The sequence below is a fragment of the Apodemus sylvaticus genome, chromosome X (assembly GCF_947179515.1).
Source record: "Apodemus sylvaticus chromosome X, mApoSyl1.1, whole genome shotgun sequence".
Taxonomy (NCBI): Eukaryota; Metazoa; Chordata; class Mammalia; order Rodentia; family Muridae; genus Apodemus; species Apodemus sylvaticus.
In genome coordinates, this window is record NC_067495.1 from 7,864,523 (window position 1) to 7,936,176 (window position 71,654).

Sequence of the window (71,654 nt, forward strand, 5' to 3'; positions counted from 1 at the left end):
TTGACTAAGGATAAAAGCCAAAATATATGGCACACAGCAGCACTAAGAAGTCAGAGCTGCACATGCTGACAGCAGACAAGGGGAAACTTCCTAATCCGTGATTTAGTCCCACCTCGAGAACCAAGAAGAAACTCTAGTGTGAGAAGGGAGAATTATAAAAGGAGAGGAGAGAGCTCAGTGAGGTTGAACCCAGAAAAAAAGAGAAAGAAACCAAACAAAAAGCTTATTCTTTGCAAAGGTCAATAAAATTTGGGGTGGTTATACAAACCCATACATGTGACAGTGTGACAGAGCCGTACACGCTGCTTTTGCCAGTGTCAACTTCCCGGTTTCTCAAACTACACGGTAACTGTAGGGAATGTAAGCCTTGGAAAATAAGGCTTCTCGAGACCTGTCTGAATCACCTTTGACCCGTACCGTACCGTGGCTCCACTATCTCAAGGAAAAAAGGGAAGCTGGGTGTGTTGAGGCATCCCTGGAATCCTAGCAATTAGGAGGCTGAGGCAGGAGGTCCTTGAATTCAAGGCCAGCCTGGACCACGCAGTCACATCTTATCTCAAAAAGAATGAATTCATTAAAAAAAAACTTTAATTCAAGGAATTCATATGAAGTTATGTTTTACAGTGTTTTCTAAAATTTCTGACAGGAAAACTACAGGACGTTGAGTTTATAACAAATGTTCTTAATAATACAAGGTTCTGTGACTTTCCCAGAGCCTGGCTGTCTTCCTCTAAAAGTTGTCTGTCTCTGAGGTTCCATCTTAATTAATGATGCCCAGGAGGGAACAACCAGCTTCAGACAGAACCTCTTGTTCCAGACACAATACTTTCTCAATGTGGATAGAATCTACTTTGGCTTTCTGAGTAGCTATCACAGATGTTCTTGGATCCTTTTCAGTATATTTGTGTGTGTGTGTCTGTGTGTCTGTGGTGTGTGTGTGTGTGTAGCCCAGGGTGCCTTGGAACTTTTGAGCCTCCTGTCTCAGGCTCCCAGAGACAGCGTGTGCAATAATGCCCTGTCCTAGTCTTATAGTGAAATAAATGAGGGGGGAGACAGACAGTGGACGGACGGACTGTGGCTTGCATAGAACTCACTATATAGCCCAAGGCTGGCCTCAGCCTTACAAAGATCCACCTGCCTTTGTCTTCTGAGTGCTAGATTTAAAGGTGTGCTCTACCATGCCCACCTTAAAGTAGTTTTCAACTCTGTTAGCTAGTTGTCCATAACGAAGATGGTCTTCTATCTGGCAAGTCTGCTGTAGAAATATCAGTCTGTATGGCTTTCGGTCTTCATCCCAGCCACTCTTGCCCCAAATCTTCAGTAGCCCTGGAGGTAAGAGACATGGCTCTAACTTCAAGAAGGAATTTCTGACTCAGCTGCAGGGACTAACGCTAGCAAATTGTCTCAGCAGGCAATGCTGTCACTGTGTACTTCAACTCTTTGTTTTTTTGAAAGAAAAGATTTGTGCCTTAGATGGTGTTCATGCCTTTGATCCCAGCACTTGGGAGTCAGAGGCAGGCAGATCTGTGTGAGTTCCAGGCCAGCCTGGTCTGCAGAGTGAGTTCCAGCACAGCCAGGGCTACACACAGAGAAACTCTTGATTCCAACTCCCCACACTCTGGAAAAAAAAATTGGAGCCAAGAAAGGTGTGGTGGTATATACCTTTAATCTCAGTATCCAGGAGGCAGGGGAGGGGCAGGGGCAGGGGCAGGGGCAGTGGCAGGGGCAGAGCCAGGCAAATCTTTGTGAATTTGAAGCCAAGCTTGTCTAGAGAGTTCTAGACCTGCCAGGACTACATAATAAGACCCTGTCTCAAAAAAGTAGGAGCAGCTGAGGCTCTTTAGTCCTAGCATTTGGAAGCCATAAGATGTGGATCTCCATGGGTTTGAGGCTAGCCTGGCCTTCCTAGCAAGTTCCCTGAAAGTACATTATCTGAGTTTTTATGCTTATTATTTAAATGTATGTTCAGTATTAATAACTATCTTTAATGGGTGGCACAGATTAGTGGATCTTTGAGTTCACAGCCAACTTGATCAAGAGTTCCAGGACAGCCAGGGCTACACAGAGACACCCTGTCTCCAAAAAGTCTAATCATAATAACAGAAACTACAGCTATCTTTAAAATAGTTTATTTGTATTTGTAACTACGTGTATGCGTGTGAGTCTTAGTGTGGATTTGTGAACGCAGTGCTCAGAGGTCAGGCATGGGGTGGCAGGCAGTTGTGAGCTGCCTGTGACAGATGCTAGGAGCAAACCCAAGTCCTCTGCAAGAGCAGTGCATGCTCTTAACCCCTGAGCCATCTCTCTAGCCCCAGTTGTTTTGATGAGTATTTGTACATTTGATTCAGGGGTTTTGTTTTTTGTTTTTTTTGATTTTGTTTTTGTTTTTCCATGACAGAGTTTCTCTGCACAGCCCTGGCTGTCCTGGAACTCACTCTGTAGACCAGGCTGGCCTCAAACTCAGAAATCCACCTGCCTCTGCCTCCCAAGTGCTGGGATTAAAGGCGTGAGCCACCACTGCCCAGCCATTTTATTTTTAAGATTTATTTAAAGTCAGTGTAGGGGATAGGGGATGGTTCCCTGGGTAAAGGGCTTGGTGCAGAAGCACCAGGACCTGCATGTGAGTCTCCAGCACCCACATGGAAGGCTGGATGTTGAGTCACTTGCTTGTCGCTGTCTTCAGACACCCCAGAAGAGAGCATCAGATCTCATTATGGATGGTTGTGAGCCACCATGTGGTTGCTGGGATTTGAACTCAGGACCTTCGGAAGAGCCGTCTTACTGCCTCTGCCTCCCAGAGTGTTGGGAATAGAGGCGTGCGCCACCACCGCCCGGCTTTTGAGCAACTTTAATGGTTAACTTTAATGCTTTAAACATTCTGCCCTGTCACGTGGCCAGAGCTTTATGTAAATGTAGCCAAGTGAGGGAGAATGCCAGAAAAAGGAACTGGGGTGGGGGCGGGGAGGCTTGTGTCCTGGTGGTACTGAAACCTAGGGGCTTGTGAATGCTATGCACTGGTTATACCACTGAGCCACTTTCCTCGTTCCCTACACATGCCCCTTTTCACTTCTAATTTTTACTTTTTAAAAATTATCTTTGTTTGGTCTTGTTTGTAGTTTATAACTTTTCATTTCGAGACCATCTCTTAACCCAGGCTGTTATGTGAACTAATTGCTTGAAACCTCCTGCCTCAAGATCCTGAGTAGTTGGGATTACGAGTCTGTGCCACTAGGCCTGGCCCACAAATCTTGATTACCTGCCTTCATACCCAAAGTAGAATTAAAAAAAAAAAAAACTTGAACATATACAAGAATGCACAAGAGCCAGGTCTCTTGGGCGTGGTTAATGTAGTTGATATGTGAAGGTTAAATCGGTTGTAGGGGATAGGGGAAGGTTCCCTGGGTAAAGGGCTTGCTGCATGCTCACCAGGACCTGCATGTGAGTCTCCAGCACTCACACGAAAGGCTCTGTCACTTGCCTGTAACCCCAGAGCTGGGAAGTGGTAGCTGGGAAGCTCTGTAATCCAAGAGCAGGGACTCACTGGCTAGCTCAGCCTAGACCGTCCGCAGTCGGTGACCTCCAGGTTTCATGAATGATTGTCTCAAAGATAACAAAGTAGAGAGGTAGAAGAGATGGCTCAGCCATTAAACGCAATCTAATCTTGCAGAAGACCCAAGATTAGCTTGATGCCTTCCGGCCCTGCAGACATCTGCGTATACCCTGCTCCAAATACTTTTATACACACAATTACATGCAACCATTACCAACCTAAGGGGACACAACTGGGTAGGGCAAGAAAATGGAAAGTATGCTGATTTGAGTCACCCCTTATAAAGGAATTGACACCAAGTTCCATCCCATTAGTCCTTTGATGCACAGTCATTGTTATGATGGTAGTAAAAAAATTAGAAGTCTCTAAATTAAGTACTCATAGAACTTAAATGTCTAATTTCTGCTCAAGGAATCTGCTGAGCACTTTATAAAGTTTATCAGCATTTACAAGCATCCCGTTAGTAAAATGGAAAGGATGAATGGCAGTGTTTCACAACTAACCCCAGGCTGAAGATCATGGCTCTGCTTCACAACAAATAGTGAAGCAATAAGAAACGAATTCATTATTACCTGGGATGTAGAGGGAGAAGGATCAGGAGCTCCCGGCCAGCCTTGGGTACCTGAAACCCTGTCTCAAAGAAGGGGCAGAGGAAGTAGAGAAAGATTTAGTGCAATTTAGACTAGTGCAAATGACTGCTAATAAGCCTTAAGTGGCTTGGCTTGATTGCTTTGCCCAAATATAGTATAACTCAGTTTCAAGAGCCCAGCTTTAGGAAATAGCTCATATCATAACTTGGCCATAAAAATGTTATCAGTTCACGAGCAAAGTTGTTATCATTATTTAGGCAATCAAATGACTTTAGACCCCAAAAGACTATAGTTGAGAAGATATAGCCATCCAACTAGGAACACAACTCAATGGGATAGGTCGTGTAGCTCGCAGGAGGCCCTGAGTTCCATCCGCAGCATCACACAAACAAAACACAGAAACCCAAAACTCTTCTAAAGCCAGTATTGGACACTGGCAAAACGTTTATTGGCACTAAATGGAACAAGTGTTTGTAAATACTCATTATGCCCTCCCTCCTCCCTCCTCCCCCAATAAACGAAAATTATAAAGTCACAACTGACCGGCTTACTTAACACATTTCACTGAATTAAGGAAAACAGATGATGAAAAATAGACAATGATTATGTCAGGGAAAACCACAGTAAAGGCTCCACAGTTCAGCCCAAGACCTCCCACAGTAAGCAAAATGAAAAGGTTGGAACTTCTACTGGTGGTCAGTTGACAGTTTATCCACTAAAACATCAATTAGCTAATATCCTCCGCACTACTGTTACAAAGATATGCAAAGCTTGTGTCTGTAAAGCTACATTGCTCCAACTACATAGCAGTCTACTATTTACCCATCTTCCTTGGGAGGAGTGAACCAGCCCTTTTTCTCATGCATCTGCACAACGGAGTCATAGGACTGTTGGGCTGTTTCTAGATTATATTGATTCTTATCTGCTCCAAAGCGCACCCGGGCCTTGCCTTTGACTAAGGTGGCATTGATCTGCATGATGACCGATTCTATGGAGTAGGCGCTGCTCCAGCCCTGTTTGGTGAGCAGTTCCATACACAAGGCCCCTCCACCCAAGACATACCCTCCAGAGAGAATAGGCAACTCGACGCGAACAAATGGAGGATCAAACGGAAAGTTATCTTTGAAAGAGAAGTTAAGCAAAATATATTCTATGCCCTCTTTCTCTTTCAAGAGCTGAAGGTCACCGTACAAGGGACTATCAGGATCAACTTTCCGCAGTTTAACGTGCCAGTCATATAAGCTGTCGTTTATCAGTTCCACGGAATAAGTCCCCGATTTGTAACTCTGCGATCTGTATATATCTCTGAGTTCTTTCATAAGTCTATTTGAAGCATGCACCGAGCCAGAGACGGTACCATTCAAATGCTCTTGCCTTTGGCTTTTTTTGATATTCTCTAATATCGCCAAATGCTCGTTCTCAAGCCCTTCATCCTCTGACTTTTTCTCACTAGAAGTCTCTTCTTCTTTCAGCTCATAATGATCCAAGTCTTCCAGGCCGTCAGCTGCATCTTCATCTTCATCTTCTGAAGGCACCTCTTCGATGGTCGCCTTCTGAGCGATGGGGACCGGCTGGTCCAGCATCTCCACATCCAGGTGCTCAGGCAGGTTATATAAGCTGCAGAGTTCACAGATCAGCCACTTGAGCTGCTGACGAAGCGAACTGTTGGGCTTCGAATCTTCCAGGCGTTCCAGGATCGATGTGAGATCTGGATCGTCAGAGTCCACGAACCATATCGGTGGCGAAGATGGGTAGGACTCGGTGATGGTGCAGTGCAGGGTGAGCGGCGGCGGCGAGGGCGGGCTGCCCGCGGGCGCCGGCGGCACCAGGAACTGACACTGCAGCTCATCCAGCTGCCAGCTCACGATGCGCAGCCGCTCGTGGTCCTTGTCGAAGATGGACGCTAGGAACTCCAGCTCGGCCTTAAGCCCCGACGACATCCTTCCTCTCGGGTCCTCTGAGACGAGTGTGGAAGCAAAGCGGCCCCGCGAGACGCCTGCTGGGCTGCCACCGCCCCTGGGGCCGCCTGGCCGGGCCGGGCTCCTGCAGCTCCGCCTCTGCCCGCCTCCGCGACCCGCAGAGCGTGGCCGCCGCAGTCATAAGTCTAAGCACTGTGTCGCACAATGATCTACAGGGCCTTTTCATCTTGCATAACGGAACCTTTTGTTCTTTTTTTTTTTTTTAATTTTGTTTTTGAAACATAGTCTCGAATAGTGGGGGCTGGTTTTGAACTCTGTGTAGCCAAAGATGGCCTTGAACGCCTGATCCTCCGGCCTCTACCTCCGTCTTCACCCACTGCTGAAATCACAGCGCCACCACACCCAGTTTATGGCCTACTGGGAAGGGAAGCTGAGGCCACACGTGTTCTAGGCATGCAAGCTAAGGCTCCAGGCTGATTTTAAACGAAACTTGAACTTCTGATCTTTCTACCCTCACCTCCTGGGTGGTGGGATTATACGAAAGCATCCCCATGGCTAGTTTGCGGTGTGCTAAACGCTAAAGATGGAACCCAGGGCCTGGAGCATGCTAGGCAAGCATTCTACACCCCGGAGTTGCATCCCCAGTCAGTTGTTTTCTCGATTCATTTTCAGCAGCCATTTTAGTTGCTTCCATAGCGTGCCTATCTTGACTACTGCTACAGTGAACATGGTTCGCTGATTTCAGAGCTGAGAGGTGACGGCTCAGCAAATAAGTATTGCTTAATATTCGAACATGAGGAGTTCAAATCTTCAGCACGTGTATAGAAAGCTTGGCCTGGCCTAACGCATGCCTGCAATCCCGGTACTGTAGGAGAGGCAGACTGGGAAGGTGTCTTGCCTGTATCTTACACATACAAAACACATACACTGAGTCGGGGAGGCAGAGAGGAGAGAGGAGAGACAGAGACAGAGACAGAGATCGAGAAGAAAGAGCAGAGAACTGCTTTTGGTTCTTTTAAATAAGCAGAAGCATGCCTATGTCTGGTGGAATCATAAGACTTTATGTTGTACATAGATTTTTTTTTTTTTAAGGAAACTTCACAGCTACCTCCAGCTCAGCAGGGGCACCAATTTCTCCACATCTTTGTTATCACTGTTTTTTTTTTTCCTTTTTGCTTTTATTATTTATTTATTTTTACCATGCTCCCTATGAGGTGTGACAAGATACCTCTTGGTGCTTTTCATCTTCAGTGTGCTCCCAGTTTAGGGAAGATGAGCAGTTTCCCAAGAGTCTCAACCCTTCCTGTCTTCTCCTGAGACATGCCTATCGAGTCCTTTGTCCATTTAAAAATCAGGTTTTTGTGTGGTTTTGCTATTGCGTTCTTAATATTTTGTGATATTAACTTAAGATTTTGAATCTTTATTTTTCTTTTCTGTGTATGGGTATTTTGCCTGCATGTATGTATGTGTGTGCATCAAGTGTGACTGCAGTCCGTGTGGGGCCAGAAGAAACTGTCAAATCCCCTAGGGCTGGGGTTACAGGCAGTGGCGAGCTGCCATGTGGATGCTGGGAATTGAACTCAGGTCCTCTTAACTGCTGAGCCATCTCTCCAGCTCAAGATATTAACCTGTTTTGGTTGGTTGGTTGTGGTTTTTTGTTTGTTTGTTTGGGGTTTTTTGTTTGTTTGTTTGTTGTTGTTGTTGTTTGAGACAGGGTTTCTCTGCAGAGCCCTGGCTGTCCTGGAACTCACTCTATAGACCAGGCTAGCCTCAAACTCAGAAAGATCTGCTTCCCTTTGCCTCCTGAGGGCTTGGATTAAACACATGTGCCACCACTACCCAACCAACATATTAATGTAAAATTATTAAAAAATAAATTATTTGGGGAGAAGGTCATATGGGGACGTCAGAAGACAACTCCTTACACTATGTAGGGGGCTCTGGGATCAAACTCAGACTGTCAGGCCTGGCAGCAAATGCTTTTGCCCACTGAGCCATCTTGCCAGTCTGGAATATTTAAAAAAATTTTTTTTAATCAGCTGTAAAGTTTGAAGTATTTTCTCAAATTCTCCTGGCTGCCTTTTCATACTGTTGACTATTCTGACAGGAGTATGACGTAATTTTCAGTGTCTGGTTTTGGCTTTGTTGCTTGTGTGCAAGAAATCATTTTGCTACGATAGGTGATGTAAAGATTTCCGCCCCCCCCCCATCTTCTACAAGTGTTTACTATTTTAGAACTCCTGTTCATGCCTTTAACCTATTTTGAGTTGACATTTGTATATGGTGTAAGACAAATGTCAAATTTATTCGTTATGCCTATTGTCCTAGCTACAGTTTCTACAGCTGTGATAAAACACCATGACCAACTAGGACATCTGTGGATAGTCAGTTTCCCACACAGCATTCGATGAAGTAATTATCTTTTCCTAATTGTGAAATTTTACTTTTATCAAGGATCACTTGACCATATATGCCCATGCATATATCTATTTCTCTGTTCTTTCTGTTCCATTCTTCATGTATATCTCTATGCCAATACCATACACTTCTTCTGCTCATGGTAGCTTTGTAATAGATTTTGAAATGGAGAAATATAGAAGCATCTACATGTGTTCTTCTTGTTCACTGTTGTTTTTAATGTTAGAGATCCTTTACAGTTACACAGTAATTTAATACTTTCCTTTCTATTAGAGGAAAAGGCCACTTGGATCTTTGTAGAGACTGTATTGAAGCTGAATTCTTCTTTGAGTAATATAGACTTTTGAGTAGTGTAGGAAAATTAAGTCTTCCAGCCCACCAGGCGGTGGTGGCGCACGCCTTTAATCCCAGCACTTGGGAGGTAGAGGCAGGCAGATTTCTGAGTTCGAGGTCAGCCTGGTCTACAGAGTGAGTTCCAGGACAGCCAGGGCTACACAGAGAAACCCTGTCTTGAAAAACAAAACAAAACAAAGTCTTCCACCCCATGCCTTTAGGAGGCCAGGAGGCCTTCCCATGTGCTGTGTTTTAAATTTTTTCAGTCACGTTGTATAGCTTTCAGTGTAGAAGTCTCTTCTCTATTAACTTAATCCTTACAGAGGTTATTCTTTTTTTTTTTTTTTTTTTTTTTGTATTATATGTAAGTACACTGAAGCTATCTTCAGACAGCCAGAAGAGGGTGTCAGATCTTTTTATGGATGGTTGTGAGCCACCATGTGGATGCTGGGATTCAAACTCATGACCTTTGGAAGAGCAGTCAGTGCTCTTACCCGCTGAACCATCTCTCCAGCCCCAGAGGTTATTCTTTTTGGTGCTGCTGTAAATGAATAAATTGAACTTCTTATTTGTTTTCTGCTCTTTTGTCTGTGTGTGCATGTGGTGTTTGCAAGTGCACCTACGCATTTACCTGTCAGTGCACATCAATGGCGATACCCTTCTCAATACACTCAGTGGGTTTGCTTTGGTTTTGATTTGTTTTGTTTGTTTGTTGAGACAGGGTTTCTCTCTGTAGTCCTGGAACTCACTCTGTAGATGATGCTCTCCTCAGACTCACAGAGATCTGTCTACCTGTGCCTCAGGGTCTCATAGAGGAAACTGGAGCCCACTTGAGTCTGCAATGACCTCTCCCATCACTGAGCTTACAGACCCTCACTTCTGTACCCACCTTTTTACATAGTGCTGGGGATCAAAATATGGGGTCCTTATTATTTTATTTGTTTGTTTGTTTTCTGAGATGGTTTCTCTGTGTAACCCTGGCTGTCCTGGAACTTGCTCTGTAGACCAGGCTGGCCTTAAACTCACAGAGATCCACCTCTGCCTCTTGAGTGCTGGGATTAAAGACATACACCATCACTGTCTGTTAGGTTTATATACAGCATAGCACCCACATAGTACCCACATGTAGCCATCTCCACAGCCCGGAAACAGTTTCCTTTATTTCCATTTAAATATTGTTAACTGATATTGTATTGAAACATAACTTATTTTTTTCCTTAACACACACAGAACAGTAACAACAACAGTACACACACACACACACAAAGCAAGCAAGCAAGCAACCATTTTTTCTGTGCAGTGCAGACTGACACCAAAATCACAATCCTCCTGCCTCAGTTTTCTGAGCGTTGGGGGGTTGCAGGAGTATAAGCATGTCATCTCTCACTTTTTAGTGTTCACTGTATTCTGTTCATTCATTAGTTCCAGCAGTATGCACATGCATGCATGTTTTGCAAACTTGAGGGTTTTCTATGTTCAAGAACATATGATCAGTAGGCAGATGATTTAAATTTTTCCTTTCTGATTAGAATGGCGTTTCTTTCATTCTCTTGCTTAATCACTTTTACTGGTACTTTCAGTACTACATGGTAGTGGTAAATGGTAAAAATGGGTGTCTGTGCCTTGCTTTTGATCCCGCGGGCTCTTAGCATTGTCACCTAGTTGCTTGGCACATGTGGCCTTTATTATGTTGGGTCCTCTTTTTCTATTCCTACTTTGTGTTCTTCTGAATGTTTAATTTTGTGAAATGATTCTCCTACCTGCTTAAGAGGATCATGCGATTCTCATTCTTTGTAGCTTTTGGATGACACGTGTATGGCACTGATCGATGTGTTTCTTTGTTTTTTATTTTTTTTTTCCGAGACAGGGTTTCTCTGTGTAGCCCTGGCTGTCCTGGAACTCACTCTGTAGACCAGGCCAGTCTTGAACTCAGAAATCTGCCTGCCTCTGCCTCCCAAGTGCTGGGATCAAAGGTGTGTGCTACCACTGCCCAGCTCTGATCAATTTTCATATATGAAACCAGCCAGCCACTCTCTCATCCCATCAATAGATCTCACTGGGTCGTGACAATCATTTTAGTGTGCTGCTAAATTATGTCATTAATAAGTTGTTGAGGGTATCTTCATGTATGTTTATCAAAAATATTGATAAAATAAATCCTATTAGTTTAATAAAAAAAAAAGAATCTTGAGCTCGGGTTGGGAAGATAGTTAGCTCAGTGGCTAAGAGCCCTTGATGCTTGTCCAGATGACCCAGATTTAGTTCCCAGCACCCACACTGTAGCTCACAACCAGCCATCTATAGCTCCAATGCCAGGGAGATCAAACACCCTTTGCAGGCACCGGGCATGCATTGCTGCACAGTCAAAACATCCATACACATAAAATTAGCATAAATAGCCAGGCAGAGGTGGTGTACACCTGTGATCCCAGCACTCTGGGAGGCAGAGGCAGGCAGATTTCTGAGTTTGAGGCCAGCCTGGTCTACAGAGTGAGTTCCAGGACAGCCAGGGCTGTATAGAGAAACCCTGTTTTGAAAAAACCAAATCCAAAAAACCCAAATAAATAAATAAATACATGCCAGGTGGTGGTGGCACACGCCTTTAACCCCAGCACTTGGGAGGCAGAGGCAGGCGGATTTCTGAGTTTGAGGCCAGCCTTGTCTATAGAGTGAGTTCCAGGACAGCCAGGGCTGTACAGAGAAACCCTGTCTCAAAAAAACAAAAAGAAAAAAAAAGTAAAGAAATCTGCCTGCTTCTGTCTCCCAAGTGCTGGGATTAAAGGTGTGCGCCACCACAGCCGGGCTAGTAGCTGTCTTTAAACACACACCAGAAAAGGGCATCAGATCCCACTACAGATGGCTGTGAGCCACCATATGGTTGCTGGGAATTGAACTCAGGACCTCTGGAAGAGCCATCTTATCCTCTGAGCCATCTCTTCAGCTCATCTTTTCCTCCTCTTCCTCTTCCTCCTCTCCTCTTTCCCCGCCCCTTCCTGCTCCTCTCCCTCCTTCCTCTTCCTCCTCCACTGTACTTCTTAGGTTGGGCCCATGACTTTGCACAAGCCACCACTGAGAATACACTCTTGGCCCCCGCCCGCCCCTGCCAGCTTTTCTCTGTTCCGGTTTTGATTGCTCATTCAGCCTCTCTAAGAGTTATGGGACTGCTCAGGTGTTTTATTTCTCCAACTCCAATCACATTGGTAGCTTATAACCCTAGAGGAGTTTAGCCATTTTTTTTTTAGCTCATCCAGTTGCTGTGACATTTACATGTCATCTATGACCATCTTTCACTGTGGTATCAGTTGTCTTCTCCCTCCCTCCCTCCTTCCCTCCCTCCCTCCCTCCTCCTTTTTGGTGTGACTAAAAGTTTGTCAATTTTGTTAACCTTTTCAAAAAACAGGGTTCTTCAGTTTTATTGTTTTTAATTGTGTATATTCACATGTGTCTGTCTAAGGGTGTGTGCACATGAATGCAGGTTCCTGCAGAGGCCAGAAGAAAATGCCACGTGTCCTGGAGCTAGACTTGTAGGCAGCTACCAGCTGCCTGATATGATGATGCTGGGATCTGAAGTCTAGTCCTCTTACAAACACAGTAGGCATTCTTCATAAGATTTATTTATTGGCTGGGCGGTGGTGGTGCACGCCTGTAATCCCAGCACTTGGGAGGCAGAGGCAGGTGGATTTCTGAGTTCTGAGGCCAGCCTGGTCTACAGAGTGACTTCCAGGACAGCCAGGGCTACACAGAGAAACTCTGTCTCAGGGGGGGAAAAAAAATCCAAGATTTATTTATTTTATGTGAGTACACTGTAGGTGTCTTTAGACACCCCAGAATAGGGTGTCAGATCTTGTTATGGATGGTTGTGAGTCACCATGTGGTTGCTGGGATTTGAACTCAGGACCATCTGAAGAGCAGTCAGTGCTCTTAACCGCTGAGACATCAGTCCAGCTCTAGTATGCACTATTTTTTAAAAGGGTTTAATTGTATTATTTTTAAATTATGGAAAGAAGTGTGGAGTGTGCAGCAGAGGCCGGAGGCATCAGATCTCCTAGAACTGTAGTTACAGAGACGTGTAAACCACCCAACAAGGGGGCTGGGATCTGAACTCCAGTCCTCTTGCAAAAGCTCCCCAGCCTTCGCTTTCTCCCTCTGGCTCCAGGCCCTGCTGGTTCCAGCCCATAGGTTCTTTTTCTTCCTTATTTGTTTCTCATTCCACCACCATGTGGTTGCTGGGATTTGAACTCATGACCTCCAGAAGAGCAGTCAGTGCTCTTAACCACTGAGCCATCTCTCTAGCCCCACAGCATATGTTCTTAACTGTTGGACCATCATTCAGTCTTCAGTGTGCACGCCTAACCACTGAGCTTTCTCCAGCCCTAGTCTTCTTGTTTGGCTTATTTCTGCTCGAATATCATTTTGACTTTCTGTTTGGGGGCTTAGGTTTTTTTCCCCCTAGTTTGTTGTTGTTTGAAACAGCATCTTTCTATGTAGTACAAGCTGGCCTTGAATCTTACTACCCAGATTATGGGCATTCGCCACCCTACCCAACTTTCCCCCAAGTCTCTTTAAACGGTTTTTAAATTACATTTATTTTATGTAATGGGGTATTTGTGACACACTAAATGTATGGAGGTCACAAGACAAGCCTCGGGAGTTAAAAAACCAAAAAAAAAAAAAGTTCTTATTAATCATATGGATCCCAGGGATCTAACCTGGGCCATCGGGTTTGGTGGCAAGATTACTTATGGTCCCATCTAGGTAGTTCTCTGGTTTCTTTGGCAGTAGAGTTAGATTGTTTGAGGGCTTTCCTTTCAAAAACTTTCGTATTTTCAAATCTTCTATTTGTCTCTCTGTGTGTCTCTGTGTGGGTTTACACCCACAAGTGCAGTCCTAGGAGAGAGTGTTGGATCCCCCAGAGCTAGAGCTACAGTCAGTTGTGGGTCTCGAACATGGATGCTGGTACTCAAACCGGGATCTTTTTGGTTTTCTCGAGACAGGGTTTCTCTGTGTAGCCCTGGCTGTCCTGGAATTCACTCTATAGCCCAGGCTGGCCTGGAACTCAGAAATCCACCTACCTCTGCCTCCCAAGTGCTGGGATTAAAGGTGTGCGCTACCACCGCCCAGCGGCTGGACCTCTTTTGACACAGGTGAGCCGTCCTAGAGAATGTGTGCTTGACAGGGCCTCGGGTCTCAATGCTGTGGAGTGGAGCGTTCTACCATTACCCTGTTGGTAGCAATTTCCCCACTTTGAAGTTACATGAATGTTAATTTTCTTTCTTTTTATTCCTTTGTATGCCATGTGCTCACAGAGTCCAGAAGATGTCATATCCCTTGCAGTTGGAATTGCAGGCAGCTCACAGCTGCCCAAGGGCATGGATGCTGGGAACCAAACTCAGGCCCTTTAGAGAGCCGTATGGATTCATAAGCCTTGAGACATTATGCGGCCTAGCTACAGGAGTCTGTGTGCCCTGTGTATTTGGATTCGTGATGCTTTCTGCATCTATAACTGGGCTTGTTCTATCTTCTCAGTGAACCGTCCCTTCTGTCTCATGTTGATAGTCTTTGTCTAGTCCAAGTATGGCTACCCAGCTCTTTCCTCCTATCCATTAGCTTGCAGCCTCTGTGCTGCCTTCTGGAGCAAGCCGCAGGGCTCCGGCTCGCCCCGCCCCACACCCCCCTCAGCACCTGGTGTTTGTTCAGCTCTCTCCTTGCTCTAAGGCAGAGAACAAGGAAACTAGGTCCGTAAAAAGGCAGAAACGCTGAGCTCAGATCCCCCTTACCTACAGATCTAGAGCCTGCCCCCTGTCCACAGGCCCCAGTGCTCAGCTGCCCCCAGGTATCAGCCTGAACTGACTCAGAGACTGACGCCACAGAAATCAGTCCCTCAGGCGCCCCCCCCCCCGAGAAACACCCCCTCTCCCCGCTGTTGATCTTTCGGCTGCATCTGCTTGTCTGCCTCCTCCCTCTCCCCAGGACAAGCCTCTGAGTATTGTGGGGCCTGTCTGCTATCTTAGGGGTAGGGGAGGGTTCCCACAGAGCAACTGCCGACTGCCCAGCCGTTTCTCCTTCCAAGAGACCCGTGGCATTTGAAGCATGCTGAGTCTTGTCAACACTCTTGAGACAGGCAAGACAGAAGCCAGTCCCTCAGGTGGCCCCTGACCCCAGAAAGTGAGAACGTTTGCTATCCAGTCCAGCCTGGCCAGGTCTCTCCCTTCCCAGGGAACAGTCCGGGTATTGAGAATTACCTCCCTCTCCCTAGGGTGGGCCTATGCTGATGAGAGAGAGGTGCCAGCACTTCCCAGCGAAGCTTTTGTCCCACTCTCCCTGGATGTGGGAGCCACATCTCAGGCTTCTTAAGCCGCCATGTTGCTAACATCACTGTGACTCAGCGCTTTTTAAAAAGGTTTTCATGTATTATTTCTACAAAATAGTGAGTTTCATGGAGAGCAAGTATTCCTACTTTGTATCTGTCCCCTCCGTATCTTCTTTTGACCTCTTCCTGCCTGTGGCCTAAATACTCCTCTGTTTTGTTTCATGTGTTTTATGACTTTTAAATCTAGGATTCACAATGTGAGACAAAGAACACCATAGTCCCTTTTCTAATTCTGGCTCCTTTTGCTTAATATTATGATCTCTAGCTGCATCCATTTTTCTGCAAATGGCAATCATTTCATTCTTTATGCTGAATAAAACTCCATTGTAGGAGCTGACGGGGTGGATCAGTGGTTAAGGACACTCGCTGCTCTTTTAGAGGACATGGGTTTGGTTCTCACCACCCATCCACATGACAACTCAGAATTATCTGTAACTCTAAGGTACCAACGGACCTTTTCTGGATACATGCATACACGGGACAGAAAAAGCACATATGCACATGTACAAATAAATCTTTGGAGGAAATAAAAAAAAGACCTTTGTTGTGTATATGAACCATGTTTTACTTTACACTTTTCATCTGTCAATAAGTACTAGGGCTGATCCCACTGTTTGGCTATTGTGAATGATGTCACAAAGAGCAAGGGTGTGCAGAGATCTCTAGAGTAAGCGTCTTACATTGCTCTGAGTAGATTCCCAGAAGTGGGATGGCTCGATCATGTATTAGTTCTGTCTTTACTGGTTTTTTTTTTTTTAGGTGCCTGCAGAGTGATTTCTACAGTGGCTGCACCTGTGTACACACCCCAGCAGTGAATCAGGGTTCCTCCTACCTCCGACCTTCGTCCACACTCTTTCTGGTTTCACTTCTTAATGTCAAGTGGGGTGAGATGGACTCCTAGCATAGTTTCCTTTATTCCTTTACAATTTAGGTTCATTTTTGTTGTTGTTGTTGTTGTTGTTTTGTTTTGTTAAAGCTGAGGTCCTTTATGCTCTTCCAAGGCTGTGCTCTGGGGCTGGCTCTACTCACCTGACAACTCTACCTCTTTTATCTCACAGGCATTTCCTACTGATAAGCCTCTTTCCTCCTGACTATTAGCAACTAAGGGGTCCGGGAGAACCTAATCAGCACCCAGGCTGGGATCAAAGGCCCCGACTTTGCCTCTTAGTCTTAATTTTAGGCCAATGTTGACCATGTGAGGAACACTCCCCGGAAAACATCCAAATGGTTTCTCACCAACCCATCCTCCACCACCACCAAGTTCCGTGTGGCAAATTAGAGGCTGCCTAAGAGACCTCTTCCTCCATCTTTCTGCATTTCCCAGACTTCCTTGTTCTAAGGTGGATATAGAAGAAAATGCGTTTTTGCTTCTCTTGATATCTGTAGCGACTCAAGAACATTGGAAAGAACGTAAAATGGTAAAGTGGGGTGGAAAGGTGACTCAGTAAGTAGGTAAGGTGTTTGCTGTGCAAGCATGACACCCTGGGTGCACCTCTAGCAGAGGCATAAAAGACAAATGTGGCGACATGGGCCTCTGTGGAGGCTCAGATAGAAAAATGAGCTATGAATTGACAAATATGTCAGAGATGGGAAGATTCTTGAGTCTTGCTGGCCAGGCAGTCTAGCCAAATCAATGAGGCCCAAGTTCAGTGAGAGACCCTGTCTCAATAGTATGGAGAACCATTGAAGAAGCTACCTCTGCTTGACCTCAGGCCTTCATACACATGTGCGAATGCTCCTGCATGCATACATTACACACACTGTGGTGGTCTAAATAACAATGCCCCCCACAAGCTCATAGTCTGACTATTTGGTCACTAGTTGGTGGAACTAATTGGAAATGATTAGGAGGTACCACCTTGCTGGTATGTTACTAGGAGTGGGTTTTGAGATTTCAAAAGCCCACACCTACCTGGGAATGGTGGTGCATAACTTTAATCCCAGCACTCAGGAGGCAAAGGCAGGTGGATCTCTGAGTTCTACTTTAGCCTGATCTATGTAGTGAGTTCCAGGACAGCTAGGGCTATGTGGCAAGATCCTTTCTCAAAACCAACAACAACAAAACAAAACACACACCCTTGCCATCCCAGTCAGCTCTCTCAGCTTCGTATGTGTAACTGCCCCAGCACCATGACTGTCTGCCTGCTGCCATGCTCCCTACCACGGACTATATATAACTCTCTGAAACTATAAGCAAGCCACCAATGAAATGTTTTCTCTTATCAGTTGCCTTGATCATGGTGTCTGATCACAGCAATAAAAAAAACTAAGAGACACATACAGAGTCTAGGATGGACTTTGACATTTTCCCCCTCAGTATCAACTAGCTGTAGTGTGTGTGTGTGTGTATGTGTGTGTGTGTGTGTGAACTGGGGATGGAACAGGCCCTGCACAGGATAAGCTCAGTTGCTGAGCCTACATTTGCAGCCTCTCGTCAGCTAAAGTTCAAATATGCACTCTGAGGGGCTGGGGGAGATGGCTCAGCAGTAACTGCTCTTGCAGAAGACCTGAGTCCTGATACCAGTACCCACCCAGCAGCTCGCCAGCAATGTAATTCCATTTTCAGAGGATCTGACGCCCCCTTCTGGCCTCTAAGGATACTGCATGCGCGCAGTGTACTTACAGGTACGCACATAGATAAAAAGAAGGAAACTAATTTTTTTTAATGGACTGAGGGAGACTAGGCAGAGAGCCATGTCCTTGGATGGCAAAGAAAAACAATATCACATTAGTTTACAAGGCTTGACTGGGAAGTCTTTAATTGGATGAAGAGGGATTAGAGTTATTCTTCGTCACTGCCATCTGGAGGTAACACTAGAATGTTCATTACCACAGGGCCCTGTTAACATAAGTACCAGGGCTTCTGAGGCCTGTGTGTGTGTGATAGGCTCACCAGAGGGAAACTCAACTCCCAGAAGCACCTGCCCCTGAATGCTGAGCCTTATTGTTCTGCAGTGGTAATTTAGGCATTGGTTCTGAGAATTGAAAATAAGTCTTATCCCCAAAATGACTTGTAACCGTCTGATCTAACTCATGCCAGTGTTTCATTGAGGCTCAAAATGGCTTAGTTGGCAATGCCACCCCAGAAGCAGTGATAGCATGGAAGCACCATTATTTGTGGTTTGTCTAATAACCAATGATCTGTCTCCAGATCTGTGGCTCTCACTACCTTACTGTTCCTCCTTGTGTTGTTGAAAGACATGCTACAGTAGCGTCTCTGCAGTAACAGATGACAGCCTGGTCAGGGATACTAGCCAACCTAAACTCTACCCCCAAACCGTGGCTGTTCTTGCTTTTAGTTTGCTCTCCTTAACCCTTGCCAGAGAAATTGCAAATTTCATGAGCCACATATTTGGTTTTTGCCATGCTGTGGATCAAATCCAAGGCCTTTTGCCAGAATCCTCCCACTGAGCTACATCCCTAGCCCCATGATCTACTTTAAAGCGAGCTACACATTACCAAATGTTTGAGTGGTTCGCAATTTCCTTTTAGCAGTTTACTTAAAAACTTGCCAGGATGAGGTGACCTTATCTTGTCTTAGCAAGTAAAAAGCTTGCCACCAATCCTGATGACCTGAGTTCGATCCCCAGAATCCAGGTAAAGGTGGAAGGAGAGAATTGACTCCTGCAATTCTGTCTGCTGGCCTGTGTATATATACTGTGGGATGTGTGTCCACACGTACTCAAAACCAAACCGAACCAACCCCCCTAATATACATAAATAAGCAGAATAAATTAAAATAAAAATTCCTAGGTATGGTGGTGTACACCTGCAATCCCAGGACTCAGAAGAAGCGTCAGGAAGATCAGGAGTTCAAGTCTTGGCCTCTGAGAGGCCACCCTAGGCTACTTGAGATCTTGTCACCGAAAGGAAGCCAAAACCAACCAACCAACCAAAACAAACAAACAAACAAACAAAAAACAATGATCATGCAGTAAAATGAATTCTTTGTTGTAAAATCACACAAATCTTACACTATATTTACTACCAGTGCAATAAGGATACTGAACAGCCCCATCACAGCATCATATCCACCCATGACCAACACCACTCTTTAGACCTGTTTATGTCACTGAAGTTTTAAGATTGTCATAGAAGAAGAATCACATAGGGGCTCCCCTTCCAAGACTGGCTTCTTGCCCTCAGTGTAATGGTTTTGAGGTTCTCCTATGAACCCCGTCCTTGAAGACCAGTGATGGTGATGCTCCCCACTCTTCCTTTCCTCTCCTCTTTTAGGCAATTATATCAAATGTATTCCTTGGCCTGTGGGCCCTTCCCGAGCAGATCTGGATCTGATTTGGCTTGCCCTCTTACTTAAGATGGCTCTTGCTCTGGGATAAACACCTGCATAAGACAGAGGCAGCTGTGGCCTGGCTTTGTGTCCCTCCCAGCAGTGCCTGAAGGCTCCAGCAGTCTGCGGTTGAAAGCATCTGGTCTTGCCAGCAGCTGGTGGCGATTTCAATGGGTGCGTTTTATCATCCAATTCTCCATGACGCGGTGCAGGTGAGTGCCTTTGCACACGTGAGCTGGCTCTGTATCTTCTGGGGTGAAGGTCCAGTTCTGTCTTCTAATTACTGTTTTTCCTTTTTCACGGTAGAGTTTCAAACATTCCTTCCATGTTCTAGATAGGAATCCTTTATCAGTTTCGGGCTTTGCAAATACCTTCCCCAGGTTAAAACTTGCCCCTTTAGTGTTTCCACAGGCTCTTTGTATTGAGCAAAATAGATTTTTCACAAAGTGAAATTTGTATTTCTCCTTTCACGGGTTGTGCTTTTGATATCAACTCTAAGAATTATGTCTATAGCTCTGAATTTGAAGATTTTCTCCTACCCCCCCTTTTCCCTTGTAAATGTCTTCATAGTTCTGTTTTATATTTAAATCTCTGTTCCTTCTGAGTTGATTTCTATGTGAGATGAGAAGTTTAAGTTGCCCCCTCCTTCCCCTGATTTCCAAAGGCTTCAGCATCCTGTTGAAAAGGGAACTTTTTTCTCACCTGAATTGCTTTCACACCTTTTAAAAAAAATCAGTTGTCCACATTTTCACTGCTCTGTTTCTGACTTTTCTATTTTGTTCCATTGGTTTATGTGGCTATTGGTCTATGTAGCTACCTCTGCAAAATGCCAAGCAACTTCCATGATTACAACTCCATAGAAAGCCTTGTGTGCCTGTGTGTGTATGGTGTATGCATGCATATGTGTTTGTGCATATACATATGGTGTGTGTGCACTATGTATGTATGTGCATGTGGTATATGTGTGTGAGGTATGTATATGTATGTGTAGTGTGTGTATGTGTGTGGTATGTGCATGTGTGTGGTATGTGTGGTATGGTGTATGTGTGTGTGCTATGTGTGTGTGTGCTGTGTGTGTGTGGTGTGTGTGTGGTGTGGGTGGGTGGGTGGTGTGAGTGGTGTATGTGTGTGTGGTATGTGTGTGGTGTATGTGGTATGTGTGTGGTGTGTGTGGTATGGTGTATGTGTGTGTGGTGTGTGTGGTGTGTGTGGGTGGATGGTGTGTGTGGTGTATGTGTGTGTGGTGTGTGTGTGTGGTGTATGTGGTATGTGTGTGTACACGGGGTGTATGTCTGTGTATATATATATGTGTTTGTGTGGTGTGCTATGTATATATGTATGTGTGGTATATATGTGTGTGCTTGTATGTATGTATGTGTAGTGTGTATGTATGTAGGTGTATATGTGTGGTATCTATGTATGTGTGTGTATATGTGTGGTATATATGTATGTGTGTGTGTAGGTGTATATGTGTATGTGTGATGTGTATGTGTGTATGTGTGTATGTGTAGACCAGAGGCCAAAGGGCAGTGTCACTTTCAGTGACCACCCCTCACAATTAGGACAGGGTCTGTCTCTCACTGATCATGGGCTTCCCCGCCTTGTCTAGGCCAGCCACACAGCAGGCAGCTTCCAGAGACCTGCTTGGCTCTTGCCCTCCCAGTGTCGGGAAGACAGACACGTGTTGCTGTAGCAACTGCCTTCTTAGGTGATGGCGGGCTTTGAACTCAGATCTTCATGCTTGCAAGCGCCTTACTGACTGAACTATTTCTCCAGCCCCCGTAAGCCTTAGGAATAGGAACTGAGCTGGGCGGTGGTGGCGCATGCCTGTAATCCCAGCACTCTGGGAGTCAGAGGCAGGCGGATTTCTGAGTTCGATGCCAGCCTGGTCTACAGAGTGAGTTCCAGGACAGCCAGGGCTATACAGAGAAACCCTGTTTCTAAAAAAAACAAATCAAAAAAAAAAAAAAAAAAGGAATAGGAACTGATGATGCCTGGGCTTTGTTCTTCTTTAAATTGTTTCCCTTCCGACAGTGACTGCCTTTACAGTTTCAAATGAACTTGGCTACAAAACAATTCTGACAAGTTTGTGACATCTACGGGTCATTTGGAGGCAGTTGACCCATTTCTATGTTGACTCTTCCAATTTATATGTTCATTTCTTTACCCATTTGTCCTATCTTCTCGGTTTCTAAATAGTTTTAGTGTCTAGAGCCTATAAATGAGTTATTAAATTTTTATCTAGTGATTTCATTTTTAGAGCTATGCAGATGGTCTTTTTTTTTTTTTTTTTTTTAAGTTTTGGCTTTTTTGAAACATGGTGGCAAATGCCTTTAACCCCAGGACCACAGAAGCTGAGATGAATAGATCTCTGAGAGTTCGAGGCCAGTCTGGTGTACAGCGTGAGTTTCAGGATAGCCACAGCTATGTAATGAGACCCTGCCTCAAAAAATTACAAGAAAAGGGGGAAAAAAAACCCTCAGATTGCAACTATATAATAAGTTACCTTGAGGGCTGGAGAGATGGCTCAGTGGTTAAGAGCACTGACTGCTCTTCCCGAGGTCCTGAGTTCAGTTCCCAGCAACCACACGGTGGCTCACAACCATCCAAAATGAGATCTGATGCCTTCTTCTGGTGTGTCTGAAGACAGTGACAGTGTACTCATATAAATTAAATAAATCAACTTAAAAAGAAGTCACCTTGTAAACTGTTAGAAATACCATGGGTTGGCCTTGGCTGTGTATTTTGTGGCATTGCTAAATTCCCTTAATCCAGTACTCTAGCATTTGTTTTTGGTTTAATTTTTGAAAGTTTCCTTTATTTTTATTTTACATGAATGTTTTTTTTAATGCATGGAAGGAGAAAACTGACTCTATAAAGTTGTTCCCTGACTGCCCCACTCCACATATTACATGGCACATACACAAACTTACACACACTACCTGTCTTGAGTACACACACACACCATATACACAGAAACACAAATGGGAATACTAAGTTTACCCATCCTAGGTAAAATTGCCATGTATCAGCTGAATACAGTACAACTCCTCTTGGAAGCACTGAACTTTAAGGATTAAGAAATAATTCTGCTTGAATCATTGTGAGCAAGTCAAATCACTTATAAACAGGAAAAGAAACCATTTTCTGGCTTCCGGTCTTTCTCCTTACCAGCATGCAACATTCAAAGATAGAGGAGCCACGCCCGTAGGGCCTTCAGGACAGAGGTGCAACCCAGTGCCTCATTGTCCCCCAAAAGACACACGTGTCAGAAAAAAAAACGTCAGTGGGTAAAAGCTTTTGCCTGTCATGTAAACCGGACGATCTGAATTCAAATCCCTGGAGCCCAAGTAAAGGCCAGGTATGAGAACTGGTCTGGTATCCTCATAGCCAGGCAGGAGTAGAGGCAGGAGAATAGCTGTCTTCCCCACCAGAAATTCATGGGGCAGCTAGCCTAGAGGGTGCAGGGAAGCAGCAATATGAAAGAGATGGCACCCCAAACAAAGGGTAAGGCAAGAACTCGCACCCAAGTCGGGCCTCTGACTGCCACAGGAGTACTGTGGCATAGGTGCAGCCTAACACATACAAGTGAATTAACTGATCGAATCAAAAATGGCTAGGACCTGGGGCTGGGGAGATGGCTCAGTGGTTAAGACTACTGCTTGTTCTTCCAGAGGACCCAAGTTCAGTTCCCCAGCCACCACATGGCAACTCACAATTGTCTGTCACTCCAGTCCTAGAGGATCAGACACCTCTTCACACAGGACACTACATGCACACGGTGCCCCCACACACAGAAAAACACACATATAAATAAAACAGAAATTTAAATAAAAAAATGGCTATGAGGCTCAGAGGTTGAGAGCACTGACTGCTTTTAGAGAGGTCTTGAGTTCAATTCCTTGCAAACCACATGGTGGCTCACAACCTTCTAGAATGAGATCTGGCGCCCTCTTCTGGCCTGCAGGCATATTTGCAGGCTGAACACTACATAATAAATCTTTTAAAAAAATGGCTATGATTGGCCAATGGTCTATTAAAGGCAGACTCTCATAGGCCTGTTATATACACTGTGACAACAGAGAGAAATAGCGACCAACATGATGTAGCCAACTACATCCTGAAGAGTCTGGGTATAGAAACCCTTGGAGGCGGGTGTAAGCATCCAGTATGCTCTGAGAATTATTTAAAACCTCTCAGTCAGGAATGGAAACAGAAGTATTTTCTCTGAAGGAATTAATGACTGGCTTCAAGGCATTTGTTATGTAGAGACACAGCTTGTTCTTGTCAGAGTAGTAAAACCCAGACTGTGTTGTGGCATCCACAAAATGCTTCTATAAGCCTTTCTACCTAGTAAAGTCACGAAAGTTGCTCTAAATTCCATTCATGCCCAACTGTATCTTCAAACTGAATAACCAGGCTCTGTAGCTCTGTGGTTGAGTGCTTGTCTAGTATGTGCAAGGTCTTGGGTTAAATCCCTAGTTCTAGAAACAACAAAAGTCTCTGTCTTTTTTTCTCCTTTTCTTTTTTCCTTCTCTTTTTCTTTCTTTTTCATTCGTTGGGCTGGGACTCAAACCTGGGGCCCGATGCCTGCTAGGCAAACATTTTGTCACTGAATTCTATTTCCAGCATCAATAATTCCACAGCATCATCTCACTTAAGTCTATATCCAAAGGTCCTTAATGATAACAAAGATACATTGTTTAAGACCTAAGCAAGGATCCTACATTCTACTTGGTTACTAGAGCTCAGAAATTTGTGTTATTCACTAACAGCCTTGTCTCCTCTTGACTATTGACTTACTGAAAATGCTGAGCCGGGCCGTGGTGGCGCACGCCTGTAATCCCAGCACTCTGGGAGGCAGAGGCAGGCAGATTTCTGAGTTCGAGGCCAGCCTGGTCTACCGAGTGAGTTCCAGGACAGCCAGGGCTACACAGAGAAACCCTGTCTTGAAAAAAAACGAAATCCCCCCAAAACAAAAACAAACAAACAAACAACCCACCTCCAAAAAAGAAAGAAAATGCTGGCTGGGAAGTTCAGTGGTTAAGAGCACTGACTGCTCTTCCAGAGGTCCTGAGTTCAAATCCCAGCCAGCAACCACATGGTGGCTCACAGCCATCTGTAATGAGATCGATGCCTTCTTCTGGGGTGTCTGAAGACAGCTACAGTGTACACACAAATAATAAATAATTCTTAAAAAAAGAAAAGAAAATGCCGGTCGATCCTTGGCACTGGCAGTCACCCACTTCCTTGTTCTTTTCTCTTAGACACAGAAACATCCTGAAGCTTCCTTATAAATGGGACTACTTAATAGGCACTGTTCGGGTCACACCACAGCAAGAGATGGATAGTGTGTGTCGTCTCACCTGTACAAAGGCTGAAATCCTACAGGTGGCATAAGCCTGGTTCATCTATTAGAAAGTTTCCAGGCCTGATTTTACTTAATGATTTCTTTATTAATTGCTGTCTACTAATAGCCATCATTGAAATCCATTACATCTTTTGTTTTCTTATATCTGTATTTATTTTTATGTGCACTGGTCGTTTGCCTGCCTGTGTGTCTGTATGAGGTGTTGGATCCCCTGGAACTGGAGTTACAGATAGCTGTGAGCCATCAGGTGGGTGCTGGGAATTAAACTGGGGTCCTCTGGAAGAGCAGCCACTGCTCTTAACTGCCAAGCTCTCTCTCCAGCTCTGCATCTTTTGTTTCCTTAAAGGGTCTTGCACAGACTTTTCTATGTAGCCTAGGCTGCCCTAGGATTCGTGATCCTACTGCCTCTGCTTCCTGAGTACTGGGATTGCAGGTGCTGGCTAGCATGAGAAAGTCCCCAGGTTCATTTATTCTGCATGTATATGAATTATTGACACATGAAATGATACAAGGCCTGGCATTTGCTGGGAAATGGTGAAGACGGGTAAGCAGGAGTGTGGGATTGACTCTGGGATAAGAACTGGTGACTCGAGACACTGGCTAGTAAAACTCATTATATGACTCCTTTTGTTGTTGTATTGCTTTTTAAAAAAAATTATGTGTATGTTTGTGTCTTGGAGGCTGCAGTTGACACCAGAGCTGCCTGACATGGCTGTTGCAAACCAAACTTAAATCCTCTGGAAAAACACTATGTGCTTTCAAGGGTAGAGCCATCCCTTTAGTCCGCTTGCTTTGTTTGTTTGTTTTTGTTTTGTTTGTTTGTTTTTGTTTTGAGCCTGTCTCATTTAGCTCGGGCATCTCAAATTCATTATGTAGCTGAGGAAGGCCTTGAACATCTGTCTGATCCAGGATTGTGCTACCGTGCCAGCTTTGCCACCCACAGCCCTCCGTCCCGGTGTTTGAAAAGCTTTGAAGTTTTTCTGAAGTGGGAGGGGTATTGGATGTTTTTCTTTCGTCCTCTGGATTTACTTTCTGCCGTTCGCCACCATTCCCTGTACCAGCGAGGCTGACCCCGATGGACATCACCAGTGGGCTCCAGTGCCTTCTGTTGGGTTTGGGAACTGGGATGGAGTCAGAGAACGCCTCAGGTCCACCAGCGCCTTTCCCACCGCCCCTTGCCACGCGGGACTGGCCTAGCCGAGTGGCTTCCCTATGTCCTGCCACACTTTCAGAAACAGTCCTTCATTAAATTCTTCAATTACCCAGTTAGAGTGTGGCATCTGTTTCTTGCTGGGTCCTGTCTGCTACCCAGAAAGCGATTAGCAGCAAAAAAGACCAGAACAAGGCCAAAAGGCTCGGAAGAGGCAGCAGCTGGAGGAGGGACAGAAGAGAGGAATGACCACGGGGGGGGGGGGGGGGACAAAGGTGATAAGCGAAATCTGTGATGGGGGCCGGTGTCTCAAACATCAGAAAATCGGGGACCGGTCTCAAACAGCCCTAGTGGACAGAGTAAACAGCTCTGTTAGTCCTGATGCATCCCTTTGGAATCCCAGGCCTGCTGGAAAGGGCGCAGACCTGCAAGACAGGCTCGGCCGGGTTCTTTGAACGCCTGCTTTTCCCAGATGCTTGGGGCTTGGCAGTTAGCCAGAGCCTCAGAATCTTCCCTCCTAGGGAGGACGTTCAACTGCCATCAGGGGTCCTGGGGGCGCAACAGGAGAGCCTTGGTGACCTCTGGGGGAAAGAAGCAGCCCCTAAATCCTACCCAGAGAGCTGGGGTGGGAAAGATAAGGGGTGACTGCTCTAGAAGCTAGTGACGCCTCTGCAAAATCCCTGTTAGGCTGGGGTGGGAGGAGCTTGGGAGGAGCTTGGGCGCCAGGCTCGGTACTGTAGTTAATGCCGGAAACGGTGGTGCTAGACTGATCTCTTGGTTTCTGGACTCTACTGCTCCAAAGCCTCTTTAAATGTTTTCATTTAAAACACATTCATTGGAGGCTGGAGAGATGGCTCAGCAGTTAAGAGTGTGTCCTGCTCTGGCAGAGGATCTGAGTTCAGTTCCAAACACCCGGATCAAGTTACTGCCTGTAACTCCAGCTCCAGGGAGATATGATGCTGCTGGCCTCTGTGACTACACACAAACACACAAACCCATGGCTTTTAAAACCCTTAGAAATAAATACCTGTACATAATATTTTACATAACTGATAGTTCAATGTGATTCAAAAACAAAATATATAGGGGAGGAAGCCACAGCTCAGTTATCAGAGCGCTTACCTAGCAGCCCAAAGCACAGACCTAATGTGACAACTCAGGCCCTGAGCATTCAGGATACAGAGGATCACATATCAGCTACATAGTTTGAAGCTGGCCCTGAATACAGGAGACTAATAGCCCAGAAGTTAAAGAAAGAGAAACTAAAAATGTATCTACAAACACTAGTGAGAGGCTCTGTCCCTTGTTCCCTTTAGTTCTCAGCCTCTCCAAGTAGGCAGCCATTGTGGGCCTCAGCCTCCCAGATGCTGGAACTGCAAGCGTGTGTCAGCACACTTGCCTTACTAAATGGACTTCTGTAGAGGTTGGACCAATCTATACTCCATCCTGTCAATGTCTTAAAGTGGCCAAAGCTAGTTAAACACAGTTGCACAAGCGGTTGGATTTGGGATATCCTCCTTCAAGGTTGCTCCAAATGAGATTCTGACCTTCTGGGGTCCATCTACCCAATGGAGTACTGTCTTCCATCGTTTCTTTTTCTTTTCTTTTCTGCCTTTTTTTTTTTTTTAATTCTGGATCTTCCTATATCTAGGCTATCCTTTCTATATTAGTTTTCTTATGTATGCATGTGAGCGGGTAGAGGTGTGCCTGTACATTCGTGGAGGTCAGAGGTCAGTGTTGGGTGTCTTTCCCAATCACACTCCACATTAGCTTTTGAGACAAAGTCTCTCACTAAACTTGACCAATTGGCTAGACTGGCTTGCTAGCAAGACCCAGGAATGCTTGTCCCCAGCACTGGAGCTGGATGCTAGGGACAGAATCCAAACTCAGGTCCTCAGACTTTACCCACCGATCTGTCTCCTCGGCCATCTAGTTTTCCATTGATGTATAATAAATTACCAAGTTAGTAGCCTGCAATAGTATAAACGTATCACCTCACAGTCCTGTTGGCACAAGTTAGCTGAGTCTTCTGCTCAGTCCCACCAGAGCGAAACCAAGGTCTCAGCCATTACTGGTAGGCTGTGTTCTCGTCTGAGCCCCAGGAACCACTAGCAGAGCCTTATATGTCGCTTTTAGATTCATTTCCTTACAAATGTAGAATTTGGGCTAAGAGGATGGTTCACTGAGTAAAGTGCTTGCAACGTAAACATGATAACCAGAATTTGAAGCCCAGGGCCCATGTAAATGCTGGCTGGGTGCACTAATCTAACTGTAATCCCATTTGCAATGAAACAGCTGCCTAGCTAGCCAACTACATGAGTACTAGCTTTAAATGACAGACCCTGCCTCAATAAGGTGTCATTAAGAAAGACACAGGCCTCAACATAGGCCTGTACACATATGCGAGTCGGCACAAATACATACAGCACACACACACACACACACATACATGAACCTTTGAGATTGAGATCTCATTTTTATTTCTGTTTTGGGAGACTAATAGCATCTAAGACTTCCCTGAGGCCCTAGCCACATGTTCCTCTCCTTACCTGATATCAATACCTGCAAAGGTCAGTCTATAGAGTCCTGTATAACAAACATAATCTGGTCAATGGAACAGGACTATTATTCCATTGTATTTGAAGATACCACCCACATAAAGGCAATGGCATAATACTATATCTATATAGATGTAGATGATGTAGATATAGATGTAGATGTAGATATAGATATAGATATATATACGTATACACAAAAATATACATACATACCAAGGAGTAGATATTGGGAGAGCCCTCTTAACACTTGCTTATCATTCATTAATTTATTTGCAAGCCCCTTTTTTTTCAGTCACCAGCCTGAAGCCCAGCTCCTACTGAGCTGCTTGTGGTTCCTGGTTCAGGGTTCCATATGCTCTGTTTCCATCCTTGTGTGCCCCAGGGCCTCTCCCCCATTTGCTCCATATGAATCCTATTTCTTGGTTACTGGCTACATAGTCATATTCCTGTAAAAAAAAAATTGTTTTACCAGTGGGCTGTTAGCCACCTAACTTGGACAGTGGGTGTCCCAGTCTCAACCAACCTACAAAGCTCAGTGGAACCTTTCTGGGGTAATAGCTAGAGCCTCTACACTGGACGACACGGGGCAAAAGTGAGGTCATGCCTACCAGCCGCACTAATGACTTCCTACTCTCCCTCATCTGGCCCTGAACACGCCATCTTGGAGGGGACTGTGGTGAGTCATCTACACAAACTTCAAAATGTATTTCCCTTGGGCCTTTTGGTCCCCACACAGTCTGCTTTAGAATCTGAATGACTAAATTATTAATCCAGTTCTTCCACATCTTAAGATATATTTCCTGGTTGGAGGATATGGGTCAGTGTTAGAGGGCTTATGTAGCAAGTGTGAGGCCTTATGTTCAATCCCTAGCAACACAGACACACACACACACACACAGACACACAGACACAGACACACACACACACACACACACACACACACAGATACATAGACACAGACACACACACAGACACACAGATACATAGACACAGACACACACACACAGACACACACACACACACATACTTGTGCACATATGGAGAGGCATTTCCTAAGTTTTTTAGAGATAGGAAACGTGGGCATTGGTTTTTAGTCTCTGTTTTAGCTTCTTTCCATCCTTACACCTGGAACTCTCGCTTCTCTTCCAACCTGCCCCCAACAGGAACTCCACAACAGCCTGTTCATATAAAACATTTCTGACCAGATAGAACTTGTCTTCAATTTTGCAACCTTATCTTCAATGCTAGGGACATTTTGTGGGTCATGTGGAGACCTTATCCTGTAAACATATCCGACATCAAGGCTGTTTTCTCTAAGAATAAAAAGCTACCCCAAAACTGCGCCTAGATGGTCCTGACATCTTTTCATCTCACATTCCTCTCTGGTACAGATTAAAACTGTGTTAATCTTTTAGATGGACGATAGTGCAGTTCAGCTACATGATTTCACAATCAGCTCACCAAATACGATTTTTGGACTCCTTTATGCCTAAGTCTAGAAAGCAAAGTCCTTGCTGCATTTTTTTTTCATTTCTGCTGTGTGTGTGTGTGTGTGTGTGTGTGTGTACATGTACACTTGAACCCATACATAAGCATATGTTTTTTTTTTTTTGTAGATGTGTAGCACCCCCATCCATCACCTACCTCTATGATGTTGGGAATCATACTCCCTTGCTCTCCTACCTTAGTCCCTGAGACATGGGCTCTCAGTGAAACCCAGAGCTCAACTAATCTGGCTAGTCTCTTGCTCTGTCTACACCTTCTGCTGCTGGAAGGACAGGTAATGTACCTGGCATTTACATGGATTCTGGGAGTCCAATCTCACATTTGCCTGTCAAGTGCTTTAACCACTGAGCCATCTCCCCAGCCAAGGATTGCAAATTTTATACGAGGTTCTGGGGGAAGACTGCTCTTTAGAGAAAGTACCAAAGAATGCTTGTACATCCTTCTTCTGACTTAACAACAGTTCGGAAATCACCCCAAAGAAAACTTTTCTTCATAGTCTCATAGGCTTGGGGCTCTTTAGAGAAATTTTATTTCCCCTCTCTCTTTAAAAATAAAAACAAACAAACAAACATTTTATTTTGAGCCAGGCATAGTGGCACACTCCTTTAATCCCAGCACTTGGGAGGAAGAAGCACAGATCTTTTAAATTTGAGACCAGCCTGATCTACAGAGCAAGTTCCAGGACAGCCAAGGGTACACAGAGAAACCCTGTCTCAAATGCCTCCTATCCCTGTCCTTCCCCCCCATTTCCCCTTCTCCCACCCCCACTCCCCCATCCCCCACCTCGCCAATTCCAGTACTTGGGAGGAGGCAGGGGGCAGATCTTTGTGAATTTGAAGTCAGCCTGGTCTATATAGCAAGCTCCAAGCCATCTGGTGCTACACAGTAAGACCCTGTCTGCAAACAAACAAACCTCAACATTTTACATTCAGATCATTCTAGCTTCCTTTGTAGGTGTAAGAAAAGTACCAGGAGAGCCCCAAGGATCCTTTCCATGGTGGCAAAATCTTTCCTATAAGCAGGCTGCTGGCTCAGCATGCCAAGTAGCTAGAGCTGCCATTTTCTTTTTTATTAATTCTGATTTTGTTTTTGTTTTTACTTTTAACTGCCACACTGGTTTCCATAGCAACTGAGCTATTTTGCATTTTCACAAAATTGCAGACATTTCTAATCTTTACCAACGCTTCTTCTTTTTTTTTCCAGGAGGGTATAGAAATGGGCTGTTTTATTACAAAGAGTCTCACAAAATGAAAATATCTCAAAAAGGAAGCTAGGGTAACAACCTCCACCTGCAGAATTGGAGGAAGACAGGGCAATGTAAATTTTTCTGCTTGCCCAGGACAGGTGGGAAGGTATAAACAGAAACAATCAAAAAAATGGCTGATATTACCCAGGCTTGTAAAGGGGTCCCAGAAGACCCAATCGCCCCTTCTAAAAAGCTTTTTTCTTTTCTTTTTTTTTCTTTCTTTCTTTCTTCTTCTTCTTTCTTTTTTTTTTGTATTTGGTTTTTTTCAAGACAGGGTTTCTCTGTGTAGCCCTGGCTGTCCTGGAACTCACTCTGTAGACCAGGCTGGCCCCGAACTCAGAAATCTGCCTGCCTCTGCCTCCCAAGTGCTGGGACTAAAGGCGTGCACCACCACCACCCAGCTTCTAAAAAGCTTAATTAGGGTATCTTAGCAGAGCTCCTAAGCAGGCACTTGGCAGTTCAGGATTTCATCTTCTGGTTCAAAACTAAGACCTGGGCAGAATGGACAGGGTAACTCTGGGAAGAGGTCTCCCAGTACCACTGCCTTGGGCCCTGGCCCTGCTTTATATTTAGTTATAAGTTATATTTAATATATTTTATATAACTACCCAGAGGAACAGAAAATATAAACTCTGAGAAATGGAGGGAAAGTGAGGATTTGGGAAGAAGGTGGAGCTGCAGACCTTGCTCAGGCCAGCTTGACCTCTCCTTTGACCCCTTTGGCTTCTGGCTCCTTGGTTTTCTCCTCTTTTGTGACTTCTTTTTTCCTCTTCAGGATCTTTCTCTTGCTCATCCCCTGTTTTGATTCTTTTGGCTTTTTTTGAAGTTAGAAGAGTTCTTGCGACCACCTCTCCCTCCTCATCGGAATCCGAGAATTCTTCCTCCCAGGCAGTGTGTTTGTCTGAGGAGCAGATGGAGGTGCATTTGTCAGGGTCTCCTCGTCCTCATCTCCTCATCACCACTCTCTTCTGGGATGGCATCCTCCGGGATGGCCTGCAGTTGGACCCCAAGGGCATGGGGTGGCATTCTCAAGTTCTCAAAGAGCCACTGCTTCATCTCTTCCAGGTATTCATTAGTGTTCTGGTTAGTCATATTGGAAGGGCTGATGTGAAGCTTGAAATCTAGACCAAAGTATTCAAAAGTAGTCATTGTATGGCAGCTCATCAGGGATCTCTGTGTCCAGGGACACGGCTGTTTCGTAAGTCCAGCACTGAGCGACATTACAGATGGTGTAGCCACCTCCTCCCAGCATTAGCATAGGCAAGTTGAAACTCTTCACCAACCCAACACGCTTGGCATGCCCTTTGATGGTCAGATGGAAGCAACCTAATCAATGCCCAGACAGGGAATCTGAGCCACACTATAAGACCACTGAACTAGGCTGGAACATCTCAATTTCTGTGGATATAACTGGCTTGAAGATGGCTTCCTTGGACTTATCATCAATGCTGTCTCCCAGTGGGTAGTTAACGGCGTGGCACTTGCCTTTACCTGGCCCAATATCATATAGGTCCCCAGTTTCTGGGAAGTACTCTCCATATTTATGAAAGAACAGTCATGACCTAGTCTGTAGTATAGAAGATCTCTTCCATACCATCACCATGGTGAATATCAATATACAGCACCCTCTGGAGATACTTTAGCAATTCCAGGATGGCCAAGACAATATCTTTGATGTAACAGAAGCCAGATACTTCAGACTTCTTTGCATGGTGTGGGCCCCCAGCCCAGTTCACAACGATGTCCATCTGCTAATTGTTAAGTTTCACAGCACTTGCAATAGAGTCACCAGTGGACAACTGACAGAAATCAAACAAGCCATCAAATACTGGACAGTCCTCACCAACATTGAATCTCTGCATCTGCTTGCTGTATTCAGACACAGCGAATAGAATGCAAGAACTTAATGTAGTCATCACTGTGGTACTTGGTCACACTGGCTTTGTGAGGACGATAGATTTCCATTTTTTGGTAGAGACCATAGTTGGGCAGAAAATTGCAAGTCATGTGGATTCAGTGAGGCTTCATTGGGTGCTCTTGTCTATGATAGTAGTTTCCAACATCCCTGTCGCAGTAGTAACAGACTCTCCTCTTGGAGTCTGCGCCATCTTGTTCGCCTCCCAACCATCCTGTCAGTTTGCCAACGCTTCTTTTTATATAGTAGCCATCCTAATAGAGGGAAGGTGGTGTCTCAGCGACTTGTACATATGCATGCAGTTATGTGGATATGTATGTGTGCATGTACTAACCTGGCATCATAGATACCAGAAGCTGACATCAGCTTTCCTGTATCTTTTTTGTTTGTTTAGATTTATTTATTATATGTGAGTACACTGTAGCTGTCTTCAGACACCCCAGAAGAGGACATCGGATCTCATTACAGATGGTTGTGAGCCACCATGTGGTTGCTGGGATTTGAACTCAGCACCTCTGAGTTCGGTGCTCTTAATCGTTGAGTCATCACTCTAGCCCCTCCTGTATCTTTTAAAGTTGTCTTTCCTTTAAGACACAGCCTCTCCTCGAACCTTGTCATTTAGATTAGAAAAATATTCAAAATAGTTATTTTATTTTTAATAATTTATTTTTAGTTTATGTTCATTGGTATTTTGCCTGCTGAGCAATGGGACCTCAGGATCCTGTTGTCTCCACCCCTCATCACTGGAATTGCAGGTGTTCACAGTGGTGCATAGCTCTCACACATGTTCTGGGGATCCATACTCAGTCCTCTTGCTTTTGCACTGGGCATTTTACCCACTGAATTACTTTCCCAGCCCAGAGTTTAGTTTTGATTTGTGTTTCCCAAATAAATGATTAGTGATATTGGAATCTTCTCCTGTGCTTCTTGGCTATTTCTATATCTTCTCTGAGATGTTCTGTTTTATTTCAAATATTCATAAATGACATTTTCTATGGGTGTGTACATGTACATAACAGTGTATAGAAGCACACTCAGTTTTACAGGTTATTCTTTTAAAGAAAGTATAATGGGCACTATTATCTATCTATCTACTTATTTATCTGTCTATCTATTTACTTATTTCGCGTGTATATGTGCATCATGCCACAGTGTGAATGTAAGGTTAAAGAACAACTTGCAGATGGTGGTCCCCTACATCCACCATGGAGGTCCCAGAGTTTAGACTCTGGTCCTCAGGCTTAGTGTCATCTGCCTTTATCTCCTGAGCCATCTCAACGACCTGTGATTTTTCCTCTTTAAACCAGTAGGATACTGGATCACACTGAATGGTTTTAGGGCTAGTCTTACATCCCTGGAATAAAGTCTGCTTTATCAGTTGCATAATTCTTTTTATATATTTATATGTTTCATATCTACTCAATTCTATGTGAGAATCTTTTGATGGTTATCTCTGCATGTGTATGCACGATGGGTGTTGGTTTGTAGAACCTGTTTGTACAGTCTTTGTCTAGTCTTAAGGATGTGACACTAGCTTTAGAAAATAAATTGGGAACTTGATTTTTTTTTTTTTTGAAGAATTGGTAGAGTTCTCCAGTGAGACCATATGGCTACTGATATTTAGTTTGGGGAGAGTTTTTAAATTATAAATTTGATTACCTTGATAGTCTATTTCATGTTAATTTTTTTTTGTTTTGTTTTTTCGAGACAGGGTTTCTCTGTATAGCCCTGGCTGTCCTGGAACTCACTCTGTAGACCAGGCTGGCCTCGAACTCAGAAATCTGCCTGCCTCTGCCTCCCAGAGTGCTGGGATTACAGGCGTGCGCCACCAACGCCCGGCGTTAATTTTTTAAATAAAATTTATTTTTAGTCTATGTTCATTGGTGTTTTGCCTACATGTATGCCTGTGTGAGGGCATCATGTCCCTTGGGACTGGAATCACAGACAGCTGTGAGCTGGGAACCCACCTGGCTCCTCCAGAAAAGCAGTCAGTGCTGTTAACTTCTGAGGCATCTCTCCTGCCCTTCCAATTATCAATTTCTTTTTCTTTCTTTTTTTTTGGGGGGGGGGGGTGTTTGTTTGGTTTTTTGAGACAGGGTTTCCCTGTATAGCCCTGGCTGTCCTGGAACTCACTCTGTAGACCAGGCTGGCCTCAAACTCAGAAATCCACCTACCTCTACCTCCCAAGTGCTGGGATTACAGGCGTGCGCCACCACTGCCCGGCTGAATTACCAATTTCATATTGGGTAAGTTGTAGTTATGTTTTTCCCCCTGTGGGTAGTCTGTCTGTTTGCTCTAGTAGTTAAATCTATATGTGTAGTGTTGTCACCAAAGTTCTCGGGCCTGTAGTGACATCCTGTAGTCCATTCTTGATATTGGTCAGGCCATGCCTGGCTTTCACAAGGGCCCGCTTTCACACTGGCCGGGTACCCTTTCTTCTTCTTTTCTTTGCTCATCTAAATGGATTTTCATCATCAAGCTTGCTGATGATTTCACAGAACCAACTCTATGTTTCATTGTTTTTTTTTTAATTTTAATTTAATTTATTTTAATTTTTCGTAGGGCAGGTTTTTTTGTTTGCTTGTTTGCTTGCTAGCTTTTCGAGACAGTGTCTCACAATGTAGTTCTGGCAAGCCAGGAAATACGTTAACCAGGCTGGCTTCTAACTTAGGAGATTCATCTGCCTTAGCCCCTGAAGCGCTAGGATCAAAGATGTGCACCACCACCACACCCGATCTTCTTTTACTATTTTAATTGTATTTGATTTGCTCTCATCTGTATTATTTTCTTTCTTCTGCTTGTTTTTGGTTTATTTTCCCTTTTGCTCTGAATTCTTGAGGCACATTCTGCTGCTGTCAGGTACAGTACTCCATAAATGTTGTTGTTGAATGATGCTCTTGATGAGTTTCTCTATACTCTTGCTGATTTTCTGTTTAGCTGTTGATAAACTAATGCTGACATTTCAAATGCTGTCTATATTTCTCCTTTCAGTTCCAGTGGGCTTCTCGTGCCATGGTTTGGATGCTCCAGTGGCTGGTGCGCATACATTTACAAATGCCATATCCATTTGCCTTCTTCATGTTTTTATCGTTATACAATGTCTCTCTTTGATGCGGGTGATTTTCCTTGCTCTGTACTTTATCTTATTGCACACAACCACTAATAATTTCTTTTAATTAATGCTTGCAATATATATCACTTTTCATCCTTTTACCCTTTTAAAAAAGATTTATTTACTTATTTTATGTATGTATGAGTACACTGTAGCTGTCTTCAGACACTCCAGAAGAGGGCATAAGATCTCATTATGGATGGTTGTGAGCCACCATGTGATTACTGGGATTTGAACTCAGGACCTTCGGAAGAGTAGTCAGTGCTCTTACTTGCTGAGTCATCTCTCCAGCCCTGGGTTATACTTTTTAAATGTACTCTACTATTTTCTGCTTCTGATTGGTGTCTTTGGACAGTCTCTGCTTAAGGTAATTAAATCTGCTGTTTGATTTCTTGTTTTCTGTTTTTCTTTTCCATTTTCTATTTTTTTCTGCTGTCCAGGGTTTTCTTGAACATTTCTTATAATTTTATATTGGTTTCCTTATACTACTTTTTCATATATGTATTTCTTTGCATTTTTTCCTTTATTGGTTTCTCCAGGGATTGCATTACATTGTTACATTTTATTTATCTATTTGGGGGTGGGCATATGTATGCCTGCATTTCCTATTATGTGAGGGGAGGGTGCTTCTTTTCCTCCACCATATTGGTCCTGGGGATCAAACTCAGACAATAAGACTTACTAACAAGCATCTACATCTTCCTGGCTCAGAATTATATCACACAAGCAAAATTACCTCATCATAATCATCTCCACCATTTTGAATGACAGGCAGAAATTTTAGGTCTCATTTGATATGTGAATTGTGTCTTGGAAATTCCAGGCTTCTAGGCTAATATCCACTTATCAGTGAGTGCACACATGTGATTGGGTTACCTTACTTAGGCTGATATTTTCTAGTTCCACCAATTTGCCTAAGAATTTCATGAATTCATTGGTTTTAATAGCTGAGTAGAAACAATTCACATATCAAATGGTGTCCAAGAAGAAGGAAGGAGTGGCCCCTGGTCCTGGAAAGGCTCAGTGCAGCAGTGTAGGGGAATACTAGGACAGGGAAGTGGGAAGGGGTGGATTGGGGAAGAGGGGAAGGAAAGAGGGCTTATGGGACTTTGGGGAGGGGGGGATCCAGGAAAGGGGAAATCATTTGAAATGTAAATAAATCTAATGAAAAAAAGAAATTTTAGGCCTAATTTTAATATTCACTCTCTGTCATTTGTAATTAAATTCTCTGGGCTATTTCCTCCAGATGCACTGGACAATGGGCTAAATAGTCCATAGCATATGTGTTAGCAGCCAGCAAAATGTCTGCTATCCAAGAGAGGGAAAGTTGTAACTGCTCATAATTTTCCCCACTGTATTCTCTTTTCTTTCGGTCTGTTCCAAGAGTTCTTTTATTATCCCTTCTGTTGTATGGCCTCCCTCTGCCCTTTATTTAGGAAGCTTGCTGGAAACAATTTCTCTTCATTTTCTAGCATCTGTGAGTGTCGGCATTTCCCATTCTTTCTAACCGATATTTATATGCATTGGTGTTTTGTTTGCATATTTATCTGTGTGAGGGTGTCAGATCCCCTGGAACTGGAATTACAGACAGTTGTGAGATGCAATGTAGGTGCTGGGAATTGAACCTGGGTCCTCTGGAAGAGCAGTCAGTGAGTGCTCTTAACCACTGAGCCATCTCTCTAGCTCCATCTAACCGATATTTTTACTGCACACAGGAGTCAAGATTGACAGTTTTTTCATACCTTGAATGGTACAGGCCCTGCCTCTTTCTCTTCTGTTCCCAGAGCAAGGCTGGGCTGCAGCAGCTTCTCTGTGATCCTGCTGCGTCACTCCTTCCTGTTTTCAAGATGTTTTTTTCCACTGTCCTTCATTTTCAAAGGGTGATCATATGTATGGTTTACAATTCATCTTTTTGGGGTTTATCCTGTTCACTCACTCTGTTAGGTCAATTGACAATTCCTTTGCCAAATGTGGGACCATTGAATGTAAAGGGCTTGTGGCTGGCTTGGTGTATACACTCCTCCTTTGGTAGCTTCTGGCTACATCAGAAACCTTTTGAACAAGCAGGGCAGTGGTGGCACACGCCTTTGATCCCAGCACTTGGGAGGAGAGACAGGAGGATTTCTGCATTCGAGGCCAGAATGGTGTAAAGAGTGAGTTCCAGGACAGCCAGGACTACATAGAGAAACCCTGTCTCAAAAAAAACCAACCAACCATCCAACCAACCAACCAACCAAACAGAAATAAAAACAAACAAACAAAAAGCATTTGAACACTTTTCTCTTCTTCTTGTCATAAAAATACTGTAATTTGCCTTTTAAAAGCCCAAATCTGAACAAGCGTCCTGGTTCTGCCTGCTTTCCTAAGGCCTCCGAGCTAGATGTTTACAGCAGCTCAGCAGCCTGAGCCCCGGAAGCCAGTGCTCTATGCAAAAGGACGCACTCTGGAGTCTGTTCTCCACCCTTCCTCACGGTCTAACATATGTACAGCTGAAACTACCAACACCAGCTATTACACATTGCTCTCTGTTCTCTTAGTTTAAGTAAACCCAAATTACCTCTCACATGTGCAGAAAAATGCGGAAGCCACGAGGTCCCCCCGTAATTTGGAGTAGTGAACTAGATCCACTCTGACACTTTCCACAGAACTAACGCTTTATTTAATGAGAGGTCTCCTTAGCCTGCTGGTAGAACCTACGCACACACAACACTGATAGCCAGCCGCTGTTCACCAAGTCTCCTCTTCAGTCGGGCCTTTGCTTTAAGGAGGCCAGAGTCCAGCAGGAAAGTGTGTGGTGCCCCGGCTCCACCGGCTCTTAGGTTGCTACAGTTTTCTCTTCTTTACTGAAAGGCTGTAGGGAGCCAGGCTTGACCCATGAGAGGCCAGGAACGTGAACACTCTTACTGTGCTGTTCCTCGCGCTTCTTTTTCGGAGTCAGCATCTTTTCTCTGGCCTCAACATGTACAAAAGGGTTCCACGGAGAAAAGCTAATGGCGTAGGGGTCTTCTATCTTCGGCAGGTCAAACAGATGAGCCATACAGATGTTAACACTTTCGGCCACTTTACCTTTAAAAAGCTGAATGTCTCTTTCATACAGCATTGCAGCGTCTGGGTTTAGGGGATTCTTCGTGCTGATCTTGTAGTAGACTCTCCTTGCATACATTAACACCTGCCATATACGATTGTGGTTGCGCATCCACTTGGCGAATTTTCTTTGTACATCCAGCTCGCCCGAGGTGGGATCCACTAGTGGGTGAAAGACGGGGATATCAAACAGCAGGCGTGGACAGTCGCCATCTGGGTAATTATCGGGAATGTACACCGTAAACTTGAATATGCCGTCCTGATAGAGCCCGTGCCTAATGAATATTACTCCAAACCACACTAATGGCGAGCGGAAAGATGGCTGTACATAGACTCCTGGCAGCTTCTGCTTCACCACCAATGTAAATTCCGCAAGAAGCGAATATTCCAGGTAGAAGGACCCTTCTGTAAGAGGCGTGCCTGCCCTTTCTTGACTGCCCTGCTGGGGCAGGCTTCGATCTGGGCAGGGCATTTTTGGTTCTAGAAGGGAGCTGGTTTTTGGGTGCACTTCGTGGAGGACTGGATTTCACATCCCCCACTAATGTCTTCTCCTTGCCTTCTGCTCCTTGGCGCTCAGAGCCTGCAGATGCGCTCCACATAGGGGTCACAATGTGTCTTCCATGAACGTCAGTGCTGTGTCATCAAAGGCTTCTGTCCTCAGCATTCAGGCTGGATGCCCTTGGTGCCTGAGCGCTGGGTGCTGAGCGCCACCGCAGGCCAACAGCATCTCCTCCTGTAGTGCTGCCCGGCCCCTGACGCTCCATCAATAGAGTTTGTATGCTGGCATCGAAGCATCTGGGGTTGGGATCATTGTAATTCTAGGTACTTTTCACCTGCTCTTGTCTTTAGTGGGTGAGTGGGGTTTTTTCTCTTGGTTTCTTTGTCCTCTCTCGTCCTTAGGATGCTGTGGTGTCTGTTGAGAATTCTTCTCCTAGAATCCTGCTAGATGTGGCCATGGTTTCAGGTAGAATGTTTTCCTAGTTGTCAGGTAGATTGTTTCCCTAGAGCTGAAACTTAGGAAGGGGGATGGGCTAGGATCCAGGCTGAGGGGTCCACAAGAGGGGGGAAAGCAGGCTGTTCCACCAGCATCTGTTTAGTCCTCTGGGAAGGAGCTCAGAGACTGTGGAGAGCCCTTGGCAGGGGGTCTGCTACAGAGGTGAGGGACCATGAGGCTGGGGGATGACATTGGGAGGAGAGAAGGGACAGTGAAGATCTGGAGCTTGCCTGCCTGCTTCACTGGCAGGCCTGGCTAGTGGGTCCTTCAGGAATGCCTGCTGGAGTTGGGTCCTGGGATAAAGACATGAGGGGGGAGTGCAGCTTGCTGGGGACAGGGACAGTTTACATCAAACTCATTTTTTTCAAACATGTTTTTAATTTATCCTTTGAATTAGTTTTATGAAGGCTGCCTTAAATCTTTAGTTAGATAACCTTAATATGCATTTCATATTTTTTAACGATTTATTTTATTTGATTTTGGATTTGTTTTTGCGAGACAGGGTTTCTCTGTGTTGCCCTGGCTGTCCTGGAACTCACTCTGTAGACCAGGCTGGCTTCGGAGTCAGAAATCTGCCTGCCTCTGCCTCCCAGAGTGCTGGGATTACAGGCGCATGCCACCACCACCAGGCTCTAAAGATTTATTTTATATATGATATCTTCAGACATATTGGAAGAGGTCATCAGAATCCACTACAGTTGGTTGTCAGCAAGCATTGTTTGCTGGGATTTGAACTCAAGACCTCTGGAAGAGCAGTCGGTGTTCTCAACCACTGAGCCATCTCTCCAGCCATTTGTCTTAGAGTTGACATTTATAGGTTATATATTTCCAGTTTTGTTGTTATTGTTGTTTTGTTTTCAGAGGAAATGTCAGTATGTCACTCTAGAAGGTTTAGAACTTACAGTGTGGACCAAGGTGGACTCTCAGCCTCCCAGTGGAGGCAAGCACGACCACAAAGAAAAGAAAATATTTTAGAGTTTGTAGGTGGGGAGGTCAGGATCTCATGTAGCCCAGGCTATCTTTTTTTTTAAGATTTATTTAATTATTACATGTCAGTATACTGTAGCTGTTTTCAGATACTCCAGAAGAGAGTCAGAGCTCATTACCGATGGTTCTCAGTCACCATGTGTGTGTGCTGGGACTTGAACTCACAACCTTTGGAAGAGCAGTCACTGCTCTTAACACTGAGCCATTTCTCCAGCACAAGCCCAGGCTGTCCTTAAGTTCACTATGTACCTGAGGGTACTTGCCGCTTCTTCATCTACCTGCCTCTGTTGCCTGAATGCTGATGTTGCAGCGGTGTGCCTGACTCCATTTCCTGCAGTTCAGGGGACAGAATCCTGAGGATCATGTGTTCTAGGCAAGTACTCTATCAAGTAAACTATGTCTTTGGCCCTACTATGTATATTGAGACTTTGACATTTGGAGCATTATGTTATGGTGAATCTCATTGGGACTTTCTGGTTTTGCTGGCATGTTTAATGCTGTTCCTGCAATGTGGAAAATAGGGAGGAGAGTTTACTGCACCTGGCAGGAGCTGGTGCACAGCCCATGGAGGAGGATGCTGACTGGCTTGCTCCCTGTGACTGGCCCCGCCTGCTCTCCTCCACAGTCCAGGCCCACCTGCCCAGGACTGACACCACTCACTGTGGGCTGGGCTCTCCCTTATCAAACACCAATCAGGAAAATGCCATACAGGTTTGTCTACTGGTCACTCTTGTCACATTTTCTCAGTTGAGGGTCCCCTTTCCAAATGATATGAGCTAGTGTCAAGTTGACAAAAACAAAACAAAAAAACAGAAACAAAATACAAAACAAAACTAACCAGCACCGATAGTTTATTGTAGCAAGGTAGTTTTTGGCTTGGTGTCTTGTTGGTGTCTCCTCTGTCTGCCAAAGCTGGTCCTTTGGTTAACACATTTCTCTTTTGCTATGTTTATTTGTTTCTTTACGTATTCTATACTGAGACAGACTCTTACTCTGTAGCCTAGACTGTCCTCAAATTCAAGATCTCCCTTCTTTGACCCCCAAAGAGCTGGGATAAATGACAGGAGCCATCACACACAGACTCTTCCTGGTCCTTTGGCTAGGAAGAACAGGCGTTTCCTGGGACTTGAAAGTCTGCTCTGGTTGACGATCTGAGTGCCACCTTCTTTGAGCCGGACTTCTAGAATGGAGCCATCAAAAAGGAAGCCATTGCCCTTTGCTTCTTGGGTACTGAGGCAAAGCTCATGCTTGCTTTATATATAAGATTTATCTCATGCTTGCTTTGTATATAATATCCTAAGTTTGTCCTTAGCAGAACTGACAGGGAATGAATGCCTATCTTCATGGAAATAGAAGTCTCTTGAATTTGTACAGGTTGTGAAATTACAGGCAAAGGGTATATATCTCACACATACAGGACACTGACTCTCTGTTAGAGTAACAAAGCCATGTGACCCAGAAACACAGTCAAGAAAGCATACCTCCATCACCCCTAAGAAGTTTCTTCTTCATGTTCCCCAGGCCTAAATGCAACATTTAGAGTATCTTAATTTTCAGAGAGTATGGCTTTAGAGATGCCTGTTTCCGGGTTTCAAAAGAGGGACCTTTAAAACACACATGTAAATAATTTCAGTTCTGTCATCCTCTTGTATAGGGAGCAGCCATGGCGTCCAGCTATAATGACAATGATCCTCAAACACTACTTCCATAAAGAGTGGCAGCATTAGCAGCAGCCCTAGCAGAGAGTGGACAATTGGTTCAACTCGCCGGGATGCAAGATCCAAGGGCATCCAGGCCAAAGATGCCACAGTGCCCTATCAGGTTCATAGGGAGGTAGTCCACAGTGACCAGGGTCTGAGCTGGGAGGGGCTTCAGCCTAGGAGATCTCAGGGAGGTCAGCATCCTTAAGAAAGTGGCCCAGTGGCTTCTTTGTGGACTCAAGAAGCCAAAACAAATCTAATGCATCACTAGAGGCCAGTGTGCTATAGCACCTGAAGAGGATGGCTCCAAGTTCACACTCTTCTCCAGGAAGCCTTCTGCTTCCAAGAAGGGAGACAGTCCACTGAAGAATTCAAATTGTGCCCCCCACCCCCAGGTAAGAGGATCTGTGATGCCCATCCCAACTGTCGACAAAAGGAGAAGGCCAGAATCATAAGAGAGAAATAGAAGAATTTCAGAAGGCACCCCCCCACCCCATTTTTAGCAGTTTTCACATGGCCAGTACCAAATGCCTGACTCTGGTATTTGAACAGAAAGGGCCAAGGAAGCTGCAGAGCAAGACATTGAGAAGAAAAAGAAACAAGCTGTTGGAGCCCTGCAATACATTTTCACTAAAGCAAAACAGAAACCAATCTATAGAGAAGTGGCTCAGCAGGTGAGGGCTCTGCTTGCTGCCAAGCATGACCCACGTGAGTAAGAACCCGAGAGCCACTTGGTAGAAGACAACCAGGAGAGATGCAAGTCCTGCAAGCTGCCCTGTGACCTATACATGTGTGCTATTGCACACACGCAGACACACACACACACACACACAAAGAAATGAGTGTACTAAAATATTCTCAATACAGAAGTAATTGGACATTCTACTACACACCTGTAATCCTAGCACTTGGAGCACAGAAGCAGGAGGTTTCTGAGTTCAAAGTGGAGGCCGATCTAGGCTACACACCAGGACCCTTTCTCAAAACAAAGGCTGGGTGTCTATCCTGAACCAGACCCAGGATTTGAGGCTCAGCATTGAAATACACACACACACACACACACAGAGAGAGAGAGAGAGAGACAGAGAGAGAGAGAGAGAGAGAGAGAGAGAGACAGAGAGAGAGAGAGAGAGAGAGAGAGAGAGAGAGAGAGAGATGTGGGAGGGTAATAGCAAATAAATAAATAAACAAGCAATAAAGTGCCAACAAGATGGCTCACTGTGTAAAAGTGCTTGTCACACAAGCCTGAGGACCTGGACTCAGTTTCTAGACCCATGTAAGGACAGAAGGAGAGAACAGCTGTCCTATGATGTTCCCCATCATACAGGGAGAGAAGTAAATACTTAATTAATTAAAATAAACCAGTGAATACTCTGAGAGTTTGATGTTTTGCCATTTTATCGATACATGTAATGAATTAGTTTATCAAATCATTTTATTTGTATGTAGAAACAATACATCACTAATATTATTTTAAATACTTTACATTTTATAACACGTGTTCTAAGACTTTATATTTTTTACTCCTTATAATTCCTATGAGATGGCTGATATTATCCTCATTCAAGGTGAGAAATACAAATTTTTGATTTTTTTTGTGTTTGTTTGCTTATTTGAGACAGGAGTTCTCTGCGTAGACTTGGCTGTCCTAGAACTCACTCTGTAGACCAGGCTGGCCTGAGTTCACAGAGATCCTTGTGCCTCTGCCTCTTGAGTTTTGGGATTAAGGGCGTGTACCACCATTGACCAGCTTTAAGATGGGAAAATCTATGCTCAGTAATACAGAATATGTCCAAGGGCACCCAGGTAGACACATCGATTAGCCCCAGAAGGAAAGAGCTGTCCATGTTCCAATTTTTGAGATGATTTTGATTGGCTCCATTTTGATTCCATGACTACAAAATGACCATCAATAAGTGATTGACCTACTTGTCTACCATGGCCCTGAAGAGTCAAGGATGGCAATTTCAAGTGATTTTAGAAGCAGTGCCTTGGTCACTTTTTTTAAACAATTATTTATTTTATGGATATGAGTACACCACCATTGCTCTCTTCAGACACACCAGAAGAGGGCACCAGACCCCATGACAGATGGTTGTGAGCCACCTTGTGATTGCTGGGAATTGAACTCAGGACCTCTGGAAGACCAGTCAGTGCTCTTACCTGCTGAGCCATCTCTCCAGCACTAATTTCTAACTTCTTGACCTTCAGTTGTCTTATTGCTCTAAATAAGACCTCAAGCACTATATTGAATAGATGTGGGCAGCCATTTCTTGTTCCTGATTTTGGTGGATTATTTTGAGTTTCTTTCCATTTATGTGGATGGCTATGGGCTTGCTGTAAACTATCTTTACTACATTGAGGTATTTCCCTTGCATCCCTAATCTCTCTGGTACTTTCATTATAAAGGGATGTTGAATTTTTGTGAAAGATCTTTTCTGTGTCTATTGAGATGGTCCCGTGGTTTTTGTCTTTCAGTTTGTTTATATAGTGAATAACATTGACGAATTTATGTTATGTTGAACCATCCCTGAATCCCTAGGATGAAGCTTACTTTGTCATGGTAGATGGTTTTTTATGTGTTCTTGAATTCAGTTTTTAAGTATTTTATTGAGATATGTGCATCTATGTTCATAGTAGGTATTGGTCTGTAATTCCATCTTTTTTTGGTTGGGTCTTTATGTGGTTGGAGTGTCAGGGAAACTGTGACCTCCTAAGAAAAACATGGCAGTGCTCATAATGCTTCTATTTTGTGGCATATTGGCATTAGCTGTTAGGATTAGAAGTTAGGGTTAGGGTCTTTGAAAGTCTGGTAAAATGCTGTGTCTATCCATGAGCGTTTTGGGTCAGTAGATTTTAATTACTTCTTATATTTCACTGAGGTTTATGAGTCTGTTTAAATTGCTTATTTGATCTTAGCTTTGGTAGGCAATTTGTATCAAGAAATTTATTCATTTCATTTAGATTTCCCAATTTGGTAAAATATAGGTTTTTAAAGCATGATCTTATGATTCCCTGTATTTCCTTGATTTTTTGTTTGTTTTTGTCTTTGTTTTTTTTGTTTTGTTTTGTTTTTTGAGACAGGGTCTCTCTGTGTAGGCCTGTCTGTCCTGGAACTCACTGTGTAGATCAGGCTGGACTTGAACTCAGAGACCCTCCTGCCTCTGCCTCCCAAGTGCAGGGATTAAAGGTGTGCACCACCCCCTCCTGGCCCTTGATGTCTGTTTTGTGTCTCCCTTTTTCTCTTTATCTTTGTTCATTTGGATCTTCTCTCTTTGTGTTTTGGGTAATTTGGATAAGGGCTTGTCAATCTTACTGATTCTCTCAAAGAACCAACTATTTGTTCATTGATTCTTCGTATTGTTTTTTGTTTGTTTGTGTCTTGTTGATTTCAGCCCTGAGTCTCACTATTTCCTGCAGTCTACTCCTGTTGGGTGTGATTTCTTCTTTATGTTCTAAAGCTTTCAGGTGTGCGGCTGTTAGTGGAAGATCTCTCCAATTTTTTATGTGGGCACTTCGGGCTATGAACTTGCCTTTTAGACTCCCTTTTTGTTTTTTTAAACAATTTTAATTTTTTATTAATTAATTAATTATTTTATGTATATGAGTACACAGTCCCTGCCTTCAGCCACACCAGAAGAGGGCATTGTTTCCCATTACAGATGGTTGTGAGCCACCATGTGGTTACTGAGACTTGAACTCAAGACCTCTCTGTAAGGACAGTTAGTGCTCTTAACCACTGAACCATCTCTCCAGCCCCATAGACTCCTTTTCATTGTGTCCCATAAGTTTTGGTGTACTGCATATTCACTTTCATTAAATTCTTAAAAAGTCCTTATTTCATAATTATAGTCTTGACCCATTTTTTAATTAGTAAAGAGATTTTTCAGCTTCCTCTATCTAATCTAAGTTTTCTGTTGCTCCTGTTGTAGACATCTATCTTTAATCTATGATGGTCTGATAGTATGTAAGGTGTTGTTTCAATTTTTTTCTATTGGGACTTGCTTTGTGTCTGAGAATGTGGTCACTCTTGGGGAAAGTTCCATGAGGTGCTGAGAAGAGGGAATATTCTTTTGTGTTTGAGTGAAATGCTCAGTACATATGTTTTGTTTGTTTGTTTGTTTGTTTGGTTGGTTGGTTGATTGGTTTGTATTTTTAAGACAGGGTTTCTCTACATAGCTCGGGCTGTCCTGCAACTTACTCTGTAGACCAGGCTGGCCTTGAACTCTGAAATCGGCCTTCCACTGCCTCCCAAATGCTGGGATTACGGGCATGCACCTCCACTGCCCAGCTGTAAATATCTTTGAGTTACATATATTTTATGAGATCAATTAGCATTTCTCCAGGTGTTTTGTTTTATTTGTTTATTTTTGTATTGATAACCTGTGTATTGTCAAGAGTGGAGCATTGAAGTCTCTCAATATCCATGTGTGATTATATGTGATTTAAGCTGTAGTTGTGTTTCCTTTATGAACTTGGGTGCCCTTCTGTTTGGGGCATAGATATTAAAAGAACTTCAATGTCTTCTTGTTGAATATTCCCTTTAAGAAGTATCCTGGGGCTGGAGAGATGGCTCAGTGGTTAAGAGCACTGACTGCTCTTCCAGATGTCCTGAGTTCAAATTCCCGCAACTGCATGGTGGCTCACAACCGTCTGTAATGAGATCTGATGCCCTCTTCAGGTGTGTCTAAAGACAACTACAGTGTACCCACATACATGAAATAAATAAAAATTTTTGAAAAGAAAGAAAGAAAGAAATTTTCCAATATAAGGTGCTGTATTGTTTAAATTTAAATTTTCCCTTTTAGAGCTATTTATACTTTCTTTTCATTGTTTGCTTGTTTTCATAGATTTCCTTAAAGGTTTCCTCCATTTCCTGTTTAAGGACTTTGATCACATCCATAAAGGTATTTCAGTGCCCTTTTCTTACCCTTCAACTGTGCTGCATTTCCCAGGGCCTCTTGTGGTAGGGTTGCTGAGCTCTAGTGGAGACACATTATCCTGTTATCAATAGAGGTTTTTGTCCTGCATAAATGACAACCATTTATAGCTTTAGTTCATTTCCACTAATACATTGCTCATTCACCATTTAAATACCTGATTTCATGAGAAACCATTTGAACAAGCAGGGCAGTGGTGGCACACGCCTTTAATCCCAGCACTTGGGAGGAGAGACAGGTGAATTTCTGAGTTCCAGGCCAGCCTGGTCTACAGAGTGAGATCCAGGAGAGACAGCTCTACATAGAGAAACCCTATCTCGAAAAAGAAACAAAAAACAAAAGTATAACCATTTGAACACTTTTCTCTTATTCCTGTCATGGAAATACAGTAATTTGCCTTCAAAAAAAAAAAAAGAACAGACAAAAGTCTGAACCAGCGTCCTGGTTCTGCCTGCTTTCCTAAGGCCTCCGAGCTAGATGTTTACAGCAGCTCAGCAGCCTGAGCCCCGGAAGCCAGTGCTCTATGCAAAAGGACGCACTCTGGAGTCTGTTCTCCACCCTTCCTCACGGTCTAACATGTGTACAGCTGAAACTACCAACACCAGCTATTACACATTGCTCTCTGTTCTCTTAGTTTAAGTAAACCCAAATTACCTCTCACATGTGAAGAAAAATGCAGAAGCCACGAGGTCCCCCCGTAATTTGGAGTAGTGAACTAGATCCACTCTGACACTTTCCACAGAAGTAACGCTTTATTTAATGAGAGGTCTCCTTAGCCTGCTGGTAGAACCTACGCACACACAACACTGATAGCCAGCCGCTGTTCACCAAGTCTCCTCTTCAGTCGGGCCTTTGCTTTAAGGAGGCCAGAGTCCAGCAGGAAAGTGTGTGGTGCCCCGGCTCCACCGGCTCTTAGGTTGCTACAGTTTTCTCTTCTTTACTGAAAGGCTGTAGGGAGCCAGGCTTGACCCATGAGAGACCAGCAACGTGAACACTCTTACTGTGCTGTTCCTCACGCTTCTTTTTCGGAGTCAGCATCTTTTCTCTGGCCTCATCATGTACAAAAGGGTTCCACGGAGAAAAGCGAATGGCGTAGGGGTCTTCTATCTTGGGCAGGTCAAACAGATGAGCCATACAGATGTTAACACTTTCGGCCACTTTACCTTTAAAAAGCTGAATGTCTCTTTCATACAGCATTGCAGCGTCTGGGTTTAGGGGATTCTTCGTGCTGATCTTGTAGAAGACTCTCCTTGCATACATTAACACCTGCCATATACGATTGTGGTTGCGCATCCACTTGGCGAATTTTCTTTGTACATCCAGCTCGCCCGAGGTGGGATCCACTAGTGGGTGAAAGACGGGGATATCAAACAGCAGGCGTGGACAGTCGCCATCTGGATAATTATCGGGAATGTACACCGTAAACTTGAATATGCCGTCCTGATAGAGCCCGTGCCTAATGAATATTACTCCAAACCACACTAATGGCGAGCGGAAAGATGGCTGTACATAGACTCCTGGCAGCTTCTGCTTCACCACCAATGTAAATTCCGCAAGAAGCGAATAGTCCAGGTAGAAGGACCCTTCTGTAAGAGGCGTGCCTGCCCTTTCTTGACTGCCCTGCTGGGGCAGGCTTCGATCTGGGCAGGGCATTTTTGGTTCTAGAAGGGAGCTGGTTTTTGGGTGCACTTCGTGGAGGACTGGTATTCACATCCCCCGCTAATGTCTTCTCTTTGCCTTCTGCTCCTTGCCGCTCAGAGCCTGCAGACGTGCTCCACATAGGGGTCACAATGTGTCTTCCATGAACGTCAGTGCTGTGTCATCAAAGGCTTCTGTCCTCAGCATTCAGGCTGGATGCCCTTGGTGCCTGAGCGCTGGGCGCTGAGCGCCACCGCGGGCCAACAGCATCTCCTCCTGTAGTGCTGCGCGGCCCCTGACGCTCCATCAATAGAGTTTGTATGCTGGCATCGAAGCATCTGGGGTTGGGATCATTGTAATTCTAGGTACTGATCACCTGCTCTTGTCTTTAGTGGGTGAGTGGGGTTTTTTCTCTTGGTTTCTTTTGTCCTCTCTGGTCCTTAGGATGCTGTGGTGTCTGTTGAGAATTCTTCTCCTAGAATCCTGCTAGATGTTGCCATGGTTTCAGGTAGAATGTTTTCCTAGTTGTCAGGTAGATTGTTTCCCTAGAGCTGAAACTTAGGAAGGGGGATGGGCTAGGATCCAGGCTGAGGGGTCCACAAGAGGGGGGAAAGCAGGCTGTTCCACCAGCATCTGTTTAGTCCTCTGGGAAGGAGCTCAGAGACTGTGGAGAGCCCTTGGCAGGGGGTCTGCTACAGAGGTGAGGGACCATGAGGCTGGGGGATGACATTGGGAGGAGAGAAGGGACAGTGAAGATCTGGAGCTTGCCTGCCTGCTTCACTGGCAGGCCTGGCTAGTGGGTCCTTCAGGAATGCCTGCTGGAGTTGGGGCCTGGGATAAAGCCATGAGGGGGGGAGTGCAGCTTGCTGGGGACAGGGACAGTTTACATCAAACCCATTTTTTTCAAACATGTTTTTAATTTATCCTTTGAATTAGGTTTATGAAGGCTGCCTTAAATCTTTAGTTAGATAACCTTAATATGCATTTCATATATTTTTAACGATTTATTTTATTTGATTTTGGATTTGTTTTTGCAAATCACAGAGATAGGGTTTCTCTGTGTTGACCTGGCTCTCCTGGAACTCACTCTGTAGACTAGGCTGGCTTCGGAGTCAGAAATCTGCCTGCCTCTGCCTCCCAGAGTGCTGGGATTACAGGCGCATGCCACCACCCTAGGCTCTAAAGATTTATTTTATATATGATATCGTCAGACATACTGGAAGAGTCATCAGAATCCACTACAGATGGTTGTCAGCAAGCATTGTTTGCTGGGATTTGAACTCAAGACCTCTGGAAGAGCAGTCGGTGTTCTCAACCACTGAACCATCTCTCCAGCCATTTGTCTTAGAGTTGACATTTATAGGTTATATATTTCCAGTTTTGTTGTTATTGTTGTTTTGTTTTCAGAGGAAATCTCAGTATGTCACTCTGGCAGGTTTGGAACTTACAATGTGGTCCAAGGTGGCCTCTCAGCCTCCCAAGTGCTGTAACTCAAGGCAAGCACCAGCACTATGTCTAGCGAAGGAAAGGAAACATTTTAGTGTCTGGGAGGTGGGGAGGTCAGGGTCGCATGGAGCCCAGGCTGTCCTTCAACTCAGTCCATACCTGAGGCTGCTTGCCGATTCTTCATCTACCTGCATCTGTCACCTAAATGCTGATGTTGCAGGGGTGTGCCTGACTCCATTTCCTGCAGTTCAGGGGACAGAACCCTGAGCATCATGTGTTCTAGGCAAGTACTCTATCAAGTAAACTATGTCTTTGGCCCTACTATGTATATTGAGACTTTGACATTTGGAGCATTATGTTATGGTGAAGCTCATTGGGACTTTCTGGTTTTGCTGGCATGTTTAATGCTGTTCCTGCAGTGTGGACAATAGGGAGGAGAGTTTACTGCACCTGGCAGGAGCTGGTGCACAGCCCATGGAGGAGGATGCTGACTGGCTTGCTCCCTGTGACTGGCCCCGCCTGCTCTCCTCCACAGCCCAGGCCCACCTGCCCAGGACTGACACCACTCACTGTGGGCTGGGCTCTCCCTTATCAAACACCAATCAGGAAAATATCATACAGGTTTGTCTACAGGTCACTCTTGTCACATTTTCTCAGTTGAGGGTCCCCTTTCCAAATGATCTGCGCTAGTGTCAAGCTGACAAAAACAAAACAAAACAAAAAAACAGAAACAAAATACAAAACAAAACTAACCAGCACCGATAATTTATTGTAGCAAGGTAGTTTTTGGCTTGGTGTCTTGTTGGTGTCTCCTCTGTCTGCCAAAGCTGATCATTTCCTGGTCCTTTGGTTAACACATTTCTCTTTTGCTATGTTTATTTGTTTCTTTACGTATTCTATACTGAGACAGACTCTTGCTGTGTAGCCTAGACTGTCCTCAAATTCAAGATCTCCCTTCTTTGACCCCCAAAGAGCTGGGATAAATGACAGGAGCCGTCACACACAGACTCTTCCTGGTCCTTTGGCTAGGAAGAACAGGCTTTTCCTGGGACCTGAAAGTCTGCTCTCATTGACGATCTGAGTGCCAACTTCTTTTGAGCCGGACTTCTAGAATGGAGCCATCAAAAAGGAAGCCATTGCCCTTTGCTTCTTGGGTACTGAGGCAAAGCTCATGCTTGCTTTATATATAAGATTTATCTTATGCTTGCTTTGTATATAATATCCTAAGTTTGTCCTTAGCAGAACTGACAGGGAATGAATGCCTATCTTCATGGAAATAGAAGTCTCTTGAATTTGTACAGGTTGTTAAATTACAGCAGTTGTATGGCAAAGGGTATATATCTCACACATACAGGACACTGACTCTCTGTTAGAGTAACAAAGCCATGTGACCCAGAAATACAGTCAAGATAGCATACCTCCATCACCCCTAAGAAGTTTCTTCTTCATGTTCCCAAGGCCTAAATGCAACATTTGCAGTATCTTAATTTTCAGAGAGTATGGCTTTAGAGATGCCTGTTTCCAGGTTTCAAAAGAGGGACCTTTAAAACACACATGTAAATAATTTCAGCTCTGTCATCCTCCTGTATAGGGAGCAGCCATGGCGTCCAGCTATAATGACAATGATCCTCAAACACCACTTCCATAAAGAGTGGCAGCATTAGCAGCAGCCCTAGCAGAGAGTAGACAATTGGTTCAACTCGCCAGGATGCAAGATCCAAGGGCATCCAGGCCACAGACTGCCACACTGCCCTATCAGGTTCATAGGGAGGTAGTCCACAGTGACCAGGGTCTGAGCTGGGAGGGGTTTCAGCCTAGGAGATCTCAGGGAGGTCAGCATCCTTAAGAAAGTGGCCCAGTGGCTTCTTTGTGGACTCAAGAAGCCAAAACAAATCTAATGCATCACTAGAGGCCAGTGTGCTATAGCACCTGAAGAGGATGGCTCCAAGTTCACACTCTTCTCCAGGAAGCCTTCTGCTTCCAAGAAGGGAGACAGTCCACTGAAGAATTCAAATTGTGCCCCCCACCCCCAGGTAAGAGGATCTGTGATGCCCATCCCAACTGTCTACAAAAGGAGAAGGCCAGAATCATCAGAGAGAAATAGAAGAATTTCGGAAGGCACCCCCCCCCCCCATTTTTAGCAGTTTTCACATGGCCAGTACCAAATGCCTGACTCTGGTATTTGAACAGAAAGGGCCAAGGAAGCTGCAGAGCAAGACATTGAGAAGAAAAAGAAACAAGTTGTTGGAGCCCTGCAATACATTTTCACTAAAGCAAAACAGAAACCAATCTATAGAGAAGTGGCTCAGCAGGTGAGGGCTCTGCTTGCTGCCAAGCATGACCCACGTGAGTAAGAACCCGAGAGCCACTTTGTAGAAGACAACCAGGAGAGATGCAAGTCCTGCAAGCTGCCCTGTGACCTATACATGTGTGCTATTGCACACACGCAGACACACAGACACACACACACACAAAGAAATGAGTGTACTAAAATGTTTTCAATACAGAAGTAATTGGACATTCTACTACACACCTGTAATCCTGGCACTTGGAGCACAGAAGCAGGAGGTTTCTGAGTTCAAAGTGGAGGCCAATCTAGGCTACACACCAGGACCCTTTCTAAAAACAAAGGCTGGGTGTCTATCCTGAACCAGACCCAGGATTTGAGGCTCAGCATTGAAATATTCACACAACCACACACACACACACACATACACACACACACAGAGACAAACAAGAGAGGGGGATAATACCAAAATAAATAAGCAAGCAATAAAGTACCAACAAGATGGCTCACTGTGTAAAAGTGTTTGTCACACAAGCCTGAGGACCTGGACTCAGTTTCTAGACCCATGTAAGGACAGAAGGAGAGAACAGCTGTCCTATGATGTTCCCCATCATATAGGGAGAGAACTAAATACTTAATTAATTAAAATAAACCAGTGAATACTCTGAGAGTTTGATGTTTTGCCATTTTATCGATACATGTAATGAATTAGTTTATCAAATCATTTTATTTGTATGTAGAAACAATACATCACTAATATTATTTTAAATGCTTTACATTTTATAACACGTGTTCTAAGACTTTATATTTTTACTTCTTATAATTCCTACGAGATGGGTGATATTATCCTCATGCAAGGTGAGAAATACAAATTTTTGATTTTTTTTTGTGTGTGTTTGCTTATTTGAGACACGAGTTCTCTGGGTAGACTTGGCTGTCCTAGAACTCACTCTGTAGACCAGGCTGGCCTGGAGTTCACAGAGATCCTTGTGCCTCTGCCTCTTGAGTTTTGGGATTAAGGGCGTGTACCACCATTGCCAAGCTTTAAGATGGGAAAATCTATGCTCAGTAATACAGAATATGTCCAAGGGCACCCAGGTAGACAGATCAATTAGCCCCAGAAGGAAAGAGTCGTCCATGTTCCAATTTTTGAGATGATTTTGATTGGCTCCATTTTGATTCCATGACTACAAAATGACCATCAATAAGTGATTGACCTACTTGTCTACCATGGCCCTGAAGAGTCAAGGACGGCAATTTCAAGTGATTTTAGAAGAAGTGCCTTGGTCACTTTTTTTTAAACAATTATTTATTTTATGGATATGAGTACACCACCATTGCTCTCTTCAGACACACCAGAAGAGGGCACCAGACCCCATGACAGATGGTTGTGAGCCACCTTGTGATTGCTGGGAATTGAACTCAGGACCTCTGGAAGACCAGTCAGTGCTCTTAACTGCTGAGCCATCTCTCCACCACTAATTTCTAACTTCTTGACCTTCAGTTGTCTTATTGCTCTAAATAAGACCTCAAGCACTATATTGAAAAGATGTGGGCAGCCATTTCTTGTTCCTGATTTTGGTGGATTATTTTGAGTTTCTTTCCATTTATGTGGATGGCTATGGGCTTGCTGTAAACTATCTTTACTACATTGAGGTATGTCCCTTGCATCCCTAATCTCTCTGGTGCTTTCATTATAAAGGGATGTTGAATTTTTGTCAAAGATCTTTTCTGTGTCTAATGAGATGGTCACATGGTTTTTGTTTTTCAGTTTGTTTATGTAGTGAATAACATTTACCAATTTATGTTATGTTGAACCATCCCTGAATCCCTAGGATTATCTTAGTCAGGGTTTCTATTCCTGCACAGACATCATGACCAAGAAGCAAGTTGGGGAGGAAAGGGTTTATTGAGCTTACACTTCCACATTGCAGTTCATCACTAAAGGAGGTCAGGACTGGAACTCAAGCAGGTCAGGAAGCAGGAGCTCATGCAGAGGCCATGGAGGGATGTTTCTTACTGGCTTGCTTCCTCTGGCTTGCTCAGCCTGCTCTCTTACAGAACCCAAGAGCACCAGCTCAAAGGTGGTACCATGCACGAGGGGCCTTCTCCACTTGATCACTAATTGAGGAAATGCCGCATAGCTGGATCTCATGGAGGCACTTCCCCAACTGAAGCTCCTTTCTCTGTGATAACTCCAGCCTCTGTCAAGTTGACACACAAAACGAGCCAGTACAATTGACCCCTTGTCAACTTGACACACAAACACATCACTATTAAGCCTCAACCCTTACTTTCTTATTCATCCCCAAGATCTAAATTACTTTAAAAGTCCCACAGTCTTTACATATTAAAAGTTCAATCACCTTAACATGTCAAATGTCTTTAAAATTCAAAGTCTTTTAAAAATTCAAAATCTTTTAACTGTGGGCTCCACTAAAATACTTTCTTCCTTCAAGAGGGAAACATATCGGGGCACAGTCACAACCAAAAGCAAAACTCAAACTCTAATGGTTCAATGTCTGGGATCCAACTCACAATCTTCCAAGCCCCTTCAAGGGCTTGGGTCACTTCTTCAGTCCTGTCCTTTGCAGCACACAGCTTGTCTTCTAGGCTCCAGCTGCCTGTACTCCACTGCTGCTGCTGTTCTTGGTGGTCATCACATGGTACTGGCATCTCCAAAGCACTGTTGTCTTCTACTATAATTAGCTTTCATCAATAGCCTCTCATAGACTCTCTTCATGGTGACAAGCCTCTGCTCCTATGCATGACCCATTCAAGTCCTGGGCCATCAATTGCAGCTGAGGCTGCACCTTCACCAATGGCCTTCTGTGGCCTCTCACTGTGCCAAGAGCCTCAGCTGCTCTTCATGACCCCTTCATGCCTTCAAAACCAGTACCATCTGGGTGACTCTTATACAGTACCAAGTACAGCCACAGCACAAAATACAATTGTGGCTATCTCTGGAACACACTCTTCTGTGCTCTCAGAAAACACTTACAAGAAGATTTCATCTCAGTGATGCTGGTCTCTTCTTAATCACCTCTAATTTCTTAGCTCCAGCTAACTAGCATCAATACTTCCAGTAACACAAAGGTCTGCTTTAGTGGTTCTGGCATCTTGTTACTTACAGCTGGTTCTTCAGCCCCAGCTAACCAAAACCACAGAATCTTCACAATCAAAACACGGCCACTTTAAGAGTCTTTAATCTTCCCTCTGAAATTTCACAAGCCAGGCCTCCATCTTCTGCACTGTTTGTAACACTGTCTTTCAAGCTCCTACAGAACTTTCCACAGCTTTTCTAGCTCAAAGTTCCAAAGTCCTTCTACAATCTTCTCCAAAACATGGTCAGGTTGTCACAGGAATACCACACTATGCTGGTACCAATTTATCTTAGTCAGGGTTTCTATTCCTGCACAAACATCATGACCAAGAAGCAAGTTGGGGAGGAAAGGGTTTATTGAGCTTACACTTCCATGTTGCAGTTCATCACTAAAGGAAGTCAGGACTGGAACTCAAGCAGGTCAGGAAGCAGGAGCTGATGCAGAGGCCTGTGTCAAGTTGACACACAAAACTAGCCAGTACAAGGATGAAGCTTACTTTATCATGGTGGATAGTGTTTTTATGTGTTCTTGGATTCGGTTTGTTAAGTATTTTATTGAGATTTTTGCATCTATGATCATAGTGGATATTGGTCTGTAATTCCATCTTTTTTTGGTTGGGTCTTTATGTGGTTTGAGTGTCAGGGAAACTGTGACCTCCAAAGAAAAACTGGGCAGTGTTCATTTTGTTTCTATTTCGTGGAGTATTGACATTAAGTCTTAAGGTTAGGGTCTTTGAAAGTCTGGTAAAAATGCTGTGTTAAAAACATCTCTCCATGAGCACTTTTGGTCAGTAGATTTTAATTACTGCTTCTATTTCAGTGAGGGTTATGAGTCTGTTTAAATTGCTTATTTGATCTTAACTGTGGTAGGCAGTATGTATCAAGAAATTTATTTATTTCATTTAGATTTTCCAATTTGGTAGAATATAGGTTTTTAAAGCATGATCTTATGATTCTCTGTATTTCCTTGAATTTTTTTTTTTGTTTTGTTTTCATTTTTCGAGAGAGGGTTTCTCTATGTAGCCCTGGCTGTCCTGGAACTCACTTTGTAGACCAGGCTGGCCTCAAACTTAGAGATCTATCTGCTTTTGCCTCCAAAGTGCTGGGAGTAAAGGCATACGCCACCACCTCCCAGCCCTTGATGTCTGTTTTGTGTCTCCCTTTTTCTTCTATTTTGTTTTGGTTTCTTGGATTGGCTTTTTTTTTTTTTTTTGAGACAGGGTTTGTCCTCTGTAGAGCCCTGGCTGAGCTGGAACTCACTCTGTAGACCAGGCTGGCCTTATGTCTCCCTTTTTCTCTTTATCTTTGTTCATTTGGATCTTCTCTGTTTGTGTTTTGGGTAATTTGGATAAGGGCTTGTCAATCTTACTGATTCTCTCAAAGAACCAACTATTTGTTCATTGATTCTTTGTATTGTTTTTTGTTTGTTTCTGTCTGGTTGATTTCAGCCCTGAGTCTCACTATTTCCTGCAGTCTACTCCTGTTGGGTGTGATTTCTTCTTTATGTTCTAAAGCTTTCAGGTGTGCGGCTGTTAGTGGAAGATCTCTCCAATTTTTTATGTGGGCCCTTCGGGTTAGGAACTTGCCTTTTAGACTCCCTTTTTGTTTTTTTAAACAATTTTAGTTTTTTTATTAATTAATTAATTTATTTTATGTATATGAGTACACAGTCCCTGCCTTCAGCCACACCAGAAGAGGGCATTGTTTCCCATTACAGATGGTTGTGAGCCACCATGTGGTTACTGGGACTTGAACTCAAGACCTCTCTGTAAGGACAGTTAGTGCTCTTAACCACTGAGCCATCTCTCCAGCCCCGTAGACTCCTTTTCATTGTGTCCCATAAGTTTTGGTATACTGCATATTCACTTTCATTAAATTCTTAAAAAGTCCTTATTTCATAATTATAGTCTTGACCCATTTTTTAATTAGTAAAGAGATTTTTTTAGCTTCCTCTATCTAAGTTTTCTGTTGCTCCTGTTGTAGACATCTAGCTTTAATCTGTGATGGTCTGATAGTGAGTAAGGTGTTGTTTTAATTTTTTTCTATTGAGACTTGCTTTGTGTCTGAGAATGTGGTCACTCTTGGGGAAAGTTCCATGAGGTGCTGAGAAGAGGGAATATTCTTTTGTGTTTGAGTGAAATGGTCTGTACATATCTTTTGTTTGTTTGTTTGTTTGTTTGTTTTGGTTTGTATTTTTGAGACAGGGTTTCTCTGCATAGCCCAGGCTGTCCTGCAACTCACTCTGTAGACAAGGCTGGCCTTGAACTCTGAAATCGGCCTTCCACTGCCTCCCAAGTGCTGGGATTACGGGCATGCACCTCCACTGCCCAGCTGTAAATATCTTTGAGTTCCATTTATTTTATGGGATCAATTAGCATTTCTCCAGGTGTTTTGTTTTGTTTATTTTTGTATTGATAACCTGTGTATTGTCAAGAGTGGAACATTGAAGTCTCTCAATATCCATGTGTGATTATATGTGATTTAAGCTGTAGTTGTGTTTCCTTTATGAACTTGGGTGCCCTTCTGTTTAGGGCTTAGATATTAAAAGAACTTCAATGTCTTCTTGCTGAATAATCCCTTTAAGAAGTATCCTGGGGCTGGAGAGATGGCTCAGTGGTTAAGAGCACTGACTGCACTTCCAGATGTCCTGAGTTCAAATTCCCGCAACTGCATGGTGGCTCACAACCGTCTGTAATGAGATCTGATGCCCTCTTCAGGTGTGTCTAAAGACAACTACAGTGTACCCACATACATGAAATAAATAAAAATTTTTAAAAAAGAAAGAAAGAAAATTTCCAATATAAGGAGCTGTAATGTTTAAATTTAAAATTTCCTTTTTAGAGCTATTTATACATTTCTTTTCATTGTTTGCTTGTTTTCATAGATTTCCTTAAAGGTTTCCTCCATTTCCTGTTTAAGGACTTTGATCACATCCATAAAGGTATTTTAGAAGCCTTTTCTTACCCTTCAACACTGCTGCATTTCCCAGGGCCTCTTGTGGTAGGGTTGCTAAGCTCTAGTGGAGAGACACATTATCCTGTTATCAATAGAGGTTTTTGTCCTGCATAAATGACAACCATTTATTGCTTTAGTTCATTTCCACTAATACATCGCTCATTCACCATTTAAATACCTGGTTACATCAGAAACCATATGAACAAGCAGGGCAGTGGTGGCACACGCCTTTAATCCCAGCACTTGGGAGGAGAGACAGGTGAATTTCTGAGTTCCAGGCCAGCCTGGTCTACAGAGTGAGTTCCAGGAGAGACAGCTCTACATAGAGAAACCCTATCTCGAAAAAGAAACAAAAAACAAAAGTATAACCATTTGAACACTTTTCTCTTATTCCTGTCATGGAAATACAGTAATTTGCCTTAAAAAAGTCTGAACCAGCGCGCTGTTCTGCCTGCTTTCCTAAGGCCTCCGAGCTAGATGTTTACAGCAGCTCAGCAGCCTGAGTCCGGGAAGCCAGTGCTCTATGCAAAAGGACGCACTCTGGAGTCTGTTCTCCACCCTTCCTCACTGTCTAACATGTGTACAGCTGAAACTACCAACACCAGCTATATTACACATTGCTCTCTGTTCTCTTAGTTTAAGTAAACCCAAATTACCTCTCACATGTGAAGAAAAATGCGGAAGCCACGAGGTCCCCCCGTAATTTGGAGTAGTGAACTAGATCCACTCTGACACTTTCCACAGAAGTAACGCTTTATTTAATGAGAGGTCTCCTTAGCCTGCTGGTAGAACCTACGCACACACAACACTGATAGCCAGCCGCTGTTCACCAAGTCTCCTCTTCAGTCGGGCCTTTGCTTTAAAGAGGCCAGAGTCCAGCAGGAAAGTGTGTGGTGCCCCGGCTCCACCGGCTCTTAGGTTGCTACAGTTTTCTCTTCTTTACTGAAAGGTTGTAGGGAGCCAGGCTTGACCCATGAGAGGCCAGGAACGTGAACACTCTTACTGTGCTGTTCCTCGCGCTTCTTATTCGGAGTCAGCATCTTTTCTCTGGCCTCATCATGTACAAAAGGGTTCCACGGAGAAAAGCGAATGGCGTAGGGGTCTTCTATCTTCGGCAGGTCAAACAGATGAGCCATACAGATGTTAACACTTTCGGCCACTTTACCTTTAAAAAGCTGAATGTCTCTTTCATAGAGCATTGCAGCGTCTGGGTTTAGGGGATTCTTCGTGCTGATCTTGTAGAAGACTCTCCTTGCATACATTAACACCTGCCATATACGATTGTGGTTGCGCATCCACTTGGCGAATTTTCTTTGTACATCCAGCTCGCCCGAGGCGGGATCCACTAGTGGGTGAAAGACCGGGATATCAAACAGCAGGCGTGGACAGTCGCCATCTGGATAATTATCGGGAATATACACCGTAAACTTGAATATGCCGTCCTGATAGAGCCCGTGCCTGATGAATATTACTCCAAACCACACTAATGGCGAGCGGAAAGATGGCTGTACATAGACTCCTGGCAGCTTCTGCTTCACCACCAATGTAAATTCCGCAAGAAGCGAATATTCCAGGTAGAAGGACCCTTCTGTAAGAGGCGTGGCTGCCCTTTCTTGACTGCCCTGCTGGGGCAGGCTTCGATCTGGGCAGGGCATTTTTGGTTCTAGAAGGGAGCTATTTTTTGGGTGCACTTCGTGGAGGACTGGTATTCACATCCCCCGCTAATGTCTTCTCCTTGCCTTCTGCTCCTTGGCGCTCAGAGCCTGCAGATGCGCTCCACATAGGGGTCACAATGTGTCTTCCATGAACGTCAGTGCTGTGTCATCAAAGGCTTCTGTCCTCAGCATTCAGGCTGGATGCCCTTGGTGCCTGAGCGCTGGGCGCTGAGCGCCACCGCGGGCCAACAGCATCTCCTCCTGTAGTGCTGCCCGGCCCCTGACGCTCCATCAATAGAGTTTGTATGCTGGCATCGAAGCATCTGGGGTTGGGATCATTGTAATTCTAGGTACTGATCACCTGCTCTTGTCTTTAGTGGGTGAGTGGGGTTTTTTCTCTTGGTTTCTTTTGTCCTCTCTGGTCCTTAGGACACTGTGGTGTCTGTTGAGAATTCTTCTCCTAGAATCCTGCTAGATGTGGCCATGGTTTCAGGTAGAATGTTTTCCTAGTTGTCAGGTAGATTGTTTCCCTAGATCTGAAACTTAGGAAGGGGGATGGGCTAGGATCCAGGCTGAGGGGTCCACAAGAGGGGGGAAAGCAGGCTGTTCCACCAGCATCTGTTTAGTCCTCTGGGAAGGAGCTCAGAGACTGTGGAGAGCCCTTGGCAGGGGGTCTGCTACAGAGGTGAGGGACCATGAGGCTGGGGGATGACATTGGGAGGAGAGAAGGGACAGTGAAGATCTGAAGCTTGCCTGCCTGCTTCACTGGCAGGCCTGGCTAGTGGGTCCTTCAGGAATGCCTGCTGGAGTTGGGGCCTGGGATAAAGCCATGAGGGGGGAGTGCAGCTTGCTGGGGACAGGGACAGTTTACATCAAACTCATTTTTTTTCAAACATGTTTTTAATTTATCCTTCGAATTAGTTTTATGAAGGCTGCCTTAAATCTTTAGTTAGATAACCTTAATATGCATTTCATATTTTTTAATGATTTATTTTATTTGATTTTGGATTTGTTTTTGGGAGACAGGATTTCTCTGTGTTGCCCTGGCTCTCCTGGAACTCACTCTGTAGACTAGGCTGGCTTCGGAGTCAGAAATCTGCCTGCTTCTGCCTCCCAGATTGCTGGGATTACAGGCCCATGCCACCACCACCAGGCTCTAAAGATTTATTTTATATATGATATCTTCAGACATACTGGAAGAGGTCATCAGAATCCACTACAGATGGTTGTCAGCAAGCATTGTTTGCTGGGATTTGAACTCAAGACCTCTGGAAGAGCAGTCGGTGTTCTCAAACACAGCCATCTCTCCAGCCATTTGTCTTAGAGTTGACATTTATAGGTTATATATTTCCAGTTTTGTTGTTATTGTTGTTTTGTTTTCAGAGGAAATCTCAGTATGTCACTCTGGCAGGTTTGGAACTTACAATGTGGTCCAAGGTGGCCTCTCAGCCTCCCAAGTGCTGTAACCAAAGGCAAGCACCAGCACCACGTCTAGCGAACGAAAGGAAACATTTTAGTGTCTGGGAGGTGGGGAGGTCAGGGTCGCATGGAGCCCAGGCTGTCCTTCAACTCAGTCCATACCTGAGGCTGCTTGCCGATTCTTCATCTACCTGCATCTGTCACCTAAATGCTGATGGTGCAGGGGTGTGCCTGACTCCATTTCCTGCAGTTCAGGGGACAGAATCCTGAGGATCATGTGTTCTAGGCAAGTACTCTATCAAGTAAACTATGTCTTTGGCCCTACTATGTATATTGAGATTTTGACATTTGGAGCATTATGTTATGGTGAAGCTCATTGGGACTTTCTGGTTTTGCCTGCATGTTTAATGCTGTTCCTGCAGTGTGGACAATAGGGAGGAGAGTTTACTGCACCTGGCAGGAGCTGGTGCACAGCCCATGGAGGAGGATGCTGACTGGCTTGCTCCCTGTGACTGGCCCCGCCTGCTCTCCTCCACAGCCCAGGCCCACCTGTCCAGGACTGACACCACTCACTGTGGGCTGGGGTCTCCCTTATCAAACACCAATCAGGAAAATATCATACAGGTTTGTCTACAGGTCACTCTTGTCACATTTTCTCAGTTGAGGGTCCCCTTTCCAAATGATCTGAGGTAGTTTCAAGTTGACAAAAACAAAACAAAACAAAACAAAAAAACAGAAACAAAATACAAAACAAAACTAAGCAGCACCGATAGTTTATTGTAGCAAGGTAGTTTTTGGCTTGGTGTCTTGTTGGTGTCTCCTCTGTCTGCCAAAGCTGATCATTTCTTGGTCCTTTGGTTAACATATTTCTCTTTTGCTATGTTTATTTGTTTCTTTACGTATTCTATACTGAGACAGACTCTTGCTGTGTAGCCTAGACTGTCCTCAAATTCAAGATCTCCCTTCTTTGACCCCCAAAGAGCTGGGATAAATGACAGGAGCCGTCACACACAGACTCTTCCTGGTCCTTTGGCTAGGAAGAACAGGCTTTTCCTGGGACCTGAAAGTCTGCTCTGGTTGACGATCTGAGTGCCACCTTCTTTTGAGCCGGACTTCTAGAATGGAGCCATCAAAAAGGAAGCCATTGCCCTTTGCTTCTTGGGTACTGAGGCAAAGCTCATGCTTGCTTTATATATAAGATTTATCTTATGCTTGCTTTGTATATAATATCCTAAGTTTGTCCTTAGCAGAACTGACAGGGAATGAATGCCTATCTTCATGGAAATAGAAGTCTCTTGAATTTGTACAGGTTGTTAAATTACAGCAGTTGTATGGCAAAGGGTATATATCTCACACATACAGGACACTGACTCTCTGTTAGAGTAACAAAGCCATGTGACCCAGAAATACAGTCAAGATAGCATACCTCCATCACCCCTAAGAAGTTTCTTCTTCATGTTCCCCAGGCCTAAATGCAACATTTAGAGTATCTTAATTTTCAGAGAGTATGGCTTTAGAGATGCCTGTTTCCGGGTTTCAAAAGAGGGACCTTTAAAACACACATGTAAATAATTTCAGCTCTGTCATCCTCCTGTATAGGGAGCAGCCATGGCGTCCAGCTATAATGACAATGATCCTCAAACACCACTTCCATAAAGAGTGGCAGCATTAGCAGCAGCCCTAGCAGAGAGTGGACAATTGGTTCAACTCGCCAGGATGCAAGATCCAAGGGCATCCAGGCCAAAGATGCCACAGTGCCCTATCAGGTTCATAGGGAGGTAGTCCACAGTGACCAGGGTCTGAGCTGGGAGGGGCTTCAGCCTAGGAGATCTCAGGGAGGTCAGCATCCTTAAGAAAGTGGCCCAGTGGCTTCTTTGTGGACTCAAGAAGCCAAAACAAATCTAATGCATCACTAGAGGCCAGTGTGCTATAGCACCTGAAGAGGATGGCTCCAAGTTCACACTCTTCTCCAGGAAGCCTTCTGCTTCCAAGAAGGGAGACAGTCCACTGAAGAATTCAAATTGTGCCCCCCACCCCCAGGTAAGAGGATCTGTGATGCCCATCCCAACTGTCTACAAAAGGAAAAGGCCAGAATCATCAGAGAGAAATAGAAGAATTTCAGAAGGCACCCCCCCCCCCCATTTTTAGCAGTTTTCACATGGCCAGTACCAAATGCCTGACTCTGGTATTTGAACAGAAAGGGCCAAGGAAGCTGCAGAGCAAGACATTGAGAAGAAAAAGAAACAAGTTGTTGGAGCCCTGCAATACATTTTCACTAAAGCAAAACAGAAACCAATCTATAGAGAAGTGGCTCAGCAGGTGAGGGCTCTGCTTGCTGCCAAGCATGACCCACATGAGTAAGAACCTGAGAGCCACTTTGTAGAAGACAACCAGGAGAGATGCAAGTCCTGTAAGCTGCCCTTTGACCTATACATGTGTGCTATTGCACACACGCAGACACACACACAAAGAAATGAGTGTACTAAAATATTCTCAATACAGAAGTAATTGGACATTCTACTACACACCTGTAATCCTGGCACTTGGAGCACAGAAGCAGGAGGGTTCTGAGTTCAAAGTGGAGGCCGATCTAGGCTACACACCAGGACCCTTTCTAAAAACAAAGGCTGGGTGTCTATCTTGAACCAGACCCAGGATTTGAGGCTCAGCGTTGAAATACACACACACACACACACACAGAGAGAGAGAGAGAGAGAGAGAGAGAGAGAGAGAGAGAGATGTGGGAGGGTAATAGCAAATAAATAAATAAGCAAGCAATAAAGTACCAACAAGATGGCTCACTGTGTAAAAGTACTTGTCACACAAGCCTGAGGACCTGGACTCAGTTTCTAGACCCATGTAAGGACAGAAGGGAGAACAGCTGTATTATGATGTTCCCCATCATACAGGGAGAGAAGTAAATACTTAATTAATTAAAATAAACCAGTGAATACTCTGAGAGTTTGATGTTTTGCCATTTTATCGATACATGTAATGAATTAGTTTATCAAATCATTTTATTTGTATGTAGAAACAATACATCACTAATATTATTTTAAATGCTTTACATTTTATAACACGTGTTCTAAGACTTTATATGTTTTACTCCTTATAATTCCTATGAGATGGGTGATATTATCCTCATTCTAGGTGAGAAATACAAATTTTTGATTTTTTTTGTGTTTGTTTGCTTATTTGAGACAGGAGTTCTCTGCGTAGACTTGGCTGTCCTAGAACTCACTCTGTAGACCAGGCTGGCCTGGAGTTCACAGAGATCCTTGTGCCTCTGCCTCTTGAGTTTTGGGATTAAGGGCGTGTACCACCATTGACCAGCTTTAAGATGGGAAAATCTATGCTCAGTAATACAGAATATGTCCAAGGGCACCCAGGTAGACAGATCGATTAGCCCCAGAAGGAAAGAGTCGTCCATGTTCCAATTTTTGAGATGATTTTGATTGGTTCCATTTTGATTCCATGACTACAAAATGACCATCAATAAGTGGTTGACCTACTTGTCTACCATGGACCTGAAGAGTCAAGGACGGCAATTTCAAGTGATTTTAGAAGAAGTGCCTTGGTCACTTTTTTTTAAACAATTATTTATTTTATGGATATGAGTACACCACCATTGCTCTCTTCAGACACACCAGAAGAGGGCACCAGACCCCATGACAGATGGTTGTGAGCCACCTTGTGATTGCTGGGAATTGAACTCAGGACCTCTGGAAGACCAGTCAGTGCTCTTAACTGCTGAGCCATCTCTCCAGCCATAATTTCTAACTTCTTGACCTTCAGTTGTCTTATTGCTCTAAATAAGACCTCAAGCACTATATTGAAAAGATGTGGGCAGCCATTTCTTGTTCCTGATTTTGGTGGATTATTTTGAGTTTCTTTCCATTTATGTGGATGGCTATGGGCTTGCTGTAAACTATCTTTACTACATTGAGGTATGTCCCTTGTATCCCTAATCTCTCTGGTACTTTCATTATAAAGGGATGTTGAATTTTTGTCAAAGACCTTTTCTGTGTCTAATGAGATGGTCACGTGGTTTTTGTCTTTCAGTTTGTTTATATAGTGAATAACATTTACCAATTTATGTTATGTTGAACCATCCCTGAATCCCTAGGATGAAGCTTACTTTGTCATGGTAGATGGTTTTTTATGTGTTCTTGAATTCAGTTTGTAAGTATTTTATTGAGATATGTGCATCTATGTTCATAGTAGGTATTGGTCTGTAATTCCATCTTTTTTTGGTTGGGTCTTTATGTGGTTGGAGTGTCAGGGAAACTGTGACCTCCTAAGAAAAACTTGGCAGTGCTCATAATGCTTCTATTTTGTGGCCAATTGGCATTAGCTGTTAGGATTAGAAGTTAGGGCTAGGGTCTTTGAAAGTCTGGTAAAATGCTGTGTCTATCCATGAGCATTTTGGGTCAGTAGATTTTAATTACTTCTTATATTTCACTGAGGTTTATGAGTCTGTTTAAATTGCTTATTTGATCTTAGCTTTGGTAGGCAATTTGTATCAAGAAATTTATTCATTTCATTTAGATTTCCCAATTTGGTAAAATATAGGTTTTTAAAGCATGATCTTATGATTCCCTGTATTTCCTTGATTTTTTGTTTGTTTTTGTCTTTGTTTTTTTTTTGTTGTTGTTGTTTTGTTTTTTGAGACAGGGTTTCTCTGTGTAGGCCTGTCTGTCCTGGAACTCACTGTGTAGATCAGGCTGGACTTGAACTCAGAGACCCTCCTGCCTCTGCCTCCCAAGTGCAGGGATTAAAGGTGTGCACCACCCCCTTCTGGCCCTTGATGTCTGTTTTGTGTCTCCCTTTTTCTCTTTATCTTTGTTCATTTGGATCTTCTCTCTTTGTGTTTTGGGTAATTTGGATAAGGGCTTGTCAATCTTACTGATTCTCTCAAAGAACCAACTATTTGTTCATTGATTCTTGGTATTGTTTTTTGTTTGTTTCTGTCTGGTTGATTTCAGCCCTGAGTCTCACTATTTCCTGCAGTCTACTCCTGTTGGGTGTGATTTCTTCTTTATGTTCTAAAGCTTTCAGGTGTGCGGCTGTTAGTGGAAGATCTCTCCAATTTTTTATGTGGGCATTTCGTGCTATGAACTTGCCTTTTAGACTCCCTTTTTGTTTTTTTAAACAATTTTAATTTTTTATTAATTAATTAATTTATTTTATGTATATGAGTACACAGTCCCTGCCTTCAGCCACACCAGAAGAGGGCATTGTTTCCCATTACAGATGGTTGTGAGCCACCATGTGGTTACTGGGACTTGAACTCAAGACCTCTCTGTAAGGACAGTTAGTGCACTTAACCACTGAGCCATCTCTCCAGCCCCATAGACTCCTTTTCATTGTGTCCCATAAGTTTTGGTATACTGCATATTCACTTTCATTAAATTCTTAAAAAGTCCTTATTTCATAATTATAGTCTTGACCCATTTTTTAATTAGTAAAGAGATTTTTCAGCTTCCTCTATCTAATCTAAGTTTTCTGTTGCTCCTGTTGTAGACATCTAGCTTTAATCTATGATGGTCTGATAGTATGTAAGGTGTTGTTTCAATTTTTTTCTATTGAGACTTGCTTTGTGTCTGAGAATGTGGTCACTCTTGGGGAAAGTTCCATGAGGTGCTGAGAAGAGGGAATATTCTTTTGTGTTTGAGTGAAATGCTCAGTACACATCTTTTGTTTGTTTGTTTGTTTGGTTGGTTGGTTGGTTGGTTGGTTGGTTTGTATTTTTAAGACAGGGTTTCTCTGCATAGCCCGGGCTGTCCTGCAACTCACTCTGTAGACCAGGCTGGCCTTGAACTCTGAAATCGGCCTTCCACTGCCTCCCAAGTGCTGGGATTATGGGCATGCACCTCCACTGCCCAGCTGTAAATATCTTTGAGTTCCATTTATTTTATGAGATCAATTAGCATTTCTCCAGGTGTTTTGTTTTGTTTATTTTTGTATGGATAACCTGTGTATTGTCAAGAGTGGAGCATTGAAGTCTCCCAATATCCGTGTGTGATTATATGTGATTTAAGCTGTAGTTGTGTTTCCTTTATGAACTTGGGTGCCCTTCTGTTTGGGGCATAGATATTAAAAGAACTTCAATGTCTTCTTGTTGAATATTCCCTTTAAGAAGTATCCTGGGGCTGGAGAGATGGCTCAGTGGTTAAGAGCACTGACTGCTCTTCCAGATGTCCTGAGTTCAAATTCCCGCAACTGCATGGTGGCTCACAACCGTCTGTAATGAGATCTGATGCCCTCTTCAGGTGTGTCTAAAGACAACTACAGTGTACCCACATACATGAAATAAATAAAAATTTTTGAAAAGAAAGAAAGAAAGAAATTTTCCAATATAAGGAGCTGTATTGTTTAAATTTAAATTTTCCCTTTTAGAGCTATTTATACTTTCTTTTCATTGTTTGCTTGTTTTCATAGATTTCCTTAAAGGTTTCCTCCATTTCCTGTTTAAGGACTTTGATCACATCCATAAAGGTATTTCAGTGCCCTTTTCTTACCCTTCAACTGTGCTGCATTTCCCAGGGCCTGTTGTGGTAGGGTTGCTGAGCTCTAGTGGAGACACATTATCCTGTTATCAATAGAGGTTTTTGTCCTGCATAAATGACAACCATTTATTGCTTTAGTTCATTTCCACTAATACATCGCTCATTCACCATTTAAATACCTGGTTTCATGAGAAACCATTTGAACAAGCAGGGCAGTGGTGGCACACGCCTTTAATCCCAGCACTTGGGAGGAGAGACAGGTGAATTTCTGAGTTCCAGGCCAGCCTGGTCTACAGAGTGAGTTCCAGGAGAGACAGCTCTAGATAGAGAAACCCTATCTCGAAAAAGAAACAAAAAACAAAAGTATAACCATTTGAACACTTTTCTCTTATTCCTGTCATGGAAATACAGTAATTTGCCTTAAAAAAAAAAAAAAAGAACAGACAAAAGTCTGAACCAGCGTCCTGGTTCTGCCTGCTTTCCTAAGGCCTCCGAGCTAGATGTTTACAGCAGCTCAGCAGCCTGAGCCCCGGAAGCCAGTGCTCTATGCAAAAGGACGCACTCTGGAGTCTGTTCTCCACCCTTCCTCACGGTCTAACATATGTACAGCTGAAACTACCAACACCAGCTATTACACATTGCTCTCTGTTCTCTTAGTTTAAGTAAACCCAAATTACCTCTCACATGTGAAGAAAAATGCAGAAGTCACGAGGTCCCCCCGTAATTTGGAGTAGTGAACTAGATCCACTCTGACACTTTCCACAGAAGTAACGCTTTATTTAATGAGAGGTCTCCTTAGCCTGCTGGTAGAACCTACGCACACACAACACTGATAGCCAGCCGCTGTTCACCAAGTCTCCTCTTCAGTCGGGCCTTTGCTTTAAGGAGGCCAGAGTCCAGCAGGAAAGTGTGTGGTGCCCCGGCTCCACCGGCTCTTAGGTTGCTACAGTTTTCTCTTCTTTACTGAAAGGCTGTAGGGAGCCAGGCTTGACCCACGAGAGACCAGCAACGTGAACACTCTTACTGTGCTGTTCCTCGCGCTTCTTTTTCGGAGTCAGCATCTTTTCTCTGGCCTCAACATGTACAAAAGGGTTCCACGGGGAAAAGCTAATGGCATAGGGGTCTTCTATCTTCGGCAGGTCAAACAGATGAGCCATACAGATGTTAACACTTTCGGCCACTTTACCTTTAAAAAGCTGAATGTCTCTTTCATAGAGCATTGCAGCGTCTGGGTTTAGGGGATTCTTCGTGCTGATCTTGTAGAAGACTCTCCTTGCATACATTAACACCTGCCATATACGATTGTGGTTGCGCATCCACTTGGCGAATTTTCTTTGTACATCCAGCTCGCCCGAGGTGGGATCCACTAGTGGGTGAAAGACCGGGATATCAAACAGCAGGCGTGGACAGTCGCCATCTGGATAATTATCGGGAATGTACACCGTAAACTTGAATATGCCGTCCTGATAGAGCCCGTGCCTAATGAATATTACTCCAAACCACACTAATGGCGAGCGGAAAGATGGCTGTACATAGACTCCTGGCAGCTTCTGCTTCACCACCAATGTAAATTCCGCAAGAAGCGAATATTCCAGGTAGAAGGACCCTTCTGTAAGAGGCGTGGCTGCCCTTTCTTGACTGCCCTGCTGGGGCAGGCTTCGATCTGGGCAGGGCATTTTTGGTTCTAGAAGGGAGCTGGTTTTTGGGTGCACTTCGTGGAGGACGGGTTTTCACATCCCCCGCTAATGTCTTCTCTTTGCCTTCTGCTCCTTGGCGCTCAGAGCCTGCAGATGCGCTCCACATAGGGGGTCACAATGTGTCTTCCATGAATGTCAGTGCTGTGTCATCAAAGGCTTCTGTCCTCAGCATTCAGGCTGGATGCCCTTGGTGCCTGAGCGCTGGGCGCTGAGCGCCACCGCGGGCCAACAGCATCTCCTCCTGTAGTGCTGCCCGGCCCCTGACGCTCCATCAATAGAGTTTGTATGCTGGCATCGAAGCATCTGGGGTTGGGATCATTGTAATTCTAGGTACTGATCACCTGCTCTTGTCTTTAGTGGGCGAGTGGGGTTTTTTCTCTTGGTTTCTTTTGTCCTCTCTGGTCCTTAGGATGCTGTGGTGTCTGTTGAGAATTCTTCTCCTAGAATCCTGCTAGATGTGGCCATGGTTTCAGGTAGAATGTCTTCCTAGTTGTCAGGTAGATTGTTTCCCTAGAACTGAAACTTAGGAAGGGGGATGGGCTAGGATCCAGGCTGAGGGGTCCACAAGAGGGGAGAAAGCAGGCTGTTCCACCAGCATCTGTTTAGTCCTCTGGGAAGGAGCTCAGAGACTGTGGAGAGCCCTTGGCAGGGGGTCTGCTACAGAGGTGAGGGACCATGAGGCTGGGGGATGACATTGGGAGGAGAGAAGGGACAGTGAAGATCTGAAGCTTGCCTGCCTGCTTCACTGGCAGGCCTGGCTAGTGGGTCCTTCAGGAATGCCTGCTGGAGTTGGGGCCTGGGATAAAGCCATGAGGGGGGAGTGCAGCTTGCTGGGGACAGGGACAGTTTACATCAAACCCATTTTTTTCAAACATCTTTTTAATTTATCCTTTGAATTAGGTTTATGAAGG

The 71,654-nt window shown here is 44.1% G+C and overlaps 2 protein-coding genes and 4 pseudogenes across 2 annotated transcripts; all 6 read right to left on the reverse strand.

The window, feature by feature from the left end:
- Positions 1-4,550: 4,550 nt before the first annotated feature.
- Positions 4,551-6,241, reverse strand: LOC127675757 (ubiquitin-conjugating enzyme E2 Q2-like). Its single transcript, XM_052171855.1, has one exon. It carries the CDS (start codon positions 6,078-6,080, stop codon positions 4,959-4,961), a length of 1,122 nt encoding a protein of 373 aa, XP_052027815.1. The 5' UTR covers positions 6,081-6,241; the 3' UTR covers positions 4,551-4,958.
- Positions 6,242-31,990: 25,749 nt separating this feature from the next.
- On the reverse strand, positions 31,991-34,490 carry LOC127675487 (histone deacetylase 1-like; annotated as a pseudogene).
- Positions 34,491-39,144: 4,654 nt separating this feature from the next.
- Positions 39,145-42,906, reverse strand: LOC127675488 (AKT-interacting protein-like). The gene is given in 4 exon segments (XM_052171589.1): positions 39,145-39,816; positions 39,818-40,046; positions 41,644-41,725; positions 42,876-42,906. Coding segments are annotated over 4 exon segments (1,014 nt in total).
- Positions 42,907-48,946: 6,040 nt separating this feature from the next.
- LOC127675491 (AKT-interacting protein-like) lies at positions 48,947-51,312 on the reverse strand (annotated as a pseudogene).
- A 9,065-nt stretch (positions 51,313-60,377) lies between these two features.
- Positions 60,378-62,734, reverse strand: LOC127675493 (AKT-interacting protein-like; annotated as a pseudogene).
- Positions 62,735-69,981: 7,247 nt separating this feature from the next.
- LOC127675759 (AKT-interacting protein-like) lies at positions 69,982-70,849 on the reverse strand (annotated as a pseudogene).
- Positions 70,850-71,654: the final 805 nt, after the last annotated feature.

Coding starts and splice junctions, on each gene's coding strand:
- LOC127675757 (XM_052171855.1), bottom strand. CDS start 6,080: ATGTCGTCGGGGCTTAAGGCCGAGCTGGAGTTCCTAGCGTCCATCTTC.